Genomic DNA, 71,113 nt, shown 5'->3' with positions numbered 1-71,113 from the left:
AGCCATGAGGCTGAAGTTAAGCTGAAGCCAACATGTTTTTAACTGACTTAGAGGCCACAAGGGGACTTAGACGATTTGCAGGATCTGGATAAATATTTTGGAAGTAGGGCTGTTTCTTGATGACAGAAAATCAGCTGAAGGTGCAATCCTGAACCTCCCCGAGTGCCATGTCTCTCCATGCAGCACACAATGTCCCGGCCCCAGCTTCCTCATGGAGCCCTATATGGGCCCTAAATGGCAAGTGGAGGGGTCAGACAGTGATTTCATGACCCCTTTAAGTCCAGTGTTCATCCTGACCACTGCTGCAAGGGAGCAGCACCTCCTCTCCCTTGGTGCAGGCATTTGGGCAGCTTGCTGGTGAGTGGGGTCGGGGCTCCTCACGCCTGTGCAGCCACATTGCTACAGACATTATGGAAGATGGTCAAATCAAATCCCAGCCTGCCCTGCAGAGAGCTGCCCCAGCAGGCCAGAGGCAGAGAAAAGGAGCGCTTTTTGGGCTGTTGCCCCAGGGTTAGGGATCTCACTTGGTCCTTTCTCAGAAAATGGAGAAATAAAATAGGGGTCTGGCTGGTTTGTCCCATATCACTTCAGGGTGATGGTGCTGACCCAGAGCACAGAGAAGCATCGAGGGCCCCAAAGGCTCAGGCTTTCCTCTTACCCAGCTGCATGTCTGAGCCTCTCCCTCTCCATGCAGATTAATTGCCCCATGCAATGCAGTTTTGATGAGAAAGCCGATGCACGGTTCCACTGAGGCCAAGGAGAAGGGGCTGCCACACTGCCAGCATCGCAGGCAAGTGTTCAGTCATTCCTGTTCAGGCCTAAGATACCCCATCCTTCATCCCTGTCCTTGGGGGAGGAAGAGCTTTTACCCAAGAGTGAGAGACAGGGCTCAAACCCCTTCTTGCCAACAACATAAGTACAGCCTCCTCCTGCAGCTGTGGCTCCAGGTGCCCTTCCTAAATGGCAGCTGGAGCTTGTCAGGGTGGCCCTAGCCCCCAGCAAGGGCAGCCCTGCATGAGAAATCAAACCACAGTTGCAAAAATGGGAAGTAGAACAAAAGCGCTTGGTCTGTGGTCACTGCAGCACAGATGGGTATGAGTGTGGGGAATGAGCATCTGCATGTCTCTGCCTGGAGGTTTCTGAGCCTGGAACTGGGTTTACCCATGCTAGCAGGGGATGTTTTCATCTTGTTTATTGAGGACAGCTAGAAGAGGGGCTTTTTTTCTCTAAATCAGCATGAATTCAAGAAGGGAGTGCACATCCGGTTACAGGCACAATAAGCACATGTGCTGGGATCTCAGCTAGAAATGATGCCCCAGCTCTTCCCAAGCTCACTTTTCCATCCGTGGCAAGAAATTCCCACCTGGCCTGTGACTAATCAGTGCAGCTGGAGTTACTGCTGTTTTCAAATAGATCCTCAGATGGGAATTTAAGTGGAGTCTCTGCTGATTCCATCAACCCCATATCTGACCTGCACAGTGCAGAGGCTGAAGGTGTTGCTTAAGCTCTCCCTAGCTACTATTTACTAAATGTGAGGGGAAAAAAAAAAAAAAGAGAAAAAAATTGTGCAGGCATCCTCTCAGGCTTCCTGAGACCACATCTCATAGCTGTTTATTTCATAACTGCAAGCAACCCTTTTACATCTTCCCAGAAACAATAGTCAGTCATTTGTCCAGACAAAGTGCATCACACTCTGTGATCTTTACATCGGTGCCTGGTGCCTGGTTTGGCAGGGATCAATGCCCAGACCCCCCCAGGGCCAGTGATGGCTTGAGCGAAGTGATCACACAGTCTGTGGACATGCCCTCTTCACATTGCACAGAGAAGTTGGCAGGGATCATAACCCAGAGCTTAACAGCCCAGCAGATCTCAGAGCACTTAACACAGGCAAATAGGATGTCTCTGTTTGTTTAATAGAAGGGCATGGGGACAAAGATACACATCTCCAAAGGCTTTCAGGCACCTAATGGGCTCTGAGACCAGAGTCACACCACCATCCAGGTCCAGAAGTATGGCCAGATGTTCGTTCTTCTGGTTTTCTCCTGGTTGCCCCCATCGTTTCCCCAGTGGCTGCACCACACTAACACCTGCTACTGGAGGGAGTGTGACAGCGCTTCCTCCACACAAGGTGAAAACCTTGAAAACCTTCTTAGACCTCTCTGCTTTTGATCACTATCAGCATCTTCCTGCACCCTCTCAGAGAGCGCCACAGCTTGCTGGCAGTGCTCCAATTTCAAGAGCATCCTGTCATACCCGTATCTCCAGGTCACTGGCACATTGTGTAGCTGAGTGTTGCTTTGCATGAGTCCCCACTCCCAGAGGCTCTGCGATTCTCTGTTTTTAATCAGAACCCAAATTTCCTCCCCCCCATACTGATTCACGAGTCTAAAAGTGGCCAAGATTCACAGCTTCCTCTTTGGCTTCCTGGGGGTGTAATCTCATCTACAGCAGAGAAATCTAATAAACCTCATCAACCTCAGTGCAATGATACTGCCTTTACCCAGCTGTAACTCCAAACAGCAACTGGCCATTCATTTCATACCGTGTTTCAGACTCTTCAGCATACACCTTTGCTTCTGCTTCCTTTTTTTTTTTCATTTGACACACATAAACCTCTCTTCTATGTCCTGTTCACATTAAAATGTGGCTTTCAGCAAAAAAATTAAAAAGAAATTTTTTCTGGCCTGAAGAAGGCAAAAAGGATTGAGGTTCACAATCCCACCTCCAAGCCGAAAACTGGAGCCCTCCACAATTCCCCTGCCCCTGGCATGGCAGCGAAGCCTCCCACGCTGCCTCCCGCTCCTCCCGGGCAGTCCTGCAGGCTTTATCTGCCCCCTCCCATTCCAAGTGCCTGACTCCTCCGGCATTTCTGCTCACCTCCCACGTTACAGGCGACCCGGACCTTTCCACGCTGTCCTCATCTGCTCCTGGGGGAAAGGCGAGACTCTCCTTTCCCCTTCAGAAAGCAGAGCCTCTGCCTCCGGTCCTGGGGCTTTGCAAAGGGCCGAGCCTTGGAGCTCCAGAGCATGCATAACACTGCCTGGCCAAAAGCTCGTTGTCCCCATGCTGGGTACTCAGAGCAGCCAGAGCACACAGAGCTCTGCTGAGCTCCTCTAACTGAAAAGCATTTACCTTCTCTCCCTTCTCCTTTCTCTGACCATCAGAAGATCCCTCAAGAACCCTCCAAAAGCAGTCAAGGGTACAAATTTGGAGATCAGCCTTGTAAAACAGAGGTGAGACATCAACCCAGGGACCTGTACCAGCTTAAATCCAGCTGCCTGAGGAAGCAGCTCACCCCACAGCCAAGCCACCAGATCGCACACTTCACCTGGCTTGTGCTCTGTGGACAGTGCCCTGCTGTGTCTTCACAGCTCACTTGACCATTGCTAGATGATAAAAGCTGGCCCGTGTAGATGGGCACACTTTCACACTGCTGCATTGGCGTACGGTGGCTCTCCAAAGGCCCAAGGCAGCCTTGAGCAGGTAATCAGGCCATGCCCCCAGTGAACTGCAAACCTGCCAGCTGCAAAAGCCTTCTCTACACTTGAACACACAGAGGTTTGTGCACGGAGCATCTTCGCAAACCTTCAGGACAAAAGCGAGCGCCTCACTAATAAGCTTTGCGTGGATATCTCCAGCAGCAGCTATCTGGGAAATAGCAGCTATTTCCAGCCACGGGGTTGAAGGCAGCTATCGCTGTCCTGCTTGTTATCAAGCTCTTTCAGTGCAAAGAGACTGGAGTAGCTGCGTGTTCCTAATGGTTTTAATTTTGATGAGGTAAAAGAAAATTGATCTTTCTCTTCTTTCTCGCAGGCCCACAGGAAGCTGAGCTCAGTGCAGGAGCAGCTTTTGCTTCTTTACTTATGAGTAATGCAAGTTTGAACTCAGTTCTCAAAATACATGTCTCACCAGCTAGGAGCTGCTAGACTCTAGTTATTCTTAGCCCCCAAATCACTGTGATAAGAAGCTAAATGTAAGTGATTTCCAACAAAAAAAACATATTGAAATGAAAATATTTATCATACTGCTTTTGAAAATGAGAAAAGGCTCTTCATTTTCAGGGCAAACAACATGCTGTTTCTATAAGAAACCACTTCAAGTCTGATGTTTACTTGTCTGGACTTTCTGGAGTGAAAATGAGTGCAAGGTGTTTGTAGGGGACCTGGCCTCCATCCTCCCATCTGGGATCTCCTCTACACATTTGGTGGGGAATTCACAGACCAAGCGGAGCAGCTGCACCAGACACATGGGATCCCAACACAGAGGAGCTACCACGGTACAGTACAATACTGCCCATGAACACGCTGCATCTGCAGGGAGGGAATGGAAAGAAGTCAAATGAATAAATCCCTTGCCCAGCATGTGAGAGTGGGCAGATCTGCTGTTCTGACTTGGTAGTGTCTTACACCGGCATAACTACCTCTAGTAGGGTGAGCTCAGTGGAGAAATAGGCCCTTTTCTGGCAGAGCTGTTGATGTGGATAGGAGATGTGAGCTATCCATTCCCCATTCATTTACAGCTCCATTCATGGAGTTGGAAAATAGAGCTCTGCACCTACACACCTCCCCAGCTTTTGTCTTACAAATTTGTCAGATAATGCCATGCTGAAGCTTTTGGGCTCATCTTTTTAAAAGCTGATGACAGATGTAAAGACCAGTTTTCCTAAGCCCTGTGCAGATTTCTTAATAAATAAAACTGAAGAGAGTATAACAAAAGATCTCTCTCCCCGCATGTCTCACACTGCTTACATCCTTAGAGCATCACAGCTACAGCAATACTCGGCTCCATGAATATTCAGGGAGTTCATCGCAGCTTTCTGCAGCATCGGCAGGATCTGGTCTGACTTCCTACAGGATGGCTTTTGGGATTCAGGTCTTCCTCTGCTCTGGGGAAGAGTTATGAGTCTGCAGCCAAGAACAGACAGCACTGCTGTCGTTTGTAGGATCTGCACTGTGCAACTGGGAGCCATGACATGGACTGCTCAACCTTAAGATTTGGCAGCCTGAAATGAGTCATCTTTAGTGTTTATTCCAGCCACACCAAGAAGCCCTGTTGGGGAAATCAGGCCCTGGTGCTGCCAGCCCACCTCTGATCCTTCAGCAGGTGTGATTCCTCTGGTCCCTGTCTGCTGGACACTCAGGAGACAGGCAGCACTTAAAATTTTACCAAGAAGAGATCAGGAAGGCCAGACTCATAGATCTTCATTGCATCTGCAATGAGTTTCTCTGGGCACACAAGCACCACCACTGCTTTGGCTTTGCAGCTGCTGACAAAAGCCCCCTGCAATGACCCATCCTTCATTCGGAGCCTGGCCTTGCGAGGAGAGGACTGATTTGTCCAGCCTGAAGCAATTCACTGCACAACGCCAAGGCCACAAACATGATTTTCACTCGTTATCAAAATGGTCGGGTGAAGGGCAAGGCCATATAGTACGAATGAAACAAGCATGAGGCAGCACAGACTCCTAATAGGGAAACAAGAGCTAGACAGTGACTTGAAGGCTTGCCGTCAAGCAAGTGGTAGGGTACATCCTGCCCTACCCTAATATAATCCTTGCAAGCCTTATGACTCAGAGGTTCACTGTGAATCACCACTCCCTCTCTGGTTTCCTCATGCAACTGAAAGAAGCATTTGCTGCTGGCCCACAGCAATGTTAAATAACAGCCTTTCTCATGCTGGCTCGGCTGCCTGGTCCCATAAACATGGGATGAGACATGGCATATTCCCCACACAGCCCACCTAGCTGCAGGAGGGGGCACGTCAGCCCATATGTGGCCGAGAACACACGCAGGCAGGTCCCTCGAGCAGGTTCCAGGGCTAAATACGCTGCTTTCTGAGGTTAGCACAAACCTCTGGGGCTCAGTGCAGCTGTTGTGCGGCTGGAAGGAGGGAATGGTTTATTATGAAAGCAGAAGTCACACCAGTGAGATGTAGAAAGCTGTTGGTCCTCCTTACCCCATCCTACTGCTAAACCCAGCTCTGAGCCTCAGCCCCAGCTCCACCATTCAGATCTTAATCAAATTCAACTCAAAATTAGTCTTTTCTTCAAGCAGTTTTCTGATGCGTAACCAAGCCACATCAGTGGCTGAGTCATAAGAAGCAAACCTTTGTGCGGCGAGAGCAAGCCATGGAAACTCCCTGTCATATCAGCTTTGTGACTGCTGTCTTCAGATGTTTCAAAAAAAGCAGCTTCTCTGTACCACAATTCAGCTCAAAACCTGTCAGTGGCAGGGGATAAATGTTTTGAAAATGTTAGCAAGTGATTAAATGGTACCTTAATTGCAAAGAGCAGAAGCAGAACTGCACATGGGGAGGCGGACTGGTTTGCCTCATCCCATAGTAAGTAATCCCGTGGGGACACAGGACATCTGAGTGCTCCTGCAGACTCTGTTGTCATCTTCCTCTGTAACCTTGGAAAAGTCAGAGTTTCAAGTTTGTCCTGGTTCCAGCTGGGATAGAGTTAATTTTCCTCCTAGTAGCTGGTATAGTGCTGTGCTTTGGATTTAGAATGAGAATAATGTGATAACACGCAGATGTTTTAGTTGTTGCTAAGCAGTGCTTATACTAAGTCAAGGACTTTTCAGCTTCCCATGCTCTGCCAGCGCAGAAGTGCACAAGAAGCTGGGAGGGAGCACAGCCAGGACAGCTGACCCAGACTGGCCAAAGGGCTATGCCATACCATATGATGTCATGCTCAGCATATAAACTGGGGGGAGTTGACTGGGGGGCAGCGATTGCTGCTCAGGGACGGGCTGGGCGTCAGTCGGTGGGTGGTGAGCAGCTGCATCACTTTTTTTTCCTGGGTTTTGTTTCTCTCTCTCTTTTTCTTGTTTTCCTTTTCATTACAATTTATCATTATTATTATTGTTATTATTATTATTATTAATTTATTTCATTTCATTTTATTTTATTTCAATCATTAAACTGTTCTTATCTCAACCCATGAGTTTTCTTACTTTTACCCTTCTGATTCTCTCCCTCTTCCCACTGGGGGCGAGCGCGTGTGTGGTGCTTAGCTGCCGGCTGGGGTTAAACCACGACAAAGCACCAATTTGAAGGTCAGTTTTTAAAAGAAGCTTGGCACCCAATTTACAGCATTACAGCTCTTTACAGCTTGGAGGGGAGAAGAGCACTCACTGTGGGACCACGTATGCCCCATGTACGGTATGGCACCATATCCTGTCTGTGACAGCAGTGAACACTTATGCAATAAGGATGTGGCATGCTAATCTTAATATTTTTCTAATCCACGTACAGTTTATGGGCTTTCTGATCTACAGCTTGTATTGGATCTTTATGACTAATAGCCCCAATGGACTTTTCTCCCTTGAATTTCTCTAACCATTTTTTTAAGCCCTTTATTCTTCAGCATCTACACCAGAACAGTGAGCTCTACAGTTTAATGCCAGACTGTGTAAAGAAGTACCTGCTTTTGTTTGTTTAAAAACTGAGGTACTGAAAAAATGAGTTCATTTTATGACCCCAGGTTCTCATCTGGGGGAAAAAGTGAATAATTTCTTTCTCTATTCACCTTCTCCATTGCACTCGTGACACTGTAGCCTCAATGACAGACTCTTTAAATCATCCGTCTTCCTAGTCAGTAGAAAGTCTTCTCATGAGAAGTGGTCCTATTCCTTTTACCATTCTTGTTGCCTTTCTCCACAGCCTTTCTACTTCAGCTTAATTTTTTTTTCAGCAAGGGAGTTCAGAACTGCATGCGCTGCTCTGGGTATGCAGCATCCCAGCCGTGAGTGCAAAACATTTCTAGAGTTGCTTGTTATGTTTTCTCTTTTGTGCTCTTCTCCTGTTTGAACAATACCTAACATCTGATTTGCCATTTTCTCTCTGCTGAGCATTGAGTTGACATTTTCATAGCGTTATACATGATGAGTCTAAGCTCTTCTTTCTGAGTGGCAATAGCTAATTTTAGACCTCACGGCTGTGCATGGTTGGGATTGTTTTGTTTTCCTTAAGTACATGAATTGCATCTGCTATTCTACCATTCAGCCAATAACCATTATGAGATCCCTCTGTTAATCTTTACTGTCAGTTTTAATTTTTGTTATTCTCAGTAAACTCTGTATCACCAGGAAGTGCTGTCACTTCCTTATTCACTCCTTTTCCAGATCACTTAAGAATACAGAGAAAAGCAACCCAAGATCATAGAATCATAGAATCGTTAAGGTTGGAAAAGACCCTCAAGATCATCAAGTCCAACCATTAACCTAGCACTACCAAGTCCACCACTAAACCATGTCCTCGAGCACCACGTCCACCCATCTTTTAAATACCTCCAGGGATGGAGACTCAACCACTTCCCTGGGCAGCCTGTTCCAGGGCCTGACTACCCTTTCAGTGAAGAAGTTTTTCCTAATATCCAACCTAAACTTCCCCTGGCGCAGCTTGAGGCCATTTCCTCTCATCCTATCGCTTGTTACTTGGGAGAAGAGACCGACCCCCACCTCACTCCAGCCTCCTTTCAGGTAGGTGTAGAGAGCAATAAGGTCTCCCCTCAGCCTCCTCTTCTCCAAACTAAACAACCCCAGCTCCCTCAGCTGCTCCTCATAAGACTTGTGCTCCAGACCCTTCACCAGCTTCATTGCCCTTCTCTGGACACGCTCCAGCACCTCCATGTCCTTCCTGTAGTGAGGGGCCCAAAACTGAACACAGCACTCGAGGTGCGGCCTCACCAGTGCCAAGTACAGGGGCACTATCACCGCCCTGGTCCTGCTGGCCACACTATTCCCGATACAAGCCAGGATGCCACTGGCCTTCTTGGCCACCTGAGCACACTGCTGGCTCATGTTCAGCTGGCTGTCAACCAACACCCCCAGGTCCTTTTCTGCCAGGCAGCTCTCCAGCCACTCCTCCCCCAGCCTGTAGCGTTGCATGGGGTTGTTGTGACCCAAGTGCAGGACCCAGCACTGAGCCTTGTTGAATCTCATACAGTTGGCCCCAGCCCAACGATCCAGCCTGTCCAGGTCCCTCTGTAGGGCCTTCCTGCCCTCCAGCAGATTGACACTTCCACCCAACGTGGTGTCATCTGCAGACTTACTGAGGGTGCACTCAATCCCCTCATCCAGATCATCAATGAAGATATTGAACAGGACCGGTCCCAACACTGAGCACTGAGGAACAGATATATCACTTTAGCAGCCCGTTAGCCCATCCCTTCTTGGATGTGAAAACTTCTTGCTTCATGTGCTTTAACCAGTCATTAACCCATGGAAGTGGCTTCCTTTTGTAGGTTGATTGATTGTTCCTTTTATATTTACCCCTTTAAGTACTAATGTAATCCTCTGTTATTCTTTTCTACCAATTTTCCAAGAACAGTCTGAAGTTTCCCACATAGTTTTCCTATACTTTCCTAGACCCCCATCCTAAGGCACCTGGCTGTTGAGTTCTCCTGAAAATCTGACCCTTCATCACCATGCATCTTCACAATATTTGAGGAATGCAAATACTAAATACCAAAAAAAAAAAAAAAAGAATAAAAAGTCAATTTATAGGAATGTCACAAAGCCTCAGAGTAAATGCTGATGGTAGTCAAGTGTTTATGTATTTAGAGGCAATGCCATGTACTGAGTCATACATGTCACCAGCTCTCCTGCTGGAAAAGATCTCTGTGTTCTTGGCTTGAATACTGAAACACACACAAAGATTTTGACGTTACTAGAAAATGTTTATGTGTTGTTATGCCGTGTGATGTACATAGGAGACAAGTCATTCATGCCAAGCTCTGACAACTGCCACTGAAAAAACCTCTTGCCTAATGCTAATCAATGAAGTGAATGTGATCAAAATGTCCAAGTAAAAATTGTTTCATCCAGTAAAACAACTGATGATTTTGTAAGAGTCTCACTCTGGTTGCTTTGTGCTCCAATTATAGCCAATTATATTAACAAAGGCTCGGATGTTTACATTGCAAACACACTGTGTCTTAAGCCAGTGATCTCCTATGTTTCCAGTAAAGCAACCCAAATTTTCCATGCATTATGAGCATAACCACTAAATGATCTGAGCAAACATGTTACATCCCCACAGAACTTTGAAGACAACTTATAAAACACTGTCATTAATCTGCAGACTACCACTGCTTTACGCGCTTGAGCAAATGCCACTATTCTATTGTTGGAATGTCTCAGGCATCTAAGGATAGGCTTTAGAAGTTGTGTCTTCCTCCTTTTACACATGAGGAACAGAAGTGCAGAGAGTTACATTTACCATAGCATGGACCTCAAGTTACCGGTAAGACCCAAGTTCTTCTTGGGCTGCTTGTTTGCTGGCCAGGAATTCAGCCAAGAAAAGGTCCTTAGAAGAAATAGAAGTTACAGGGTTAGAAGAGAGAAGTGATGAACCAGTTTGGCATCAATAAAGAATTTTCCTCTAAAAGGTGGCAAAATCTTTTGTGTCTTTGTTATTGGGCTTGAAATTGAGACCCTTAGGCCTCGGTGGCAAGATGGACTTAGCTTGGCCAGAAGGAGGTAGAGACACAAAATAAGCATTTCCTTGAAACCAGAATGGTAATGGGAAACAGGCTGATTATATCCTCACAGTGGATCCAACCATGGCCCTATTTATTTACGGCCAAGCATGATGTATTCATGTACAATAGCCAAATTATCAAATATTCCAAGCTACTGTTGAGTACAGATTATGGGGTCATCCTTTGTTCTGCTGCATGCACCAGCTTTGAAAGAGAGCCTTTGTAAAGGAAAATGGCCTGCTGTTTCTATCAGTTTCCCTCCCCAAATGAATTCTGCATTTCTCCCAAAGACACACACTAGGTCTAAGTCTCACTCTCACAAAGGGGCTCTGTCTGGGTGCCTTTGCTTAGAACACAGATTTTATTTATCAAAACTGAGCATGAAATTTGTTGCCATGTTGATACTTAACATGCAGAACATGTTGCTTCTCGGCAAGTTAGGATGGTGGGAATAGTGATGATCCTAAAGGAGAAGGAACCATGCTTTGCCCTGCTGTGGTATTTCCATCCTTCCACCAGCTCAGGCAACCTGGCTAAGTCAGTGCTAGCTTAGCACCAAGCTGTCTCTGGAAACAAAAAATCCCATGTCTTGCTCAAAACCAGAACAAAGACCTTCTGGGGAAGAAGCGAGACAGCCTTTTGCAGATATCATATCTTTTTAATCCGTTTTTTGCTAAGTCACTTAGCCAAGACTTTTGCAGATGTTGTTTCAAAGAATGGATAGTGAACCAGGCTCTGCAGATAGTGGAGGGCTACCTCCACCTATGAGGAGCAGACTGGAAGAAAGCCCAAAAACATGAGACCAGCTGTACTGCACCACACCGTAGTCTCCATCCAACTAGCCCCACATTTAGTCTCTGTAAGTGGCCAAACCAGATGCCTCACAGTTGCTAGTCCTAAGTACGGCATATAATGATACCCACCCATAACACCTCAGCCTCCAGCATTTTGCAGCTTAGGGAATTCCAGAGCCTCAAGTATTATCTTAATAGCCTTCAGTCTATTTTTATTCCATGAATTGGTCTTCAATGATTTTTAACGTCCACAACATCCTGCAGAAGGGAGTTTCACAACTTAATGTCATGTTGTGTGAAGAATCATCTCTTGTTATTTGCCTTGAACCTTTCTTCTACTATTTTTTTTTCTGAGGTTCTTAATTCTTTTGCTGGAAAAGATACTAAATAACTGTATTGTGTTTTGCTGGATCCAGCCACAATGCCCAACAACTTGTAGGGCCCCAGCCTTTGCAAAAATCCTTTCCCAGAAACCTAACATTCTTTTTGCCATATCTGCACCTCCAGTATTCTAGGGAGGGCAAAAAGGTAGGAACTGTGTCACTAATGTAGTAATTTGGCTATAACTAATCCTTGTAACACACATCTTAAGCTGGTTGGTCTTTCTTCCTGTGGCTGTGGATTGGTCATCCAAAGGTTGATGGAGGGAGTTTCCATTACAAGAGACAGTCAATCCTACATAGCCCATGAACCTTCTGTCTCAAAGCGTATGAAACACACTGGGCACGCAGGATGCGAAGGGAGAAAGCAAGCCACCAGTGGTCCACAACCGAGGCATGAGATGTAGGCTGAGCCTAAAGTGAATATCTAAGGAATGAGGAGGGAACCAAAGGAGGGGTGACCTATCCAAGAGCACCCCACCCCACATTGCGAGAGCGGCTGTCCTTAATCGCTACCGAAAATGGGAGGGCAAAACTGTATATCACAGCCTTTCTTCATTCCTTCAGGCTACAGAAAGACTTTTAAGTAAAAAGAAAGGAGAATTTAGGACCAAATCCCTTTGTGGTCACTGAAACTGCCTTCTGCCATTGCAGACAAACCCCTCTTCAAGTGCTTTTCATAAAGCAATGAAGCTCCCTTTTAACTCAGACTAGGATTTTTGGCCTTTCATCTCCTGACAGAGATATCTTTTCTGACCATTAAAAAATCTGTTCACACCGCCAGTGTAAATGTGTTCATTTCTCATTAACACCCATTTGTTCTTGTGCCAGTATAGTTCACACGCTTGAATAGCTGGGGGGATTTTGCTCCTGCGTGGCACTGATGCCTTTCCTGAAATGCTCAGAGATGATCACATCCCCTCTCAACCCTCATTTTGTTACACTATATCAGCCAAAGTCTTTTAATCTCACACTGTAAACCACCACTAGCATTCCCCTTCTCAGCATCTGTTCCACTTTAAATTCACCGTTCTGGGAATTATCGAGAATTACACACAGCATTTCAAAGGATGCTCCTAGCTGAGTTAGTAGCAATGGGGACCTGAACTCAAGCAAGCTGGACATAAAAGCAGAAGGCTTTCCTGCCAGAGCTGGAAACATTTCCAAGATCTGGCAGACTGAGAAATCTTTACGCCGTCTGGATATGAGATACGGACAGGGAGCCATACATCACCTGTACCCCCAGTTTGGCTGACAGACATGTATCCTACCAGTGAATGGGATACCTGGATGAATATTCTCGCCTGAGTTTGTAACCGGTTCCCTTACCCATGGCAAGTGACAGCAAGTGTGGCTTTGCTGTGTACCTGGAAGAGTACCAGGCAGATCGAGGAGTAAGAGATGTATAGGAAAGCCAGAGCACTGAATCAGTACAAAATTATGGCCCGTTAGTCAATGCTTTGAGTGTGCCTGAATAATCAGTGCCAGAACTACAGTGCCTTAAAAATCCATTACACGGGAAACACAGCCACTAATCCTAAATTGTGATTAGGTAGACATCTGGGGGTGAGAGGAAGGAAACTCTAGCCTCTTCTTTAACTGCAGTAGATGTTTGTTCTGGAAGGTTTTAACCTCTTCGAAATCACGTTTGAGATGCAGTCGCTGTTGCTGGGGCAATAAACATGATGGCACATGAAGAAAAAACCACTCTCAAGTGGGGAGCAGGCAAGAGGAGCAGATGAGCCCTTATACAACAAAGGATTCTCTCGCCCTCCAAGTGTCATCTCTAACAAAACAAAATACAAGGCAGAGTGACTGAAAACATGTTAGAAAAATTGACTGTGCTTAGCTACATTATATAATAGGACATCAGTGAGTCTTTATCTAAATCACACAATCTAAGGCATTTCACCCATTCTGTGCCTCTAGGCTTCATAAATGATTTTTTTTTTATCTTCCTCCCATTATAACAACTGAAAATGTGTGTCTAAATCCTCATGTACGTATGCACCATTATTGACTTACAAAGACTAGATTGCTCCCCAATGTTCTTACTTAATCTCCTGTGGTTCAGGGAACACTAAAACACAAAGATTATTGTGTGCTTGATATTACAGATAATATCTTCATCTTTGAGACTCTTAACTCTCCTGGGGCCCCTCCCTCAGGAAAATTCAACCGCTGCCACCGCTTTGTGACTCAAAACCAAAAAGCACTTTTCCTCTGTGTTCTGACCTTCACTGTAAGTGTTGTAAAGGGCTGAAGCAAAGAAACAAAAGATCAGGAATCCTTTTGTGCAGTACATGCTCTTAACTTCCACCACTGCTGGAAACGAGCCCCACTTTAATCCGAGCAGGGACAAACACAAAACCAGCTCTCGTCATCAGACCTTGGGACAACAATTCCTGCAGCTGTGCAGTAATGACATTTTCAGCGTGGCAGATCTCTAAAACGCAGCTAATTGGTAGGAAGAGGAATGTCTGCACAAACATTCATGTGTCTCAGACATTCCTGAGCTCTGCTGCAGCTCTGCCTTCACATTACAAGCCCCAAATAAATGTCTCAGTCCTCCTGAGGGGCAGGGCACAACTGTAGGTGCAATATCAGGAACGTGACATGGATCCCAGGACAGTAACAAAAAAGAGTTCAGAAGAAAAAAACCTTGATCCAAATATTTGGTGTTTGGACTAAATGATCATTGTAGGTTCCTTACAACTGAAATTATTCTATTCTATTCTATTCTATTCTATTCTATTCTATTCTATTCTATTCTATTCTATTCTATTCTATCCTATCCTATCCTATCCTATCCTATCCTATCCTATCCTATATTAGTGTAGGTAGTGCAAACACAGAGCAATACAAGCTAAGGGTGATTTGGAAGTAGCTTGTTCCACTGGAAAAGTTCCTTTCTAAGAGCTCAATCCAGCCAGGGGAACAAACCCCCTGAGCTTCAAAGCCCCATCTTCCAGCTGTAGTGGTGTTTCTTTCCATCCCTTTTGCTGTGGGACCAAGGAACCGAGGACCAGCGCGAGGGTGCTGTTGAAGAACAAATAGACTTGCCATCAGCTCTTTTGCCTGAACCAAAGCAATAAAAGTGACGACCTGTGCATTAGAAAAGTGGCTCATGGTATAACCAAAGGACAATTTAGTCCATTGGGTGGACTTCTATTTACACATTTCTGATATAACTGGCAGTGATAGCACCAAACAGAAGTGGCAATTCAGACAGACAGACATTCAACAGCACCTTTGGTGATCACACCCCTTCCAGGCAGGCAGATGAAGAGCCCAGGGACAGTTCAGCCTGCTTTTCGAGGATGGGAGGTTTCAATGTGCAAAGCACACTGCAGATGCAGGTCCAGGGAAGAAAATCAGTTCCTGCATCCCCTCGGCCACATCACGTGTGCATCCAGCTCTGGACATACATGCACAATGTGGCTTTATCCCAACAAAGGAGCATTTGTGTGTTCACTGTTCACCCCCGCTCTCATATCTGCTTCGGTCAAAAGGGATTTTGGTGAAAATGAGGGGCATTTACACAGAGTTTCATTTTCTCTCCTTGCCTTGTCTTTGCTGAGCTTTGCTCCTCACTCCTACATGATGGTGAGAGCCTTTATAAAAAAAGCTCAGCAAAGACAAGGCAAGGAGAGCCCAGCAGTTACAATTTCTCTTCCCTGAGCAATTTTTAGGGCCATGTGTACTATCCTCCTCATGTCCAGCTCAGAAAGCATGACTGACAAATGTCAAGCATTAGGGTAAGGATGAGTGAAGCAGAGACACACAGAGGAAGGGAAAGAGCTCCCTTGCTGTCTTATATCTGCTCCAAGTACAAGGTCACTGTGAGCTGCAGGTCTCCTGCATGTAACACAGCCCCCCAGCCTCCCTGCTACCCCATGGTCCTATGCGATAGCCGGTAAGTGGATTAAAGGATCCACTGGCTGACGGCCTCAGCACACACAGTCACTGTGTGGGAGAGAGGCCACAAACCTGATGCTGAAAATGCCTGAAATGGGCTTATGCATGAGGCAGCATGAGGGGAAGGCCCATGGGCGCCATCACGGCCAGGAGCAAGGTGTCCTGCCTGCCTTCTGCGTGGCCAACCTTGCTCATGTGCCAGGGCCGCCCCAGGATGAAAAGGGAACAGACGAAAGCAAAGAAGAAAAATGCATTCTAGTAGGAAAGATATGGGTTCCCTGTTCCTCTTCACACACCAAAGTAGCAAAAACTTGCAGAGAAGGGAAAAAGGCTACAATAAAACCAGCAGCAGCAGCAGCAAAAGACAATTACTATTTCCTAAATAACAAATAGCTCTTTCAAAATCAGGTTTATACCCTCAGAGAAAGATTCCAGGGGACGCATCCATTTTTCCCACTGTGTAGATTTGTAAAACAAATTATGTACCCACCTGAGTATTGCATAAGATACCAATTAGAAACATTTATTTTGAGTAAAAGAAAAACTGATGAGCCACGCCAGTTAACTGCCATCCCTGAGAGATGCAGTCTTCTTTCATTTCTCTCCTCTTCTACTAAAAACAGGAGTGTTTTACGAGCAAACGGTAAAATCTCAGGTCTCATTTTCCAATTTGAAGTCTCAGAGATGCTCAGCACTGTGTTCTTACCCTGTAACTATCCACCAGTCTCCTGTAATCACACTCAGTGGTCTAAGCTCGGCTCTCACCGGCTTGCCAAAGCCATTTGCAAAACACATCATCGTGATTTTTACATCAGCTATCCCCTTCTCCCCCACCCATGATTTTCCCTGCCAGGTTTTCTCTCCGGATGGCGAAGCTGAGTGGTTCTGCCTGCAACCAGAACCGAGACTGGCCCCTAATGCCTACAGGAGACAGCGCTCCTGACCTGGTAAGGGAAACAAACTTTTCACCAAACTCTCCCCGCTTGGCTTATACTATGTAGGCTTAACTCCACCGTTTCACTGCTCATCTGTAGAGTTGATGCATTTGCTAAAGGCAAAGGCATCCCTCCCCTCTTTTCACAGGTGCATAAAGTGAAGCGCTTAAATTGCAGAGACCAGGGCGCAGGTGCCTAGAGGAGGGCGCAGGGTCCCTCGGGTCTCTGACCGCCTGAGCAGCCTCTCCCCAGCGTTCGTGGTTCCCCACCCACCTCCCAGCCCCGGGCCGCGGACGCAAGCCCCCTCCCGGGACAGAGAGGGACCCCACGCCGGGCTCGGGGTGCCCACGCCGGGCTCTGAGCAGCTCGGGCTGTAAGATGCCTCTTGCCGGGGCGGGAGGCAGCGCTTGCCTCCGGGATGCCCACGGGCGAGGGGGACAGCGAGGGGGACGCAGCACGTTGGCTCCGGGGAGGGCCCTTCCTCCGGGGAGGCTCTGCCGGGGCCTCTGCCAGGGCGAGCCCGGAGGAGGGGACCGGGGCTGCCGTCGGGGATACCCCCGGCAGGGCGCCGGGGCGGGGGCGGCGCGGCAGGACCCCTCTCCGGGCGGGGAGAAACTTCCCCGGCGGGGCCGGTCCGGACCCCCCCGTCCCCTCCCCGCCCCGCCGCACCGCCCGCGCTCCGCCCCGGAACCGGGCGCGGCTGCCGCGGGCGGGCAGAGCCCGGCGGCTGCGGGCGCCGGTGCAGGGACGGTGCCCGCCGCGCCGCGCCGCCTCCCGCCCGCAGGAGGCCGCCGGGGTAAGGCTGAGCCCCGCCGGGGGCCATCGCGGGAGAGGGGTCCGGTCGGTCGGGAGAAGTTGGGCTGATTCCCCCCCCCCCGGGGTTGCAGCCCGGCTGGGCATCCTTCCCCCGGTCCCAGCGGGGGACACGGGGCTGGTATCGAGGGAGGAAAGACCCCGCCAGCCCCGCGGGCTGCTCGGAGGTGTTGCTGGGCGCTGCAGGGAGGTGCTGGCTGAGCGGCAGGGGGGGATTGCAGGTGCGACGGTGGGGAGGCGTGGGTGGGACCTGGGCTGGGCTGCAGGTGGGACGGTCCAGGGCATCGCCGGGACCTGGTCCCGACTGCCGGTCTGACAGTCCATCCGATAGGTGGGAGTCGGTCCGGACTGCAGATGCAACAGTGCGATGTATTGGTGGGACGAGGTCCAGATCGTAAGTGCGACGATGCAACATACAGGTGGGAGCTGGTATGGATTGCAGTTGCAAAGATACCGTGTACGGGCTGGATGTGGTTTGGCTCACAGGTGTAACTACGCAATGTATAGGTGCGACGTGGTCCTGATGGCAGTTGCAACAGCATGATATGTAGGTGCAACATGGTCCAGGTTGCAGGTGTAACGGTGTGATGTGCAGGCGGGATGTGGTCCTGCTGTGCCTGACTGTGACAGTGCGTCCGCTAGCATATAGCGCACGGCTGCTGTGTCTGCTCCTGGGGCTGGGTTGGTTTTATGCTTTTATTTTGAAAGATTCTGTTATCCAGTGGTTTTCGGACAGGGTTTCCCAAGTCTTGGCCGGGCTTACTCATACTTCTCCTGTGCCTTATCCTCCCTTTTGCTCAATAGCTCTGCAATGATGAAGTGGCTTCTTGCAAAATCAGCACGCGGAGCTGAATTCCAGAGCTTGGGGGCGGGGAAGGAGTGCTCGGATACACTGTTCTTAGGAGAAATACCCCAAAACGGTGTTCATGGTCCTCCCTCCCCATACCAGATTGGCATTGTGAACTGTATGTCATTTTTCTCAAATTCCTGAGACTGGGGAATTTCTCTCATAAACCTGCTGCTGGAAAACACATCAGACTCCCTGGTAGACTGCGAGAAAACTTCTGGCCTAAGTCAATTAAAAAGAAAAGTTGGAGTCAGCAGAGTTACAGTAAGGTTGCAATCGCCCTACTGAACTTGCTCAGAATTTGGGCTGTCTGGCAACTGATCTCATTTCTCTTCCATCCCCTTAAGCTTGTTTTTCCACTACACAGAGGAGCAGTGGCTGCCAAAATTGTGGGCCGGGGCGGGGGGATTGCAGGACCCTATGAGCATATGTGATTTTTTTTTTTTTGTCCTGTTGTAAGTTAATAATCCCATTCTAGGCTGTTGTCCAAGAATTCTGCTTCAAAAATGCAAGCAGTGTATGAGACCCATTGTGTAAAAGATAGTCTAAATGTAGGACAGGAAGGGACCCGGCAGGTCAGCAAATCTAAGCACTGAATGATATTACGCCTTATTGCACACCACTTTAATTCATTTGTTCCCAGTCTCCTGGGAAGGGGAAGTTTCAGAACTTTACTGAACTGATATTATGATTTTTTTTTCCCAATATATGGCTTTCTCTTACTTTGTATTTGCACTGTGATTGCTTAGTTCTCCCAGTCTGATGCTTTTCTCTCTTATCAGTATAGAAATAGGAGTTGCGTGCTTTTCTCTTCGCTGTGCAATGCCAAACAAGCTAGAACTTGCCAGACTGACCCCTTCCGTGGGACTGGCTGTCCGGTCCTTTTAGATCTGTACCCTATTTATTACAGATTCTCATCTTTTGTGGCTTAAATCCCAGTTTCACTGTGAGCTGCGTAGCGAGTGGCTGCACTTCAGATGGGTTGGAAGCTGAACTCCAGCACTTTCTTGTGTGCCAGGTATGCCGGATAGGTTTCCCAGAGCAACTGAGTAGAAAATTGTTCTTATCAAAGCAAACTAAGTTGCATTTTGTCCCTCTTTCCCTCCCATTTACTTCCATGTCTTCAATTATTTTTTTTATGCAATGATTATTCTGTTGATGAGAGATTTTTAATTCCACCGTTGTACCGTAACCAGCCATGAGTAGAAGACGGGAGTAATTCGCCAGTGGGTAGCAACACAATGCCATAGATTAGGCAGTGAACAATATTTGTAGAGCTGAAACAGTTGGGGGACCTTCAGACAAACTCAGTGCTTCTATCTGAGCTCAGATTTAACTCCCCATTGAATATCCTTGCTCTTAATATTTGCAGTAAGGTGTATCAATAATGATTCAGAGGAAATAACAAAGTCAGCTCATAGGATCACGCAGTGGCACTGAACAAATCCAGCTCTTCTCAGTGCAGAATACTGCAGCTGGTAGGTGCAGACATAGGTATCACAAGGGGTTATCCCTGTTCCATTTGTTAACATTGTACATGGCTTTTTATCTAACTAGGTGAAAAATAGCTACATATTTTGCAGAAGCTAGGTACAGCCCTGCAGCGTTGATACCCCTGGTGTTCAGTGCAGGAGGGAGGCTCGAGAATGACTACGTGCTTCTGACCTCATATTTTATAATCCCTTTGGTATTACCCACCAAACTCAAGTTTATTCCAGTGTTTCTCAGCATTGCATGTGCAGCAGTTTATCATACAGCGCTTGTGAGCGTTGTGCTGCAGAGGCTGCCTTCATCTCCCAGTGGCCAGAAAAAGCACTGAAAGCATCAAGTGCTGCAACAGAGCGGGCAAACAATCTCTATTTTAATTACACAGAGAACTCTTGGGTCCCATGCTGTCAACCGTGATGCTAAGACCAAACTGGGAGAAGGAAAAAATTTATGTCAAATGTTGAGCCTTGGCTTTCTCCTTCTAATGGAGGGCGGCATCGTGCTGGTAGGTCTGGTGTGGGGTTGTCACGGCATTCCAGTTGTTCCAGTTCTGCAGGCATGCTGTACGAACTGGAACAAAGCGCAAGATGGGAATGCTTCAAAAACGGGTTTGCTACGTTTGTGTGACTTCTCAGTGCCGCTCAGGATCCTCGTCAAGGGCAAGTATCGTCTGGTTCCTTTTTCCTAGGAAAAAATAACTAGTGAGCAGTGGCCAAGCCTTATGATTTCTGCCAGATGTCATCAGTGGTAGAGGAGGAGCCGATTTTATGGAACTGAATGTGGAAACAAATAGGAAGAGGGTGTGTGGAGCCCATGAGCCCCTGAGTCATAGCCTGGCATCTACAAGAGCGGCTGCAGTTAGGAGTAAGTGGTTGTACAATGTGGCAAGTGAACATCTGTTGCCGTTTTGTCAACCTAGCCTTTCACATCTGCGGAAAGCATCCGGAGAGGGTCTAACAGCGTGACAGTTTTTCTATTTGATGTCATGAACAGGTATTGTTCCCAGATTCAGCTCTTTCTACTAGTTTGATACTTGAGCTGACATTTCAAAATGCTGGGAATGCTGAAGCCACAGAGCAATGAAAATCTTAAGCAAGCAATAGTGTTTGCAAAAAGCTCTATAGCATTTGATGGTGTACTTTGAGGTGCTCTGGGAAACCTGCTGAGCTGATAAAGGAGGTTGGGCAAAGGCAGAAAGAGTGAGAGCCAGTGGATGAGGTCCTCAACCCAGCATTGGATTTACTCAGCCAATTCCAAAATGTTTTAGTATCCTAAGAGTAACAGCTCACTTCAGAAGGGACATTGCTCCAGCACTATGTCCAATAAAAAAAGTAAAGGCAAATGAAGAGCTGCCAAATTTTGTAGCTGGTAGGGTACATTGTTCAACTTGGCTTGGTTATAGTAGGCGTCACCACGTGGTGTTATTTTGCATTGACTTCCCATTTATTTTTCTTACCATGACCATTATTTTGCCTCTGCTGATGTGTATATGGTATTAATTTGGAGGAGTGTTTAAGGGAGAGGAGGAATTTGCTCTTTGCATTGCTGCTTCATTAGAGTCTGTTGTGCAGGTGTCCTCGGTCAGCCCTTGATGCTAGGAGGACTTGAGGGAAACTCCAGTTGATAAGTTGCATAGCTGCTCACACAGTACCCACAGGTTCAGTAACGCTGATTTCTCCCAAATCCAGCTTGCACAGCCTTCTGTTGCCTCTGCTGCTCCCAAGCTGATGGTTAATGCCAAAGCAGGACACCACTAATGGCAGCAGGCTGCCTCGGGACTATGTTGGTCCCCATATTTCCAGCTGGGAGAGCTGAGTCATGTTTTAACGAGCAAGGACAGTGGAGGAATTTGGACATCACTCCAGGAAACTGTGGGAAAGGAGGCACCCTGCAATCATAAAACCTCTAAATTTAGTTCTAGTTTAAAATGGAAAATGTTGGTGATTTTGCCCTTGCGGAGGTCAGAAGAATTTGGAGACCCGCAGGTCTTCTCCACTCCCGTCGGCTCTGCAGCGAGCCTCTCCCCAGGGAGTCAGGGCCGCCTGCTCCCCCTCATCCCCCGGCAGGGCCGGTGCCGCGCAGGGGACGTGCCAGCCCCGTCCCCATCCCAGGGGCTGCACGGCGAGCTTGGCCCTTGCCGGCGACACGGCCCTTCTCCAACCCGCCCCAGCAGGCGGAGGGGACGAAGGGAGGGAAGCGGCGGCAGCCCCAGGCTGCAGCAGAGCCCCTTTCCTCTCTCCGAGTCAATGAATGAGGATGGCATCGTTTCTATTTATTTATTTATAACTTTGGTGAGCAGCTGTGTGTCAGTGTAGCTAAGGAATAACTTTGTTACCCTCCGCTCTGTCCATTAAATTGCATTATTTTTAATAAGGCAGCTGTCTTCTGTTGTGCTGGTTTCCCCTATCTGGAAACTGTCTACTTCTTGTCCGCCCTGCTTTTCTGTTAAGTCATTGCATGGTGTTCAGTGAAAGCGGCGAGCTAAGCAGTAGTGTTATTTTCTGACAGAGGCCCCAGGTGGAAACAGAAGTTCCCATAGTACAAGGTAGCAGCTTTTTTGTGAGCAATGGTTTTCTTCCCACAGCCCTCCAAGAAACAGAGCCATGGCAAATCAGCTCTTCCCACCGCCTGGCCCAGATCAAGGTACTTCACCCAAATAAAAGGATGGTCCCTGCTGCCAAAGAGTTAGTTTGCTCCGAGGAGCGGGTGCAACCCCTGTGTGGGTGAAGGGACTGGCTCTGGGAGCCAGGGGGCTGCGGGAGGAGAGGCACAGCCCACCCCATACCATTAGTTTTGCACTGGCCCGTCTCTTCCAGCCGTGCTGCAGCGCTGCTGCCCAGGGCCCAGCTGACCCCCTGCGGGGCAGGGGGTCCCTCAGGGGCACGGGGTGGCACCGGGGTGTTCTGGGGTCCGGCTTTGGGGTTTTGCCCCCTTTGCTGCCCGCAGCTGTGGACACTGGGCGGCTGCCTCCGCTACGTTGGTTGTGTGAGTAAGACTCCCTCCTGCCCCAGAAACAGCCACAATCTTCTCCTTTGTGTGTTTCTAGCTCAGAAAAGGCTGATTCATTCTCCGAAGCAGATTAATTACTTCTGCTATTTAAAAAAAAAAAAAAAAAAAGAAAAAAAAGAAATCCTTTGGAGTTGGTCGGCTTAACTTTCAGCTACGTGTACAATGCAGTAAAGCAAATGTGCTCTGAGCCAGAGCAAAAAAGTTTGCACGGAAAAAGAAACTGTGGGTTGCGATATTTACCGGGCACTTCAGCAGTGGGCTCTGCAATTTAGGAAGGATTCGTGAACATGACTTATATGACAAGTGGTGCAAATTTGAGCCCGCCATGAAGGTGAACTGGAAAACAAATATTTTTGTTCCCTGATACGTTTTATGACTTGTTTCCCTTCTGGTTTACATCATGCTGATGTGGCACCCAGCTCCCCCAGTAGCTTGCATCCGAAGCCTGGCTGAGCGGCTCCATTTCTTCCTCTGAAGGCTGCTTTCCAGCCTGCTTGGCTCTGCTAGCTTGTTTATGCACTGATGGACTGTAGTTCCACATTTCAGAACAAGCTGTCCAATATTCATGAGTTATTTTGTCTTTACCCAGTCCTGAGGCTTCTTTTATAAGCCTAAGGATAAATTCTGCATTTTGTTATTTGCATTACTGGAAATGCACTGAACCTACACAACCATTACCAAGCCCTAAATATGGCCTCTATTTCTCTAGAAGAAAGGTAAGGGAAAGGACTATCACAAAGCTAAATTGATTTACAAGCCTGCAATTCCCAAACCCCTGTTCTAATAACACTTGTAAGCAAGTGTTGGAGGAAGCCATATGTGTAGCGATGAATCACTTATAAAATTATATCCTAATATTAGTCGTATATTTATTTATCAGATAAATATAGTGATTTTTCTCTTGAAGATCAATGACAGCCACATGCTCGGCTGGCGTAAAGCACTGCAGCTCTTTGGACTATGCAAACCTGAGGATATGACTGAACAACTGATTTCTTTGCAAAGAAAAAAACCAGCATCAACTGCTTGTTTCTAAAGCAATTTAAAATATTACATAGGAAAAACTAAAAGAGATCAAAGTGTTGGTATAAGATACCCTGCATGTAAGTGAGACCTATATATAGTAAGGTCATTTTGCCCCAGCATGAGAATATCTCATCATAAACCTCCAGCTGGTTGGGCCATATTAAAATCCTTTCACATTAATTCCAAGACTGTGGGTTAGAACTGGAAAGAGATTTTTAGGACTCACAGCTTTAGGTCCTCTCGAAACAGCTGGACCAAGTAGCAAAGTGAAGGGTTAAGCCAGCCAATGTTCTGGGATTACTGTGTTATAAAATAGGGGCTTCAAACTTTTTCACCCAGCAGTAGAGAAAATAGTCTGAAGGCATCTTTGGAGTGGATTAGTTTTGAAATCATGCTAAGCCACTTTTCTCCTCTGTGCAAGAATTTGTTTTAAACGGCTCAAATGCTTAACTTTTTGAGTTAGCAGCTGAGCATGTTCTCTGGTTACTCTTAATAATGTTCACATTCAGACAAGCTCGCAGGAAAATACCTGGCAATATCTGGGTCTGTTCTCCTCAACGTGTGCAATGTGCACTTTGCCTGTGCCATTAGGAATCCTGGCTATGCTCAGCCTTATCTGAACAAAAATGTTCAGGATGTTTGCTCTTGGGCTGTTTACCAGGTGAGATACCAGCCACCATGATTCATCAGCGGCTGAATAGAAAAGCTGATCTCGATAGGAGGGCGTAGCATCTGCAGCCTGGTCGGAGAACAGGTGGAAAAAGCTGCTTCCTTGTGCACCATTCTGGTGTCTCCATAGGTTTTTTCAGCAGGGATGTCTGTAAACATATGGATCCGAGCAGCTCTTTGGTTTAGTGGTGCCTATAGCCCTCTCCCCTGTGTCACACCGGTTTTCAGGGAAGATCCTCATCCTTGTGCGGGTGAGGAGGGTTTGTGCCTGTGCAGGAGGAGTATGGCTAAAAGCAGCACAGGACGTGCCTGCCTCTCTCCTTCTGGGGCAGAGTTCAAAAGGGCTTTTTGCTGTAATTACATCTTCTCACTACTGCAGCACCAGCGTGTGTGCAAGGGAGCAGAGTTCAGCCACCGGGGCAGCCTTCATCCTGGCAATTCCTAAGCGGTTCCCCTGCAACCTTAGCATGGGTGTAATATATGTATGCAGGATAAATAAACTGAATAAATATCAGGCTCTTTACTCGGCCTGTGCTTGGGAGCACATACATCCTTTGGAAACCCATGCATGGGTCTGTGCCCTTTGCTCTGGGTAGAACTGCTGGCGCAGTTTGGGTTTTTGACAGAAAATTTTGTCATCACCTGTCCAAAGAAAGCACCAAGTTCCCCACAGTTCATGGAGTAGTGTCCCTGGCTGGAAGCACCCTCCCCAAAACAGGATGTTTTTTGTTGCATAAACTTCCTAGCAGAAGAGCTGCAAAGCAAATGTTCTGGATCTTTAAAGCAGGTTGACCCCATTAAATACAAAGTTCCAGGAAATACGTGTGTGCTGGCAGTAGCAGAGTCCTTTATTTTCATTATCTGAAGTATCCATCAGGTAAAGACTACTTCAGAAGGCTTTTTCTTTTTCCTCCTTATAGCATCATCTAAAGTGAATGTATCCAGCAGAAAAGCAGTCAGAGAGCTGGTCTCTGACAAGAGGGCTGGAGGGATGTCAGTCTCCAAGGAAAACAGAGAAATTCAGTAAGCAGGAGAGCAAGCAGTCAGCTTTGCAGCTCCCACCTTGCTCCCATGACTTCCTTGGGATGCTTAGATGTCTCTGCTCCCGAAGGAGGGAGCAAACCAGCTGCTGTCACTGTGTTCTCCCAGTGCCTGGCAAGGTCATCACTGGCCACCCCATCTGCTCCCCAGCAGCTTCTCCGGTGTTTCTTGCTGTTCCCGCGGCACAGGGTCGTGCTGCAAAGGCCAGACACCTTCCCTTCCTTGTGGGCAGGGGGAGGATTGGGCTGTCCCCCTAGATTTGTATGTCTTCATCTGGCCAAACCCCCTTTCAGTGCCCTTTCAGCACTTTCTTTGACACTGGTCCTCCTGGTTGCTTGACACAGAGTTCAGTTCTCAGATGAATGAAGGAGTGTTGTTGAATTATCCAGATTTCTTCCCGGTACCTTAATTTTTCCACTATAAAGACATGGTTGTCTTCACTGGCTCCATAGGAGCCACAGCACCCAGCAAGCCAGTCACAGAGAGGCGGAGGTGAATATTATACCTGTAGTTCTTGAATGCTGGCTGTGCTGATGTTTAGTAATTTAGTAGCAGATGATACTAGGCATTTTAGGCAGGATCACCTAAAAAGAGCCATCGCAGCCCTGCCAGCCAGAAATGAGCTGGGTGTCTCCTTTCCAAAATCCTTGACACAATTTACAAGACAAGCCACTGGCACGGGAGCTGATTCGTCACGTAAACGTAGAGCAGCAAGATGACACTGATTGATGTAATTAATAATAATCTAATTCCTAAGGGCAAATGGGGTGTATTTATTTCTATTTAATTAGATTCCTGCATTTTGTGGGCCCGCCGTGTGGGCAGGGGAGCCACTGCGTTGCGATCCAGAGGCAGCAGAGTGATGCTGGAGCTGTAGAGCATCTCGGCTCTTCTTTACCTAACATGGGACTAAACTTTCAGTTCTTGATTTAATCTGTCTGATTTTGATGTAATTACTGTTCAGAGGACAACCAAATCATCTGCTAGAAAATCAGGGTAAAATTGGGCTGATTTGCTGGGGGAAAACCGTTAGCCCTCTCTGAGCAACCTGAAAGCAAAGTTGCTGGGACAGAATCTCAGATGTGAAGGGATGGATCCATAAAAGGATTTACGCCTTTAACATCCTACATCCTTGTGGTTTTGGGGGCAAATCTTTGCTCCCCAGGACAGCACTCAGCTCTCCTGGGAGATAAGCCTTCGGACTCCCCACCGGCACCCCTCTCCAAGCACAACAGCATGGGGCTGCCGCTGCTTCCTCCAGAGGAAGAGGAGGCCAGGGGTGCTGAGGAAACCCTCACTCCCCGGGCAGTGCCCAAAGCATTCAGTCAGAGACACAGCCCCATGGGCGGACTCTTTCTGGTCGTGCCATGAAAACCAAACACCTTTGCTGGGGCTGGGTTACGGACAGCTGGGCCGATGGACCGGGGCTGGGGGCTGAGCTCGGCAGGGTGCAGAAGCATCGCTCTGGCCAGGAGCTGCTCCGACACAGGCTGGCGTTAGAGACTGGCAAGGGCGCGGGCAGCTGCCTGCAGCAGCCAGGCAGGGCTGCAAACACCTGGAAGCAGTGCAAGTGATGCATAAGCTGGGAGCAGGAGTTGGGATCCAAATCCCCTCATTTTTCTCAGCTGCTGCCCATCACTGCTCCTGTTCATGTGCCATGGGGCCCACAGAGGGACACTGCAGCCCTAGAACTTCTTTTTCTGCTTTTTAGCCAGATTTCTTTGCTTCTGCTTATTTTTTTACATGGGAGACAATGCAGCCTTTCTAAGAACACAAACATTTCTGGCATATCTCACAGGTCCAGGCTTCAGCTGAAACCTGATGAGAGCTGATAGCCCTTTAAATTTCTTCCATTGCTGTGAGGACAGGAATTTGCAACATCAACAATCCTTTCTTTACAGGAATTTTTTTCTCTTAACTTTTTTTTTTTCCCCAAAACCTGTTGTGAGTCCCATCCTGCTCCTAAGAACCAGATTAGCAATTGATCTTTTGAGGACTTGAGGATTACACATTAGGAGTGCACGTAACATAAAGTGAAATTCATTCGCTGATGTAAAACCCATCGTGCATTAATGTTTGTCTTGGATTGTATAAACACGCCCTCAGAGTGCTTCCTACAGCAGGATGGGGAGCTGTGCAGAGTCATTTCCCTGGACGTTGAATTGTTATGGTGAAAATGCCTTAATTAGAAAGCGCGAGGGCAAGCTTATCTCTTAAAGGCTAGCTGCATTTGGACCGAAAGGCAGAGAGATCAGTGTATTTTTAATATTGGTGGAGCTGTGCTTGTGTACACGAGGGTTGAGTTTCCCCACTAAGGCAGGAAAACTCTTGCTGTGGGCTCCAACTTTTGATCTAGGGGGTTCAATTCAGGGTAGAGGCCTCATGGAGTAAGAAAAAAATGGTATTTGGAGTCTAACTTCTACCCTGAGCTAGGCAGGAGGTCTCTGCTAAAATGTTGAAATATTCACAATTTAATAATAACTGGCTTTTAGTTAACACCTCCCAAGAGGCTGAATGGATGCGTTTTACAGCTGTGGCTTACAAATTATTTTCCACATGAAATCTTGACCAGAAAGGCTTGGAGATGTTTTCTGTTAAAAAGAGCTTTTAAAGTCTTCAGAGCCTGCTCAGCCCATAAAAGCCAGGCTGGACCGAAGCCCAGCGGGACCTTAGGGGTGCCTTGGTGAGAGCAGGATTCCCGTCATCAAGCCCCTGCCCAGGGGGTCGCTGCCTCAGCCTCCCACCTTTGCTGTGCCGCCCCTCTCCTAGCTCTCAGTCCCAGGGTGAGCAGGGTGGGTCAGACATCCTCCTTATTTTAAGCTGTCCTGGCCCTCCCAGCACTGCAAAGACCTCTGAGATTCTTGCAGTGTTTAAAGCCCCGGTGCCACAAAGCCAGAAAACCCCGCGTGGCTGATGCAAGATGCAAGGGGCTGTCCCCACCGCCTGCCACCCCCACACTCTCCATCCCACCCGCCCCAGCCATCCTTCTTCCTCCTTTTTTTTCTTTTTTTTTTTTTTCCCTTTCCTTTCCTTTGCCAAATCATTTCCCTGCTTTGATCATTTCCCTGCTCTGAGTCACCCTGTGCCAGGATTGCTTTCTACTGCTGGCAGACAGATGTGCGGTACAGCGTGGTGCAAGCGTCCCTCCTTCCCAGCCCATGGGGAAGTGTCACCCTCCCAGCGGCCAGCACCGAGTGAATGAGTGGGGTGACAAATGACATGCAAATGCTTTTCCTGGAGGCTACAGAAAAGTTACTTGCTTGCACCTTTCTGAAGACTGGTATTTACATACTATTAGACGCAGACATCCTGTTGAACTTTCTTAGAGCGTGCGATTTGCAGACACGCTCGTTCAGGGATTTAGACTTTATTGACTGAAGGTTACTTGGCAGAGGAGGAGAAAATGAGCTGGCTGGGGAGCCGGTCGAGAAGGATCCTTCGTGCAAGAGAGACAAGAGAATAATTTGGCTTCAGCTCCGAGGTAGGAATTCTTTCCTCTGTCCGTTTTCTCTGTCCTCGTGGCATCCTGTGGAGGTGTTTAAAAACAAACAAAAAGCAATAAAAGGTTTTTGGCTCTCATAATATCTGTTTGTGTGACAGCTTCCCATTGAGTGGGAACCAGGGGAGCCTTAGAAAGTTACCACCGCACTGTCCATGTTGCTGGGTAACAGTTTCTGCTTCTCACGTGACCCCCAAATCATAATAATAAATTGCATCCCAAAATGCCAAATGATGCTGGAATTGCTGCGGCGGGGTGGATGCCGGACCATGCGGGCGCTGGAGCAGGGAGCAGGGGGGGCCCTAGATCTGCCTTAGGCTCCATCAGGATTTTCATGGGATCCGGACCAGAGTCCCATTCCTTTCCAGCTGGGATCAGGATGCCTTGCTGGCTCCCCTGGGTCTGCTACCGACAGCGAGGAGGAAGCCCTGGTGAGACCGGGGTGAAGCTTTTGCAGCCCCATTTGCTGCAGCGCAGCTGGGAGCCAGCACCCTCTGCGTGGGGCAAGTGCTGGCTACCACCTGGTATCCTTCCAACCCAAAATCTGCCGTGCCTCCGAAGGCCTGTGGTAGCATGCGAGGATGCCGCAGGGCTCATATCCACCCTGGAAAGCTTTTTAAATTGGTTCGGCTGACTTGGCACTCAAACAGATAGGGACGGCTGGCGCCTTGCTTCTGGCCAGGTCTCCCCGGTGGCATTGGCCATTTCTGAAGTGAAGGTCCGACAGCTGCACCAGCCTGATTTAAACCCAGCTTACTGGGTTAAGGTAAATTGGTTATTGAGCGTCTCGGACAGTGTTACTGTTGTAATGGAGAGTGTTTTTAAACCCATTTAAAGCTAAACTAGTGCAACCTTTAAATATAAATAAGGCTTTAGGTGCTGCTGAAGATCCTAACATAAACATCCTTGAGCATCTCACTTGAGCTTGATTTGTATGTGGTACCTGTAGCAGCCCGATGATTTATTTACTTGTTTATTTACTGGCAAGGAAGAAGGCAACGGTGATTATTTTTACCGGTTTAGTTAATCCTGGTGTAACCCTCCCACTGCCAATATGTAGTGAATGGACACGTTTACCACTTGTGCAAGGCATCATATGATAATCATAGCTTATATTTGCCCAGGAGAGAGAAGCTGTGCTGGCACAACATCCTAGTAGCGGTGGATGGGACTGAATGTGTTTTTCCTTTCTTTGTAAAAGAATAAGCTATACTGGTAAAATACATACACATTTATACCAGTATGGCCATGGTCTTTTTTATCTGTGCACTCAAGTCCTTTTCCGGGAGTTCACTGCCAGAAGAAGCCATTGCCAGCCCCGTGCTGCCACCAGCCAGTGCGTGGATGGCACAGCTCCTGCCCGCCGGCCGCAGCGGGCTGCGTGTCCGTGCTCCCTCGTTTGCTAAGGACGAAACGGTCCCTGTAACGATACGACGCCTCTGAGGACACAGCCGACCTGGGCTGCTTTGTGAGAGCTCCTATTTGCCTCACATACGGGCTGTGCCAAAGCAAAGCGTAGTGTGCTGGAGACTTCAGGAACTTCTTCAGTAATGCAGAGCAAAATCGGGCACTCATTCCAAGACCTTTTAATTTTTTAAGCATAAATCACTGGTGATTTATGTAGCCGGTATTTTATCAGTAGCCTTTGATACAGCTGAGGATCAAGAAGACTTAGATCTGAAGATGACTGAGGCTACTGGCTATGGCAGAAAAAGGATGGAGCAGTGGCTGGTTTGCGTGCTGAGGCAGGGTCTGTTGGGCAAACCGTGCCTTTTGTTTGCACGTCTCAATTTCCCCCCATACCCTTACTGTCAGCTCCCCTGGGAGACTACGAACGCTACTGGTTCCTACCAATGCTTATGGGCCCACACCAAGGGGTCTAGGTGTCTAAAACAGAGATTTGTGGGCCCCCCCACTTCTTTCGGTGCATGGGAGGATGATTTCATTAGCCTGTATGTACACGAGCTGCTCAGACGCTGCACGGGAAAACACAATAGTACAAACGAAAGCAAGAGGAGAGGAGGAACAAACCCATCAGGCTTCTTGAAGTGGTTTTGAAAAGCACAAAGCCAGGATGTTGTTTCTTTTTAGTGACTGAGTAGTCTGACATGTTGCAAAATACAAAGGCTCGGCATATTCCCAGCAGCAGAGTGAAAACTGGAACTACCCAGAAGCAAAGCCTATCATTAGCAGCCAGCCAGGCAGAACGGGCTCCGGAGTGCCAGGCACAGGCATGGAAGGGAGGAGGGGCTGAGCAGTAAAAAAAGAGCTTTTCTTAGGCGCCAACGGTGTGCCCCAGCAGCCTTGCAGAGGGAAGCGGAGGACTGCGAGGGCAGCACGTGGGATCAGACTTCTTCAAAGAGCAGCAAGGAGCTACTGTTCCCCCTCATGTCCCCCTGTCCTGCAGCATGGGCAGCAGGTCTGCTTCCAAAAAATCAGAACGGTTTTGGCCTGTAATTTTTCTCCGTTTTGTTTTCACTCAATTATACTTAGCTGCCCTGAGAAATCTCTTTTTACATGTCCTCCCAAGTCCTTGCTGTGATCCATGTCATCCTGGAGGCGTGTAATAATTAAGACTGAAAGCTGTGCTGTGCAGCCCTGTTCTCCACAGCTTCACAGGATGGAGAAAGTATTGACATGCCCTGATTTAGCTCCCACAGATGTCATCTCCCTAGGAGCTGACTTGAAGGACAGAGGGGCACAGAAAACTGAATCTGGGAAGCATGTGCTTCAAAAACAAAGGAGGAGGAAATTTTATGAACTGGGTTGGATGGATGCAGGGAACATCACAGCTTTGCAAACCCAATGATCCAAAAAGTTAGCACTAGGAACCGCAATGTTGCTGTGGCCACGTGCAAGAGGACAAACCTTGATGATGCCTTTATGTTTCCCAAGGGAATCTCTTCAAATGAAGGGTATTTTTACATTGATGCTTCTTTAGTTGTCATTTCCCCATCAGGCCTAACCAACCTCTGAGGGTGAGAAGCAAGATGAGGAGAGGGTTGCATTTGTCATAGTGAACATTAGGGGCTGCGGGTATCCCCGCAGCAGCAAGCACAGATGCACCATATGGATGTGCCCTCGGGAGAAGCACCCAGCACCGGTGCTGAGTGCATACCCGGGGAGGACAGACCATGGGTGCTGCAAGCACAGCCGGACACAGAGGCTGGGGACATTGCTTCCACCATCCCATCCTCCTCTATGGCCTAGGCAGAAAAAAGCAAAGCTCCCCATGCCCTTTGGCTGGCAGGAGGCAAGATGTATTCAGCCTTTTAAGTCTAGTTCCTTGTCTCTTTTTGTCAGGGGACTTTCCTTTCCTCAGCCAGCATGGTCTAAATGGCCTCTGTGAGACAGCCAGATAGATGCGTTGCATTTTAATCTCTTATCTGTCTCACTCTGCCGAGATCATTTACCTGCTAATAAGCTCCTGTGGTCAGAGATAAAAGGCGAAATTACCAGCCCTTTAAGGATGTATCTGAGTGGCTTTGCAACACTGTGCTTCATGGAAAATATGGAAAGATATTGCATTCATAATATATCACTCATATCTGTGTTTGTAAACAGATTTATCACACCATCTGCAGAATCATACTGCGGTCTCCTCCATATTTATTTCCTTTCCATTTATGTAGTAGAGCTCCTATTTACTTTACTCTCTTTTTACTATTAGATACATTAGCCATCTTTTTTTCTTCCCCACAAAAAGAGTGCACTCTCTGTGGAAGAGAATCCTTAATCAATCCAGTTTGTTCAGCTTAGTGCATTAAAACACAAGCCGCTACTGTTTGGGGAGGTACCTGCCTGGGTTTGTTTCTCATCTCTTCACATCTGTGTGGAGCAGGTGGGGAGGAAAGGATAATTCAGCACAAATCCGCTGGTAAACAGGATGCTCTGTCGGTATTGCCTGTCTCCTGTTGCACTGGTTGAGCTTAATTTTCAGAAATCAGCTAAGCCTGAGGTCAATAATGCTATTGTAATCTCTCTGACTTTCTGTAGCTGATATGATACATAATGAAGCATTTGTACAACTGGGAGCAAAAAGCCAGCCCACTTTGTTATCTGATTCGATAAGAAACGTGTAGTCATATGCAAATAAAAAAAGTGACTTGCTGAGTTTAAAAAGAAGTCACACTGAGGGAGAGGGAGCTTGCGGTCAGCGGCCACTTCTGCAGCCCCTTGGCTGAGCGGCGCGATTCCCAGCACAGCTCCGGGCAGGGCAGAGCCCAGGCGTGAGCCGGGAGGCCGTCCTCCTCCCATGGCCGCTCCTGCAGGCTTTCTTACCCGGCAGGACCACAAGCATCTTCTGTGCACACACAGGGCTCAAAACCAGATTCTCTGCTTAGTGCACACTTTCACTTTGGGGCGGGGAAAGAGCCTGGGTTACAGCAGAGCCAAGAGGAGAGTTGAGTCCCACCCGGCGAGCCAAGGCTTGGCGCCTGCTACCAGCCCTTGGGTTTGTGTCCATCTCCTGCGCAGAAGTAAAACATCCAGGACAGTGGATTCCCAGTTACCTGGGTCAGCAGGAGGCTGAGGGATCTTGGGTCTTTAGGGAAGCCACCAAAGAACGGAGCTGGGCAGGATGAGCTGTGCTCCGCCCCACGTGGATGGTCCTCAGCACTGCCCCGCACTGCAGGTCTTCACCCACAGGCACTGGAAGAGGACTGCTGGGCTCGATGCACAGCATGGGGCAGGATTTGACCACAGCTCCTTGGGAGCACCTCTCCAGCCCCATGACTGTAAATTCACTGTGGTGAGAGGTGTAGGACGCTGCCCCATCGCCAGGGCTGTGACCTTGGGACAGGACGCTTTCGCTTCTCTCCCTCCGGGGAGGGAGGATTTCTCTTCTCCTTTGCATTGAGCCTAACCCAAATTCCTGGGCTTGGGTGCAGAGGAGTGACTAGGGGTGACTAACTCCAACAAGAATTTTACCAGGAGTGATTAAGGGCTCTGGGCTGCCGGCAGTGATGACAAATCTTAGAAACTCAAGCCTGTACTTTGGCAGGAGCCTTTGTTGTTTGAGATTTTTTTTTTTTTAATATGGTCCTTTTTATTACTTTTCAACTGTACAGTGTGTTCTCAGATGGTATATTCGCAACTTCATGTTTTTTGATCGTGACCATCATTTTTTTTAGATAACAGAACAGTGAACAACTGGGCGCTTGGCCAGTTCTTTAGCCTTTGAAGCAAAGGGAAACTCTGCAAGAGGGTTTCTCCAGAGCTCTCTAAAAGGATTTTCTGTGACCATATCCCCCTAACTCCACCACCCCTCTGACCCTTACTCAGCACAGCCTTTGATGCTGTGAGTTGTGAGCTGAGTGCCCCAGCCAGAGAGTCCCACCATCACCTTGCCCCAGGGAAATTGTTCAAGCTCTCTCAAATATCCCATCCCACCGCACTTTCCATCTTTCCAAGAGGCATGTTTAGGCCCATAATAACATGCCTTAAATGCCTACTGCAAATTGGCAAGCAAACTTTTGGGCTGTATATTTCTAAAGGGGTGACTGCCAAAATGAGACTTTGGGGTAAACCAGAAGCCATGCAGCTCTGCTGCAGCAAAGCAGCCAGGACCTTTGTCAGCAGTGCAGTCCTCAGGAAAAATCACAAGGCAAGCTTTAAAATAATGAGATTATTTCCAACCATTATTTTATCCTTTATCTTTGCTTTCTGGCAAATAAAACCTCTCAGAGGTTTTTCAGTTTATATTTTCAAGCCTTTTCCCTACATGCTGCAGGGCTAGAAACTCTTGTGCTGGAGGTGGTAAGGAGAAGCAAGACTCTCCTATAATCCCTTCAATCCCCCGCATGCTGGGTTTTGGGGGCCAGCTGGCCCCCAGGTTATTTTGAGCCCCATGCGGGCTCACCAGCCGAGGAAAGCAGAGGTCCCGGTGGTGTCCAGGTCCAGGGAGGGGAGGTAACATTAGTGGCTGGCTTTGGGTCCAGCAGGTTTATCCCCATTTTGTGGGACAAACTGTCCTTTCTGGGAGCAATTCAGCTTTAAAACTATTGCATTCAGCTTTGAAAAGGACTTGCATTGTGTAACTTAATCGCTGCGGATCTGAAAAATAAGGATCCTGCCTAAAACATAAGATTTGGCACCAAGGGTTAATTAGACTTGGCTTTGCTATTTCTCTGTGCTGAATCAGCTCCTCACCCTCCTTGCTGCTAACAGCATGGCTGAGACAGGCCATGTCCTCCAGGGAGACGGGCCTTGAAGAGATGCTCTCCAGCTCCAAAAAGACGCACTGCTGTTTTCATAGCCTCCCACTGCTGTCCCTCCGCTTGCAACCTGTCAGACTCTCACATTATCACGCACAAGCACCGCATTTTGCAAGCATATTTGCTATTACAGCAGACAGGAAGAGATTAAGTGAGTGCTATAAAACTAACCTCCGCATCAGTCAAAAGAAACAAAAGCAAAAAATAACAGGGTAATCAGATGCTCTTATGAGGAGGACATGCTCAAAATTACTTCTCCATCCCATTACAAATGCTTAGAAACTACACAGCCTCTCCAGCACAGTGAGATTTTAAAGTGGCTTAATGGGCGTACGGAGTTCAGAGCTGATAATGCTACTTCCAACCTTTTCCTTTCACTGCATGAAAATAGGTAGTGGCTATTGACTGGTGTAAATTGGCTACTTTTAAAGCTGTATTTGCTGGCTTAGATGTGCTAAGAGTCTCTCTACAGGGTTTTCAAGGCCTGAATGTCATGTGTGTGGTTAAGGAGGGGATATATTGAGTTTCTTCAACAGAGGACTGGTTCCAGTGTGTGCCCTGCATGCTGGAGAGCTGGCCTAGGAGCAGGGACCTGCTGCAGTAGAGCTTTATATCCCAATTGCTGGGAGGAAAACCAGGGCTGCCGGAGGGTTGTTGGCCAGTCCAGACAAACTTCTCACTTTGTCTTTTCTTTTTCTTTCAGGACAAACTGTTCATGATGTCAATCAAAAAGGAAGGTGCCCACAAGAAGTGGGCTGCCCTGAAGGAGAAACTTGGGCCCCAGGAGTCCGACCAGTCGGAGGCCAACCTGGAAAATGCAGAGCCGGAGCTGTGCATCCGTCTCCTGCAAATGCCGTCGGTGGTGAACTACTCTGGGCTGAAGAAGCGGCTGGAAAACAGCGATGATGCCTGGATGGTCCAGTTCCTGGAGCTGTGCGGGCTGGACCTCCTCCTGGAGGCCCTGGACAGGCTGTCCGGGCGAGGAGTGGCCAGGATTTCTGATGCCTTGCTTCAGCTCACCTGCATTAACTGTGTGCGAGCGGTCATGAACTCCCACAAAGGCATCGAATACATTGTGAGCAACGAGGGCTACGTCAGAAAACTCTTCCAAGGTGAGAAGACATCTTCCTGCTTCATCCATCACATGTGGCATGGGGGGGACTTTCCTGTTGCTTATCCTCCTGCCCTGCACCAGGCTTCTTGCGAATTGTTGGTTGCAACTGATTAATGAGATATTGTTTTCTTCTTTAAAATAACAGTGCTTTGAAATCACATTGCCCTTGCCACCCAATGCTATTTCCACACAAATATCTTTATAGTTTACTGAGAAGCCAGGGATAAACCCAGCCTTAGCTGTATGCAGGCATGAAAAGTCCTCGACCCTTCAGTTGTCAGCAGACATGTGCTATTTAGTCTTTGTGAGCCCCAAGGGCAGAGGGAGAGGAATTGAAAGGGCTTGGAGACTTGTAGCCTGTAAAGAGGAGGGAAGGTGGCATAGTTTAGACTCAAGAGAGCCCATTCTCTGCGCTGCTCCCTCTGTTCCTTCTACAATATGGTAGATAATGCCACTCACTCCCTCCTGCCTTTCACCTGGCTTGTCATTAGGTATGAAACTCGTCAGGGCATCTCCTAAGACTTATTGTACAGCACTTAATGATGGTGGTGCTGGGAGGATGACTTCTGTGCTGCTTCACAGAGCTGAGATCACAGCTGTGCCTGGAAACCCTTATTAATAGCTCTTTAAAATGCATTTAGTTTGAAAGCTACTTTGCCCCCCTCTTCAGTTTTGAAGTCCTCTTCCTTCCTCTCCACCCTGTATTTTCTTAACCAGTGTGAAATATAGAGCTGGCATTTTTGTGCTGTGAAAAACAGGGCAGGTACCCTGGGCTTTTCAGTGGTCAAGCTTCTCTGTGGACTAGTAAAGGAAAAATAAGATGGTCTAATCCACTCCTCCCAACTCCTAGGGATCACAGAGAAAGAATAGTGGAAAAAAGGGAATATATGGGGACTGGTTAGAACAATTGGCCTACTTGATATGCATAACGGGTGCTTCTGCACTAAAAATAAGACTCATTAATTGAGGAAAATGGTTCATCTGCTGTTCTGGAAAATACCCATATGTGAAAATGGGAAATAAAATGTGTGATTGTGAGTGCTGAGATCTTGGCTGCTGTTGCAGTGCGCCACTGGTACGTGGAAGAAATGAACACCTACAAGCAGCACCAATATGCCAGTAGGGTACCTGAACCAGCATTTACTGTTCCCACTAGAAGTTACTACCAGATATTGCTGTTGGGATGGAATATCTATAAATTGAGATATTTTTCTTTCCATCTTCCACGTACTGGCTCCACTCCTTCCATCTTTTTTCTGCCACTGGTCATAAGCCATGTAGCAGAAGACACTGAGATTCAGAACATGAATGTTATTATAAATTCTTTTTTGTTTTGGTTTGGTTTTCCTCCAGCACTTGACACAACTAATGTCATGGTCAAAAAGCAAGTATTTGAGCTCCTGGCTGCACTGTGCATTTACTCGTCAGATGGCCACGCTTTGGCTTTGGATGCCCTGGACCATTACAAGGCAAGTGTTGGGCTGAAGCAGGAGGTGCAGCTCTGCTCTGATCCATGCAGGCAGATCCATGTACCACAGAAAAGGGCTGGGAATGAAGGTCATTTTGAATCATTTAGGTAAGAGAAGCAGGCATTTATAAGGTGAAAACTGTAGGAAATTTGGCCTGGTCAGCAGAAGTCCATGGTGCTGCTCTGTGACTTGTCTGGACAGATGACTGCCAACCACAAGGTCCTTTTCGGCAGGAAAAGCACTACCAGATTAACAAAATGGATAGTGCCACATCCATGGGTTTCACTGGCCACAAGCCCAGGTAGGTGCATCAGTTATCAGAAAGCGTAAAGGGATCCAAGAGGAGTTTCACTGACTTTCTCTGTCAACCAGACCCTGCTCTGTGATGGAGAAGTGCTGCTTTTACCTGTATCTTCACGTCTTGTGCAGAGTGGGATAAACTGAGAGGTTTTAAGTTGCTAATTCCATCTGAGAGCCTGCACCAGTGGTAGACGTTCCTAAACTGTCTGAACAGAAATATTACTTGTGTTATTAACAGAGCGTGAAGAACCAGCAGTATCGGTTCAGTGTCATAATGAACGAGCTCTCCAACACAGATAACGTGCCATACATGGTGACACTGCTGAGTGCTATCAATGCCATCATACTGGGGAAAGAAGACCTAAGAACAAGGACACAAATCAGAAATGAGTTCATAGGTAAGGATGTTTGTTGCACCTGACTTTCTCTGGAGAAAATCAGTTGCGAAGCAGTTTTATTTTCAGGTGTATCCACAAGGTGACTAAAGAGGGCTGCGGAACAAAACTGCAAATATTAAACCCAGACTCTTTTTTTTTCTTTCGGTCTCTATTCTCTTCAACAACCTTTCTGTAACCAGATTTTTTTAACTTTGCTGCTTTCCCATAGCTTTGATCTTTTCTGGAATCCCAGCAGCACTGTATCACTTGAGCTTCTTCAATACTTTTCTATAACCAACTATCTTACATAGCCACATTTCCATACTTTGCAACTTCTCATAAGAGTAGATAAGGTTTCTTTGCCTTGTGTCTACTCAGTTGAGCCACAGAAGCTGCCCTGTGATTCAGAAATACTTTCCAATGGCTTGAATACCAGGATCCTAGGTACCATTGTTAGGATTCACCTCACATAATGCACATATCCGAGCTGGTGAGCCTGGGCTCCGTTTCTCTCTCTGGAGAGCAAGGGAGATTTGACCGCACCGTTCATCTGACTGATTTTAGATGTCTAATTCAGAATGAGGTGACTCGTGCCCCAGAAGTGCCTGTGTCCCTCAGTAACTCCAGGGGGATGCTGCAGTGCTTCACACAGCTGCAGACATGTATACCATGGGTATCTTCATTTACCGGATGACCCTACTCACTTTGACACATCCATCTGAAGATATTTTCACTTATTCTCTCTGCAAAAAGTGTTTATGAGCATAACATTATATAAAGATCATAATAGATCCGTGCCAAGTAGCTCATAATGCCAATATATCTCTTTTTTTGTTCTTCCAGGACTTCATCTGTTGGATATTTTAGACAAGCTAAGGTAAGGATCACTGTTTACATTTTCTTTTATAAATGAGATTCACAGTAACATAGCTGTGGAAACTTAATACTTATCAGCCTTCAGTTGTGTGAAGTGTACCTGGGTGGAGTGGACCACACCAGTGTGCACCCGTTATAGGGGAACTGGAGGCATTAGGCCAGCGTTAAGATGCTCTTGCCAGCCCCCGTGTCACGGGGACAGCTGTTGGCACAGATGGCATTGACAGAGGCTCTGGGCACAGATGGAGCAAGGCTCAGCGACATCCTCATTGAGGCTGCATTCTGGACTGAACCTGAAGTGATGCTGTGGGCTCACTGAGCAGCTTGCTGTACCCAAACCCCTTCACCGCTGGTGTTGGTCTCAGAAGTATCCAGCTAAGACACTTTACTAATGCATATCCAGATGGGCATACCTGTCTTCACAGTTTCTTAATTTAAAAATTATGCTCTGTCAGAAACACCCATGATAAATTCTAGAATGAATTATATGTGACTTGCAGTTACCCATGTAACTGGAATTGCTCCATTCAACCCCATAAAAATTAGGGAAGAGACCATCTTTCAATACTGACACCTAGCAAGGGTAGAGTTCCTGCACTGAGTGGTCTTGAGAGTGCTGAAAAAGTTGGCTTTAGAGTGTTTGGGGGTTTTTAATCCAATTTTGAGTAACAGAGAAGGAAGTTTTTCAAACAGAAACATCATTGGAATATTTTCAATTTGTCTTGACTTAAAAAAAAAAAAAAGGTGGTGGTCCAGTTTCAAAAAGGTAGAAATGCCACTCTGTTGTTACACCTCCAAGGAGAAGTCCATACAAAGCACACACTGGGCCAGGTTATGCCATGAAAAGTCCCATTCATGTGTATGTGTCAACTGTAGAAAGAGGTACATTTAGTTCAAGAAAGGATGCACTGATGGCATTTGATCCTTCATAAATAAGGTGGAATTGGGTACTTTCACCACCGACTGGCTGAGTCTGAGAGGCAAAGAGATAAAAGCCATTTAAACAAAAACAGTCATCTGAAAATCAGTGAAGGGCTCTCCAGTGAAAATGAATGCTGTAATATTGCAGAGACATAGAGGAAGAGGATCTGCTTATCCAGTGTGATACATTTGAGGAGTTCAAGATAGAAGATGATGAGGAATTATTAAAGATATGTGATGGGATAAACATGAATGATCATCATGAGGTCTTTTCATCTCTCTTCAATAAAGTAAGTAGGCCCTCACGTGGGGCGCAAAGTCATGCAATGGCAAGGTTAACACACTTTGCTTGGAACCAGCCTTGCTGTGACAGGAAGCTGCCCTGTATTCCAGGTGAGCCGCTCTCCGGTCTCCATCCAGCTGCTGTCCATCCTCCAGAGCCTGCTGCACTTGGAACCATCTCATCACTCCAGCCTCCTTCTGTGGGAGTCCTTGGACGCGGTAGTGAACAGAGCCCTTTTGCTCGCAAATGACAGTAAGAATGATGTATCCATCCAGCCTTGCACTCTCCTCTTGTTTTCCCCGTCCCATTCAGTGCCCACAACAGTCCTTCCCAAATGCATAAGAAATAATCTATGGGACTTGCTAAGAGCTGAACAGAAGCTGGGACAAAGCTACACCTGCTGCACAGGATCAAGTCTTGATGCAAAGCCCCAGCTATGTGGATGCCAGTGAGAGCTGGCCACATTTATCAGTGGGCTTGGGATTCATGGTCTCGCTCTGATGCTTAAGCCCTGAGCTTTGAGTCATGGGAACGAGGGGGAATCTGTCCTCATTGGCATCTTGCTGCTGGTGCTCGCTAGTCTTGCTTGCAGGCATGTTCAAAACAGTGTTTATGGGCCAGGACCATGGGAAGGAAATTGCCTGGAAGATAAAAGTGCAGTTGTCTAAAGTGACTCCAGGGAGTGGGCTCTGTGGCTCCAAATCTGCTGCTTGGCGAGGGTTGAATAGCGTGAACCAACCTTTGGGCCCCATCCCCTTCTCTGACCCTGACCCATTTCTCTAGTCCAAGGTAACACTGTTGAAGAAGTCATCGAGAGGCTGTTATCTATCAAGAAACTTCCAAACAAGCAAAAGCGAGCTGAAAACCGGCTGTCCGGGAGTGCAACTGGAGGCGTCCAGGCTGAGCTAGAGCCATGTGCATGTGCAGCGGGATCATCAAACCCCTCCAAGGCACCAGCACCTCCTTCAGGGCCACCTGCCAATGAAAAGATCTCGTCCTCCCAGCTCACAGCCTGCTCTGCTTTGCCGCAGACATCTAACCCTCCACCCAACACTGCTCCTGCCCCAGCACCTCCACCCCCATCACCTCCACCCCTGCCCTCCGGCACAGCAGCAGTGACCCCCACGTCCCCCATGATGAATGCACCTCCAGCCCCTCCGCTCCCTGGCACCCCTCCACCTCCACCCCCATTACCTGGCATGGGGGGCATCCCTCCCCCCCCACCTCCATTGCCCGGCATGGGGGGCATCCCTCCCCCCCCACCTCCATTGCCCGGCATGGTGGGCATCCCTCCCCCTCCACCCCCATTGCCCGGCGTGGGGGGCATCCCTCCCCCTCCACCTCCATTGCCTGGCATGGGGGGCATTCCCCCCCCTCCACCTCCATTGCCCGGCATGGGGGGCATTCCCCCCCCTCCACCTCCATTGCCCGGCATGGGGGGCATCCCTCCCCCTCCACCTCCATTGCCTGGCATGGGGGGCATCCCTCCCCCTCCACCTCCATTGCCTGGCATGGGGGGCATTCCCCCCCCTCCACCCCTCCTGCCTGGCATGGGAGGAGATCATATAGAAGCCGTGGTGGCCTCCCAATTCAGCTGCCCTCTTGGCTCAGGCAGGCTTCCCCGCAAGACAGTGAAGACACCAACGTTGAGAATGAAGAAGCTGAACTGGCAGAAGCTGCCCTCAAACGTGGTGAGAGGTGGGTGCTTCTGCCATAAAGTCACTGCAGCTTTAGGGGTGACCCAGGGGAGAAAACACTATCTTTGAGTTTGTCAAACTTGGTTGATTCCATTTGGATACTTCAGAACTTCCCCTTCTGACCTGCAGAGCTTAAGTAAATAAAAGTGGCATGAAACTACTAATGTAATATAATAACCATTCCAACTAAATCAGTCATTTGGAATAGATTGTTTATAACTAAAATACTTTGAAATTAAAAGAAAGGGGAGGGATGGGAATATTTCCCTAATCCACCATGGCATGCCTTAGGCTTGAGTTCTCAAAGGCTCTGATCTGGGTTCCCCAGACTTTCATTCTCCAGTTCATCTATACTTGCATCTGGGTATATTAAAGTCATGAGTAAGAGTGCAGGTAAGGATCACATCACAGTTCAAGAAGGACACTGAAAGAATTGGAGAGCCATGAGAATCATTGACTTGTCTCTTGATTTTTGGGTTATGTTTCCCTGTCGTAGTGGATCCAAAGAGAAGCGTGAAATGTGAGGAGAAGCCAGGACAGGCAACGTCAGCTTTGTCCTAGACAAGCAAGGCATTCACTGCATGGAAGTTGGAATAGGTGAAGTCTAAATAAGGCATGTTTTCAATCACAGGAGCAGTTAATTGTTGGGATTATTTCAGTAGAGACTTCTACAGGCACATCTGGGTGATGTTTTTTTTAAAAAGAAGATGTTTAAGAAAGTGCAGTGGGAATTAATTCAAGCAGTCCCATAGCCAGCATTATATAAGGAGGCTTGATTATAAAATGAAAAATGGAGGAAGGTCACAGTCAGAAAATGGCCAGGTTGTGGCCAATCCCTCAGCTAGTATGCAAGGAAGCAAAAATAACACCAGCCATGGGACTAGGAAAGAAATGGACAAAGTCCCTCTCATGGTGATCCGGTTTGCCTGCTGTGGAGGAGAATGCAGTTGTATAGGGAGGGATGGGGCTGTACGGCCTCTGTGTGCCCAGTGCTGCATCCCCTTCCCCCTGCATCTTGGGGTAAAGCACCAGGTTTAATTACCCTTCAGGGCCTTTGGAGCCTTCTTGTGGGACTTGTCCCTCCTCAATAATTAGCATTTGTTCAGGACTAATATGTCTCTTCTTATTTCATTCATCTTCTGAGAAATGTCCCTTCTGGGAACTCACATTGCCCCAAAAGCCAGAAGCTTTCGGTTTTCCCTGTAGCCAGTCTGAACACCTTGTCTTTTTTCAGAAAGTCACTCAATGTGGGCTTCAGTGAGCAGCAGCAGCGAGGAAACTATAGAGCCCAATTACACAAGCATAGAGCAGCTGTTTTGCTTTCCACAACCAACCCCCAAGGAGAAAACGGCCGCACCAGTGAAGGCAGAACCGAAGGAGGTGAGGAGGTCCCTCTCGTTCTTACGAATAAAGATCACTGCAGACAGCTCATCTAATACGAGATATCTTCTTTTTCTTTAATGAAGATCACATTTTTGGACTCCAAGAAAAGTCTCAATTTGAACATATTTTTGAAGCAATTTAAATGGTAAGATATGGCCAATTTTCATGACAGTTGACAAGACTTTGAGCAGGTTTTGCATAGTATCTGGAAGGTCTTCATGAAATCTATTCTAGCCAATGCACATTGGTGGTCTGTGTTACTGAAACATCTGAACATTTCCCAGTTTCTCCTACGCTGTCTTTAAAATACTGAGTTTAGGGGTTTAATTATGTTTTTACATACAACATCCCCATATGTTGGCAAAGGTGTTACATCTCCATGTTACAGATAAAGTTGTGGCACAAACTCTTAGGGTGACCTAGGCTGTGAGACACCTCTGGAGGTCAAATCCCTTCTCAAAATAGGGCCAGTGGAGAAGTTAAGAAATAAATTTTCTTTTAAGGTAATCAAATGCCCAGAGACAGAGATCTGAGTTGCAGGATTGATCTCTGGCCTTGAGTCATTTGACCAGGGCCAGAAACAAAATTTGGGACACTGCAGGAATCCAGGTCCTGATTCTAAGTTAATCATGGGGACATATCTTTCCTTTTGGATTATTGTGGCTCTCACCAGGGAAAGCACAGAGCACTTGCACAGATACATGTCTCAGTAGCCTGTGACTGTGGAAGAGTGGTCTTTGGGTGATGGCTGACTCTGCTCCTCCTCCCTGCAGCTCCAACGAAGAGGTGGCTGCCATGGTCCAGAATGGGGACCGGACCAAGTTCGACGTTGAGGTTCTAAAGCAGTTGCTGAAGCTGCTGCCTGAAAAGCATGAGGTCAGGAGGAAAAATGGGACCCTTAGATCACAGGGCTGAACATGCAGTGCAGTCCTGCAGTCTTGATTCTTTGTTTCTCATTAGATGGAAAACCTGAAGGCCTTCAAAGAAGAGAAATCAAAGCTAGCAAACGCAGATCAGTTTTATCTTCTCCTCCTTCAGATTCCCAGGTAAGGGTGTTGGTCATGAACTTCAGCCCAATCTTTTTCTTGGTTTACCTCTAGGAAGTTTCTTTATCGGAGCCTCACAGACAGACACTGATGGATATAGCTTGTGGATTCCCCCTTCCACCTTACAGCATCCTTACATCCCTTTCCCTGTTACCCTTAGATGAAGGGCTGTTGGTGCTCCAGCACCACCTGGAGGCAGCTCTGAAGTAGCAGAAGCTGGCCCAGACCCAGTGTCAGACCTGCCCACAGAGGCCCCATAACTTACTGGAAGGCAGTGCCAAATGCAATGCCAAGAAGGGGGAACCCATCTCTCACATGGTGGCCAGTCTTGTCTTTGCTGATCACAGTGTGTCAGCAGAAACTACACCCCCACTGATCAGCAGTGGCCCCTTGCCTCCCTCCACAAGCCACAGACACTGGCTTGATGTAGATGTGATTGACAGCAATGTTGTGGAGTTGTCAGACTTACCGGTGATGTGGGAAGAGGGCCACTGCGCAGTCCAAGATCACAGTGCCTTTAAGCTTTGATTCAATCTCCGTCCTTAGCTACCAGCTGCGCATTGAATGTATGCTGATCTGCGAAGAGACCACTGTTGTGCTGGACATGATTCAGCCAAAAGCTGAAGCAATCCGGAGAGCCTGCGAAGGTAGATGACCTGACCTTACTTCTGGATCTTATTTATGACAGGAAGCTTTAAACCCGCCAAAACTCCCCTAGAGCTCTGCAACGATGCTACCCAGCCCCCAAAAAACTCCTCTGTGGTCCATTCACTGGTTTGCTGCAGAATACGGGATGCAGCTTTAGGTATTTCCACTGAGGGTCAAAGCCCTTAATAGGACCAGAGATCATTTTCCCTCACCCTCAGCCCTCTTTTTGTGCAGCAGATGTATTCTTCTGAGACACTTTGAATGGTGAAGTGTTGAAAGCTCATCAGCCCTTTCAAAGGAGCTGAGTTTAAACAGCAGAGCTGCCCCAATCAGCTAATTCATCCAGCATTATTTGCCATGTTAAGACCTTCACACAGCAATTTTCTCTGCTGCCAGAAGAGCACACCCCAAACTTCCCCCAGAAAATAGTGATGCTTTAGTTTTTCCCTGCTTACAAATGGAACCAGGAGAAAAAAATTGTTATTTTGGCTATAAATTGCTGATGGTCCAGTTTTGTGAGTACATGGAGAGATTATGCAATAGGTTTTGGCTTCCTGTGGCAGAAACCTCAGGTCCCACTCTGCTGAGAGCAGGATGCTCTTCTTGGCACTGTCAAGTGCTGCCTGTCCTACAGAGCCGGTTCCCCCAACTCCTACCAGGGGTTTCTCCAGCTGGCATTACAGCAAAAATGAAAAATAATAAATTGAAGCTTCCCTCCAAAAGTGTCTTCCCAGCAGCCCAGTTGTCCTTTTGGAGCTGTTCCTGCCTCAAAGCTGAGTGCTTCAGAAAGCACACCACTGCAGCACCTTGTCGTAAGAGCAAGGACAGGGACTGTACCCTTCATGCCCTGATAACCACGTCTACCATGCGAGACCAAGAACAGGGCGAGGGTGTCTGGTTTTAGCAGCTGGCAGGTAATCACAGGGCTGTCAGAACTGGCTTCACTGCACAGCTGAACAGAGTCTGCAAGATTAAAATTGCAGCCCAGTTACCCTCACCCACACCAGGGTAAATCAGGGTACTTCCAAGGAAGGCAGCGAGTTGATGGCTGTTAGTGATGGAGGGTCCAACTCCAGGTTATTTTCCATTAGGAATGAGAGACCAGATGTGAAGAAAGAAAGAAAAGTAAGTTAACAAAAACTTTTACAACTTGTGGAATTGAATTTATGTAGAATCAGTCTCTCTGCAGGTTGGGCCATTGGGCTGCAAAGCTGAAATATCAGATTTGGTTTGGTGGAATTCAGAATCCTAATTTCGATGCAGCTTAGGAAATGTTCTGGTGTAACAGAGGCTTTTGTATAAGTCCTTTATGTTTTTCAGATCTTCTGAGTAGTCATCGCCTGCCACTCTTTTGTCAACTGATTCTCAAAGTTGGAAACTTTCTGAACTACGTAAGGACTTCTTTTGTCTTGTCCTCCCCCGATTACAGTATGTGGATGATCTTGTTTAGGGTTGTAATTTGAGTGGGCATAGGAATTACATCTGCTTTCTTCCTATCTTGTAGGGAAGTCACACGGGCGATGCCGATGGGTTTAAAATCAGCACTTTACTCAAACTAACAGAAACCAAAGCAAACCAAACCCGCATTACGCTGCTCCACCATATTCTGGAGGTACCACTGCCAAGTCCTGGGCAATAGGGAAGGGGGAGGATTTTGTCACGGATGAACCATTTCTCCTACTCTACTTTCAGTTAATGCCACGTGCTCGTATTTGTATCCTCCCTGGCTAGCCACAGAGTGTCACAACTTGGGAGTGTTCAGTTCACTTAGTCTGGCAGAGGCTACTTGTGGGCACTTCTCAGAGTTCTTTATTTTAAGACTTGTTCTGCTTTCCTCCAACATCTTTCCCTCCAATGGCTGGAACTTCCTTTTTCATATTTATGCAATCTGCTCATCATCAGCTGCAAACCACAGAGCACATGGCTACCAAAGCTATCCTGGCTGGTCTGTACCCATTCAGCCCTTCTGCCTTTCCGTGGACTCTCCCTTTTCCACTAGACTATGCTCGAGCTTTTCACACTCCTCTCCAAGCTTCCGTGGCTTTCTTATTCCCTGCAGTGCTGTATTTCCTTTTATCTCCATGCTCTGCTCTGCCACCTTCATTCACCAAGGTCTCTCCATTCCAGTTATGCATGTTCAAGCCCTGCTTTAGCTGGCAGTAGCTTCAGCAAGCACAGCCATAAAAGTAAATTACACAAATAAGATTCAAGCCCTTTTGATATCCTCCTGGGACCGTAGGAAGTGTCGGACTGCATCAAACCACAGTCCTGCCTCCTCCTATGGTCAAGAGTAGGTGTCTCAGAAGAGAGTAGAAGAAGAGCTCAGCAGCAGGTCAGCTTTGCTTTGCACTATGAGTATTTCTCAACATTCAGCCCTCTTGTGGGTTTTTATAGCCTGGGAGCAATGCCTTTCCTCTCTGAACGTACCATCCTGTTTTGAATGCAGCTGGGCTCTGCGAGGCAAAGCAAATTGCCGGGGGGGTGGGGTGGGGGGGGCAGCAGCAGGACGCGGTGCAGTCGTCCTTCCCAGGCACTTCTGCCCATGTCTCTTCCCCCCAGCTTCCTCTCTCAGCTCCTGCCACACAGCAAATAACACTTCTTTCTCTCTTCCACTTCAGGAAGTAGAAAACAGCCACACGGACCTATTGGAACTGCCAAAGGATCTTGAATATGTTTCAAAAGCAGCAGGGTAAAATTGTGTGTCACTTCCTTCAAATTAAAAGCAAAAATAAATCCCATACACATCAACAATGTACCAGAAATTAGGACACACACAGCTGGTATAGCACATTAACAAGATGGCATCTTATTTAGTTTTAACCAAAAGATTTGGTTGATGAATGTTGAAATCCCTTTAATATATAATAGTTCTACTACAGCTGGCAACACTTAGGGCTGAAATTTGCAGAGCATTCAATTAATGCTGCCTCCCAGGCCCTTCCAAAATCTGCACTGCCTTTCTGGTAGCAGGAGCTTGTGAAGGCCAGCTACTCAGAAGCATTTCTGAGGTGCCTTCAGCCAGGGAAAGTGAGCTAATGCTGAGCTCTGAGGGTGGAGAACAGCCCTTTGAATGGGTGGACTTTTTTTGGCATTCACCTACTCAATACACAAAGTTGTAGGTAGACCTGGCAGCCTTTTCGTAAGTGCTGTGGAGGGAGGCTGTTTTCCATGAGCTTGGACTGTATAGAGAGTTCAGAGGCCAGGTTTCAGTTCAGTGGCGTGGTGGGAAGCAGAGGGACAACCAAACCGCCAGCTCAGACTTGTCCACTCTTTGGCCAGCACAAGATGCTGGAGTGTCAACTAATGGGGGGTTCTGTGTGATTTCAGAATTAATCTTGATATTATACGCACGGAGTCCAGTACCAATTTAAAGAAGTTGCTGGAGCTTCAGCGAAAAGTCTTATCATCAAACGACGATGTGAAACAACAGTATGAGAAACCTATCCAGGTCAGTAATGGAGCTCCCTTGTATCTCCCCCATTACACACACAGAGGCAGTGCGCAGTACATATGCAGCTGAGGAGGCTCATGAGAGGGTGGAAAATATCACCACAAGACATGCTCTCAGATTTGGAAATAGGCTTCGATGCCATACAACCCATCGGTGTTTATTTGCCAGCTCCACCCCAAACCTAGATACCTTTGGTGGTGAGGCCATTTCTTCAGGCCCCTGCCCCAACTGCTCTCTCCACTCTGTTGTGTGACTCCTCACTTCGAGTGAAGGTGTTCAACTTCTGTGTGGATCACCAGAGTAAACCCCTTCTCTTGGGATTAAGCTTTGCAATGGGCTTTCCATGTCTTGCTCAAGCCACGCCTGTAAACTGTCACAGCACAGTCATGAGGAGCAAAGATCATCTGCAAATCATAGTTTCTTCCAACCTTATAAGCTCTGCTGCCATTAAAAGCCAGGGCCCAGAGTCCAGCTCCAAGCTCTTACCTTGACATCCTTTTCTATGTAAGTGCACTTCCCTCATTGTCCTCTGGATGGTGTTTTACTGTGTATATTAAACGTGTTTCAGGATAGCATTGATGCCTCCAGAAAGCTGGAAGAAGAATTTGAAACCATTGAAAGGAAGAGAGAAGAACTTGCAAATTATCTCTGTGAAGATCCAAGCAAGTTGTCCTTAGAGGACATATTTAGCACCATGAAGACCTTCAGAGATCTCTTCATCCGAGCCCTGAAGGTTGGTATCTGTGCACATGATGCTGAGCAGCCCTAGTACCGGTGCATGCCTCTGCTCCAACAGCCAGGGGTGGGATGGGCACCCGAATCCAGTGGGGGGAAGATGCTGGTTATGGCCTCCTCCTTTCTGCGCTTGGCATGAGGTCACCTGGGGAAGGGGTGTCTGATCCCTGCTCCACTGCATCCTCATGGAGTGCTGGTGCTCCTGGCCTGGCCCAGACCCTGGTGGTTTGTGATTATGGTGCAGCTTTCGCTGCAGAATCACAAAGATGCTTTGGCGTCAAGTGTGTAAGTTTTAGAGGAAGGTGCTTATAAAACTTAACCCTTTGCTCCAACCTGAGCAAACAGCCTCGGAAAGGGGATGTGTAGTAAAAAAGACACCAGTTTGGAGGAAATTGTGGCTTCAGCACCTTCCACTTCTGCCTCAGCTAAAGGTCAGGCAGATCAGCGCACTGGTAGGTAGCTATGTTAGGCAGATCACCGCTGCCACCTCCTACTAGGATGTGGCAGAGTCCTGGCCAAGCCAGCAGTCTCCCTCTCACCCTCTTGGCAAGACAGCCCTTATTCCCCATGCCCATTTTATTTATTGCACAGGATAAGGCCAAAATTTCTCTTCCTCTGTTGCAACCATCTGCAGATCATCTTTCTCTTCATCTGCTTTTCTAGCAGACATTTAGCCAACCTTCTCATGTCCCTGTTACCTCACTGCAGGAAAACAAGGACAGAAAGGAGCAAGCTGCCAAAGCAGAGAAAAGGAAGAAACAGCTGGAAGAGGAAGAGGGGAAGAGACAGAAGGGAGAAAATGGAAAAGTCAGTGAGTAGCTGAAGGGCTTCAAAAAAGAGAGATGGAGCTGACAGGAGCTCTTTGCTGGTCCTGCTTTAATGGACCAGTAGTGGTAATTTATTTTGTGGGTTTCCAGGCGCCGGCTGACTAAAGGCTTTTAGGTGTCTTACAGCCATAGCTAAGAATTGACTTTTCACAGTTGCAGCTGGGCAGAGAAGTTAATTTTAGGTTTGCTGACTGAACAGCAGAGGGGAAAAAAAAAATCAAACTGAAACATTTCAGTTAATTTTTTCAGTTTCTAAACATAAATTTTGAATCCCAAATCTAAAAAGAAATATTTGACTTCTCCCCCCTGCAAAATCCCCATATACACTTGAATAGTTTCTCTTTACCACAGACTACTGACGTCCCAAAAATCTTGCAGATAACTTAAATCTGCCTTTCTCTGGATGAAAACGAAAGGCACAACAACTGAAAAGTACAATTGGAAGAAGCTGAGAGGAAAGAAAAATCGATTATTTTCCCTCCATCCCCACCCACCCACCCCTAAAAAAAAGGCCCCCACTGACACGGATAGCAAACAGGAGGCGTTTCAAGGTCATGGTAAACCAGGCACAAGTCTGGGCGGAGCTGGTGCACAGCCTATAGCACCCAGAATTTGGGGTAAACCCTTTGATTTCAGCCAGGACACACTGCTGCGGGGGCACAGAGCACGGGCTGCTCCCAGGCCTGGCGCTGGTGCCTTGCTTTTGCCCAGTGGTTGCTTGTACCGGGACAGCAGTACCCGTCCCAAGCAATAGCATCGCTGCAAAGTCTGCTTCTGCCCCATCTCATGGGCAGATTTAACATCCGTCTCTCTCTATCCCAGTTAAGAAGGGGGTGGTGAAGCAGGAGGAGGTGTGTGTCATCGATGCGCTGCTGGCCGACATAAGGAAAGGGTTCACGCTGAGAAAGACAAAGAACAGACACGAGTCAGATGCAATTCCTAAAACCTCGCCTGTGGAGAATCCAGAGGAGAGGCAGCCTGGTAAGGACACAGACCCGACTGTACCTGCAGCTATTCATTCCCATCTGCCTCTGAGCCTGAGCCAAGCACACAAGCAAGAAGCCTTCACGTTTGCATTTGGGGCATTTTATTTAAGGACGTTCTGCAGCCAGTGCTGTGGAGAAAAGGAGCAGAGAGCCCTGAGCTGTTGCCAGCCAGGTCTGCCCCGGAATTAGCAGCAATTTGGAACAGCCTGGCCTTGTACCCATGCTGATAAACCCTCCGAGAGGCACAGCCCATGGGTCAGCCACAGTACCGTGCTGATGGGGCACTGGTGTCATCCCTGCATGAGTCCCCTCTGTGCTATCGAGTCTCAGTAGCACAGCTTGTCACTGCCTTGGAGACTGCTGCACTCTCAGTCTACATTTGAGAGTCTAAAGCAGCCTTTAAAAAAGACCAGCAACCCCTATTTGCAGAAGTACCCAAGTCCTTTAGGTGCTTGTTAGGAGATGCCCGTGGGTTTAGCTTTTTTTTTTGTCTTATGACCTCAGTGTCAGTGCACGTTAGGTAAGTCGAAGGATGTTGGCCTACCATAGAGACTGACTTGTGCACTGTAGCTCTCCTAAACCTGCTTTGCAAGGGCAGAATTAGGCTGGCCGATGGGCAGCTTTGAAGTCCTCCTGCAGCCAAGCCAGCAGACTTGGCTGGTTCAGGACCTCGCAAGCGGGTTCCCTCTTCCTGCCGCAGGCTTTCAGACACCCCTGCGAGTCTGGGGGCTTCTGTGGAAATCAGCCGGTTGGCAGCAAGAACACATAAACACCTGGTGAAAACAGAGCAGGGGCTTTGCTGAGCTGGAGCCTTGGAGTCCAACTGGGGTGACCACATGGGGTATAAGGAGGGGAGGTATAGGGAGGGTAAAACGGTACTGGCTCTGCATAGCTGCTTTAAGGTCAGTGCACCCTCTGCAGGCAACTGCTCTCCCTGTGGCAGAAACACATTGGCTGATTCCAGGTGCAACTCTGCAGCTTTGGCTGATTGCATGTTTTTTCTTTAAAGGAAAGAGCCTTAAGGATCCACAAGCAGCGGGAAAGCAGATTGATGATAAGACCAAGCAAAGCAATGATGGTCATCCCTCAGAAAGCACTCCCCCCTCAACCACTGCCCTGATGGAGATGGGTGGAGATGTTACAAATGCCTTGGATTTAAACCAGGCATTATCTAAAAACAATGCTGGAGGAAATTTGCCACCAGAGTCCTGGACAGAAAGCCCCTCAGTAAGCCTGGTGGAAGCTGATGGGGCCAGTCAGCCCATGCCGGGCACCAGGATGGAGCAGGCAGACAGCTGGGCAAGCCTCCAGCCGAGCACAAAGAGCGGCTCCGTTGCCTTCTCTGCTGTTAACATAGGCACGGGGATCAGGTTTGTGAGCAGCAGCTCAGGCACTGCTCTGAGAGACCAACTCAACAGGTCCATCTCAGAAGGCCAGGACAAGGAATGCCCAGCTGATGGCTCAGAGAGCTACAGGCTGGCACAGGAGCCAGAAACCCAGCTGAGCGAGACTGGAGTCGACCCTGGCAGCGCTCAGTCTGCTCCCTGTGATGAGGCTCATCAGGCAGAGTTGAAAGAGATGGCGAAGGAAAATGAAGACCCTGGTACAGACTCACTGTTGGACACCTCTCAAGAGAAGTCCTTCTCAGAGGAGCCAGCCACCGACTCTTCTTGTTCAGCAACGCTCCCCCCAGGGCAAACTCACAACGACAGGGAAAAGCAGAGGCCATCTGGGAAACGGAGGAAGAAGAAGAGGCACAGCAAAAGTTACTCAGGTAGCTTATTTCATAAATAGCCCTCAGGGACTGAGTTAAATTGGGGATGCTTCATCATATATTTATATATATCTGTTCCTCCCCACTTCAAGGTCCAATGCCCCCTGCCCCTAGAGCCACTCTGTTTCATAGAGCTGTTATTTTTTTAAACCTGAAAGATGTAAAAAGAAAAACACCAGCATTGTTCATTCTCTTGACATTTATAAGTAGTTTATAAAGGGGTGATGATGAATCAATAATTAAAAAGCCCATTACGCATACGCAGTAAAGATGGCAATAAGCACATCTGTCAAGTGTGCTAAAGACAGCTACGAGGCATGGTTATGTGCAAACAAGAGCTCCGTTAGACTCCAGAGCAGTGATTAAGAGCCGTTAATACTGGGTACTTAATCAGTGATCACCCCCTCTCAACTACTTATAAACACATAAACCCAGCAACATCAGCACTGCTGTGGGGTTGTTTGGTTTTTCCTCTCCTAAGCCTCATTGCAAGAGCACTTTGCCTGCAGTAACTTGAAAACCTGCCCCAGGGGTACTTCGGATGGCTCCTGAACATCAGGCCCTTGAGCCATCTCTGCAGGGTGAGGGGAGAAAGCCAACAAGTAAAAAATAGCATCTTGCTGATGCTTGTACGAAGGATTGTATTTGGCCGGCCGAATCGGTCCCTCGCACTGGGCTGCCCCGCTGGTGCCAGGAGAGAGCTCGGCTGCCAGAGGTGTGGAGCCACCCCACTCTCTGCCTGATGGCAAGCATCCACAGCCAGTCCCAAACCTGAGAAGTGCATCCAAGTCCCTCAGACTCTACCAAGCTGAAGCCACCCTTGGCTGGGTACTTTAATCCCAAATTAGAGGTGCCTCATAGGGAAGACACATGGGTCTGTCAGCCTTTGGAAAGGTGCAATGTACTGTCCAAAGCATGTTTTCTGCAAGATCCTGGGGTCAAACAAATGGGCAGGAATGTGGTGGAAGTCTCTTTTTATTAATGTTTAATGTTTTTCTTTCCAAGGAAGGTGGAGGAGAAATGAGAGGAGGGTTTGAATACCCACTGCTGAGAAAGACAGCATGGGTTGAGCATCTACCACAGAGGGACTTCCCCTTATAGTGCCAGCTTGCCCTGGGGCTGTAGTTATTTATGTTTCTAAACATGCCACCTTCCCCTAGTTAAAAAACAAGCCACAGACCAGCAGTGGTTTCCCAGAGCAGTGGTTCCCAAACTTGCTTCCCGGGAGGCAGCAGGAGGAGCTGCAGCAACGGGAGCACCCCACACTCCCTGCCGTGGCAACGCTTTCCTGACAGCTGAAATTAGTATTTCGGGCTGAAGGAACTGACACCCCCCCACCCCCAAAAAGCCGTGGGGCTCCCTGGGCATCCAGGGATGGCATCTTAGGAACCTCTCTGCTACTAGACAATGTTTTCATCGTAAAAAGTTCCCTGTTGTTACATTTGCCTTGCCATGATCAGCTATATTTAGTGTCTCTCTTTTGTTTAAAAGCAGAGGTTGAGACTGATACTGGAGATAATAAAACAAAAAAAGGTTGTGTGGTACAATGAGGTATGTAAACTTGCAAAGGTGTTTCTACGTGAACTAACCACAGCATTGGGACTTCACAGACCTAATCAGTACTCAGCATATCAGCTACGCTTTTTGTCTTTGTGTCTAATCACAAATACATGTAAAATAAATTTGTTACTCTGATTTTTACTCTCCAGGGTGTTGATCTTGCGTTGAGTGGAGTCAGTGCTGATCTCCCTTCGACACAGGGTCGCAGCCCACATGTCTGTCCTCTGTGTCAGCAGCAGCCAAACCTCCTTTCCCTGAAGATAATTAAAAGTCACTAATCTAACCAACTGAATCCATCTTCCTGTGATAAACAAAGTCCTTGCTTTAATCCCCTTATTTTCTTAAAAACTGTAAAAATGCAATTTCAGTACCTCCGTCCTGCAAAGAACAATGTTTGCTTTGCTTGCGGGTAGTCACTTCCTACAGCACCGTTTAAATATAGGTGTCTGGAAAAAGGAATAAAACACTGGACCCGGGGCGAAGTACTAGTTGGGGCAAGATACCAGCTTCAGCTCAAAGCCAAATTCCGTTCCGGAGTTGCACACAAAGTAGTCTGTTGGAGCAAACAGACCGTGCATACTTCTCATGTGCACTCATGCAGCTTTCTGGGATGGGGGCGGGAGGGTGTAATTTGGCTCTTGTCCCCTCAAAAATAATACAGATAAACCCAATTTCTAGTGAAACTGTGTACCAAGTTCCCTGCATCCTTCATTGATGCTGGCAACATACAGTTGCCCCTCAAAAGAAAACTTCAGGAGTTTCAGGATGAGACTTTCATTTGCAAAACTTCGCCTGTTTTTACAGCAAGTGAAAAGAAAAGCAAGAAAAAGAAACAATCGAAACTCCCACTGTACTGAAATTGCATAGTTACGCGTTCTTTCCATGCTGATGAGTATCTTATGAACTGAATCAATAATGTCAAATCTCTCACTGTCTCATTTCCTGAAAGGAATGTATTTATGCTCCAGCAGCCCCAGTGCCCGGGGCTGGGAGCCTGGCTGGGAGCCCTGCTCCCGTGCAGCCCAGCAGCCCTGGCCCCTTCCCGGCCCCTGCGGGGGTAGAACAGAGAAATCTCTGCAGGATTTCCACACAGGGTTGCTTTTGTTCCTGCACCTGAGCATCATTGCTAGCAACAGAAAAGGAGATATAAATTGGGTAGTTACAGTCCTGACTACTCCTGCCCTCCTCTTGGCCCTTTCTGTGGCGTACCACAGGATTGCATCAAGTGAAAAAGGGAAGTAGCTCTGTTGGTTTAAAAATCCTAAGATTTGCAGCAAGAGCAAAAAATAGTAGCAGCGAGGCACAGGAAAGAAATATGTCAGGACCAGTGGTCGTGCTGCACAGGGAGGGCAGCTAAAATCATGAGTTAAGTGTAACTTGGATTATGTATGATTTAAGCACAGGGATTCCAGCGTGCAGGCTTAAAAAAAGTCATATTTGGAAAAAAATAGAGAGACAGACAGCTTTGAATTCCCCTTAGAAGGCATAGGAAAGCAATACAGAGGAATGCATGGACAAACAGTACCTTTATGAAGTGACCGAGTCAGGCAGGAGTTTCAGCACACCCTTGAAACGCAGCGCCTGGCACAGCCGCATCGCGCCAGCAGTGCCTGGCTGCGCTTCGGTGCCGGGAGCGCAGAGATGAGCTGCACCTCGAAACCTGCGATTCCCTTTTTCCTCTTCTCCCATCTTTATGTCACTTGGAAAGCTTAGAGGAAACAAAAATCCATTTGCTTCTCATACTGTCCAGCCACAGTGCTTCCTCACCCAAATGCAGCTCAGGGCCGTCCCTCTTGATATGACAGACTCAGCAAGCCGAGAGTGCTCCCCATCAACATTTTTTCCTAGGATGTTCCACCTCATTTTTTTTTTCTTTTATTTATTGTCCCAAGTGCACATGGTCTGTTCAGGTCACAGCACCAGTTCTCTTTTGGTTCAGGATATTTCTCTCTCTGGTGGATTTGCTGGGTGTGGAAGTTGCAGTGAAGCCGCGGGAATCTTCCTCCTCCTTGTGCAGATCCAGCTGCAGGAATCAAGATTCAATCCCCTTATAAGTTTTTAGAGCTTCTGTAACAGCAGCAGAGTGAGGGCAGGAACAGCCTGTGACTCTATGAAATAATATTTCAGAGCAGTAAGACAGTTGTAATCTAATCAGCTACTGAGCTCTTGCCTCACCTTAACTATATCTTGTTATGCAGCAATTTCTGTATTAATTTTAAGGTTCTTTAAATGTCAGCTTTTACACCCAAAGAGTGGTATCCCACATTATCTCCATGTTCCTGAAAGAAATGGTTAAGCCTGTTTTCCCATGGAATCAAGGCACTGGTGATCACACTGTGTTCATATGTGTGCTGGTAACATCTGAACTCATTTCCAACCAAATCTGAAAAGAGCTTGAAGAAGAACCATTTAACAAAGGCTGACAGTCAAACAGAGGAGGGACGGTATAAATGCCTGGACTCAGGGGAGATGCTGCTTGAGTTTCCTTGTCTTAGACCCTAGGGAATCACTACAGACAAATGTTCATGTCTGTTTGTGCAACTCCCTTTTTCCTCCCCTGCCATCTGTCATTTAGAAAGGTTAGGGGAAACAAAAGTCTTGAAAGCACAAGTCCATAAGCAACCTGGCTTTGGCAATTTCTCTGCTCACAAATCTACTTGATTTATTCCCTAGAAAATAAAAGAACAAACCAAACACGGAGCATAGGCCAGTGCTCCAAGGCTGCATCCCGGCAAGGAGGGAGGGAAGGGGCAGGGGGGACACAGCGCTGCCTGCCAGCAGCTCTGACACGCACCTGGCACAGTGGGACATCAGCCTCCCCCTGCAAAGAGACAGCAGGGTTTGAGAGTCAACGTTGTCCTTCTTTCTTTTTTTTTTTTTTTATTTTTTTTTCCTTAATTCTAGAGAACCAGATGCTTCACCTCCCCTTTTGCAGACTCAGTACTGTCTGTGGGCAGTTTTCTAATGGACCACGAGAATGTGATCAAGCTAATGCTCCTCTTCCTACACGGCCTTTGCCCTCATGTCTGTCATTAAAAATGGTGTTTGCTTTGATTATGAAGTGAGACAAGCTCTTAAAAATGACAGCGTGCCACCCCATCCTTCTGACGGTCCTGCTAAATCCTCTAGGTTTGGGAAGTTCAGCAATTTAATATCTAGAAGCATATTCCAATATTCTGCTTGGAAAACACAAGACTCACGTTGTTGGACTGAACTAGTGCCCAGCTCAAAAGCAAAGTTGCCCAAACTCTTGGACATCAGGATCAGTTCTGGAAACATGAGGTTTTTAAGTAGATAAAGATTTAGCTCCACCTGGTTTTAGGTTATCTGGAACTGGTTTCCCTAGTAGCACCCCAACCATTAGATACACACACCAATTTCATTTTATAGCTGCAAATAATTTGTGTTTCCCTCTCCTCCTGCAGGCGTCACGGCAAGGCAGAAGAAATAACACGTCCCCGGAGTGCTGCCAGCTTCTCAGAAGCCGGGTTCTCCATCGCCGAAACGCCCCACCAGGACACACCGCTTCTCGCGCAGCCTTTCGCTCCCCTCCCCAAGACCCAAAGAGCCTCCCCAGAGACTTCGGCCCCCTCGGCCCGTGCCTTACGCCGGGGGCCCACGGGGACAGGGGCCGGTTCTGCGCCTGGCGGCGTGAAGGGGTCAGACCTCTCGCCCGCTGTCCTTAAAGCCAAGTCTTTCAACCTGCTCTTAGGCCAAACTCCTCTTGAAATGACAGCTGAGTGTGGCCCAAAAAAGGACCACAGCATTTAGCCCTCAGAGAAATTTTAAAAATAGCAGTGCCTCAACTAAATTAAGGGTATAAAATTAAGCAGTGGCTGTACCATCACAGGTGGAAGTGTGTTACTGTCTTCTCATTGCCCACTGGCGATTTAAATTGGACCAGGTCCAAGACCCAGATCAGACAAATGTATTTTTACTCTGTAATTTAAGGCAAGGGAAATCAGTTACAGGGGGAAAAAAGTAAAAAAAAAAAAAAAAAAGAAAAGTATGTATTTTAGCAAGCATATGGCCATATAAACAGTGTCTGGTTCCTACATGACGCTTATGTAGCAATGAGCATGAGCAATTAAGTTGAAGCTCATCAGTAGTCTTGCAGTAGTCTTCTCACATGCACAGACGCATCCATCAACTTGTGGAGAACCAAGGCCCCAGTTCTTGTTATTAAAGCACCAGAAAGAGGTTTTTCCAGAGTGCTCTATTGGACACATTTTCAGCTCATCCTTTAGTAAATCTCTGGGTTTGAATGCCATTGTCAGCTGCTTGCACTCAAAACTTTGTGTTCAAGCTGCAGAATGTGTAGATTCATGTTACTTTTGCTTTAAAATTGGGAATGTGCAGTATTGTGTTTTCAAAATTCAGAGCTTTATTTCTGAAGTTTTGTAATAACATTGTATCATATTTTTATACAAGGTTGTCCATTTAAAATGATCTATGTTTGTTGAATCTATGGTGTGATACTGTGCTGAAACATGAATCAAGTGGAAGAGCTGGGTACTGCCTTTATATGGTAACTCACTGTGGCTAGACTAACGTTCAGGCTAAAGCTTCTTTTGCTCTGCTTAATGGGACTTGAAATGTCCTTGTAATACTGAAAACTTTGCTGGACTAAGTTAGAAGTTAAAGCAAGAATTAAATCACTGGTTTATTTTAACCAAAGCGTTGCTATGAGCATATTGAGAATTGGTTAACAAGAGCAAAGGTCAGCTGAGAGCAGACGCATGGGCAGCTTCAGTTCAGGAGACCCCGGAGGGCAGCACAGCCCCGTTGCAGCTGAAATCCCGTTCCCGGCTGGCAGAAGCAGGCAGAGCTCCACCGTTCCCTCCAGAGCCACCTAACCCACCCCAGGTTTGACTTGCAGGACTGTCTCTATCACATTTACAGGTTTCTCCTTTTTCTGCCTCTTTTCCAGTCTCAGAGCACATCACCCAAAGCATCAGTCCTTTTGCTCCCATTAATCCAGCTTCTCTGCTCTCAGATTAGACCCCAGGCTACAAAACTCTGAATATCAAACGTTTTCCCAGCAGCTTTGCAACCTCCGCGTTTCCAGCAAGAGCCTTCCAGCAGCCAGCCTCCTCCTCCCCACCCCGCTGTGTTATCAATAGGAACCACATCGTTTTGAGATTCAGGACCCGGGAACAAACCGGCTTTCTGGGTGTTACCTAGGGAGCCTTACCTGCTGCTGCCCCACAGGCTGCTCTCTTCAGATGCCGCAGCAGGTGTCCACCTCTCCGTCTGGGTCTTTCAGCTCCCCCCATTTCCACCTAGAGAGAGCAGCTCTTTTCACACAGCCAGAGGTTTTATTGTTCTGTGTTCTTACCTTGGCCTTCAAAGAGAGGGTTTTGGCATTATCCTTCCACTGCCCTCAAGAGTTTATGGAGAAATGGGTTATTTTGAGCCACTGCCTGTTCTTTGTTCCATAGTCATCTGTGAAAACTACATTAAATTATCTATACAATCACATCCCAATAAGCAGGCTGAAGCACAGCATTCATAATTTATTACTCCAGAGCAGCTCTGCTTCCATTACAATGCTTATTTAAGAAGAACAGGGGGACAGAATCAGAGCAGCTCAAAGAAAGATGTTCAACTGGGATGTGCAGTTTTGCTCCATTTGTGACCCTGAAATAAAGCTCATGATCCTTAAGATTTTTCAGTGGTTGCAAGGCCAATTTAATTGCTGGTAAAAACAACATCACTTGCAGCTGCTTCAACAGGTCTGTGGTCATTTAAGCCAACAGTGAGTTTGGACCTCAAAAAAGAATTCTTGTCGTATATAACAGCGATGGCACATGGAGTCCAATATGTAAACCAGCCTCTGAACACCACAAGTTTCTCGCTGCCAAATAACTGCATATTCCTCAATTAAGCATTGGCTATATGATAAAATGAAGCTATGGAAGAAATCAGCAGAAGTTTTTTCCAAGTATTTCACTTAAGAATTCAGATGTGTTTAATGGGATGGATTTTCAGAGTTTGTTTTTTGTTTGTTTTTTTATTTTAATTTCATTACTGAAAATAGTTCAACATTTAGAATAAAATAAGTACTTGACAAGTTTCCTTTCTCTTGTGGGGACGGGGAAGGCCTATGATTCAGCAGAACATGGCCACCAAAGTCCTATATTTTCCACATAGTTTATAAAGCACCTAAGCATATCATTGTATATGTTTAGTAATAATTTTCCAATGTTTTCTCTCAAAGAAACAGAGATGGATAAATGGAGCTGTATCTAGTACATGAGCACCACCGCAGCGTTGCACTGTACTTAGAGCATGGCTGAAAACTCTGCATCCAAAGTTACGCCAGTACCTTTCAGTTGGAGTACATTCAGAAGAGCGGAGGGGGCTGAGAAATACCTTCTGTTCTGGTTAGAATGAGAGTGGATAAACTGAAATAAAAAAAAAACCGCACGAGCCTGTTTTGGCAAAATTAAGCAGTTTTCATTCTGTCTAAACATAAAGCCTGGATCTACAGCTTCATATTTCTGGTTCTCTGTATACAGTGGCCAACTGAGTACAACATACAAGCTTACCAATACTAAAAGTCAGCACTGTACCAATCCTAGCTCACTCTATCTATGTGGTAATAGTCACAGCCATGAAATATGGGTGAACATATTAGTCATGGGGTTATGTTCACCTAATGTATCTGAAAGCAAATACAGTCATGAACCAACTCCATCACGAACAACATTTTGTTTGGTCACCTCACAATCAAGCTGTGGGCAGGATATGAAAAACAGCTTTGCCATGTCAAGAAGCGTGACTACAGAGGATTAAAAATGGGGCAGTCATAGTGAAGGGACCTCGCTAGGTGTTTGCAATTACTACACAGTGACAATCTCACACAATAACCGCATTGTTTGCAGGATTTGCAATGGCAATGCAGGTCCATAGCGCAGAAAAAGGTTTCCAACTCCTTAGTATAAAGCAGGTACCAGACCTTACATACCAGTGGAGAATTTGATCACTGCAAATTCATCAGCATATTCAGCACTGTAAGTGTAACTCAGTCCTTCATCCATGCTGTGCTAGCACTTAATTCTCATTAGGGACTCTCTAACTCTCTCTTTGCTGCAGCATGAACAACTCTTGCAAGAACTGTGTGTGACAATTCATACAGAGCCAGGTGTAGGTAGGAATTAGCAGGAGCTCTGCTCTTCCCTAATGGCCACCTTAAGCAGACTCAGCTTACATTGCTCGAAGTCAGAAGACAAGAATCATTCTGTGACAGTCAGCTCCTATCAAGTTAGTTTAGATATACTCCCAGCCTGTCAAAGTAGTTTTTTTCTAGGATTAGCAGTCTTTGCTGATGACACTGACATTATAGTTACGGTTGGTTTGCCCTGCTCTGGGCATGCAGAACCTGATGTGTTTGTTTAGTACTTAAGCAGCTTCACACAACATAATCTGCAGTGAGTTCAGTCATGAATTGGTGACAAGTAATTACCAAATCCATCAGTCAGAATAGATGGAGAAAGTCAGAGCTACCACAGAGAGAGAGGGTTTGCTGAAAGAAGAAGAGGCAGCACAGGCAAAAAGTGTAACAGATCTACCATGTCTGCTGCTGTGATCCTCTGAAACCCACAACTGGATTTTGTAATCTAAATGAAACTCCCAATAGCACACAATTTCCAGGAGTGACCCTTTGAGGCCAACAGACTTTTTCTATACACTTTGCCATGTTTTGTAGTCTCCATTCTTCAAGGTTTTTGCAGCTCAATTAGACAAAACCATAGCTGATCTGATCTGTAGTGGTGGTGATAGTCCTCTGAAGGGAAGCTTGGACAAGACCATTTCCAGGGCCCCCCCCAACCAACATTTCTATGATTCTCTGTTCAGCAAGAACCAGATATAAGAGAAGCAGAGTAGTTCAGAAAAGACAGGAGTAGTAGGAGTTCAGAAACCCTTTCAGGTCTATACATTAATCCTCTTTGGTGAACCGGTATCATGCACTCAGAAGAATATGCCGCAGGAGTAGTGACCGCATTCACCATAGTAGCAGTCTACAAACCCATCCTGAATCACAGACAAATGCTTCTCTAAAATACCTCCTTAACTGGAGAGATCCCAGGAAGAACAGGAGGACAGAAGGTTTTTTCTCCCTCCAGGTACTTTCAACTGCTCTACTTCACATGCAGAGGTCTAGAGGACAGAGGAGAGACCCTGACCTCCACAAGGCAAGTTCTGTGACACATACAGCTGCCTGCAGAGGTCTGGGTGCAGACCACAGCATAACTGCATGTAGATCAAATGACAGCCAACATGGTAATCTCTTCCAAACCATGACCTATCTCAAACCTAGGAAACATCCAAAGATTAAAGCTACGATATCCTGCACTAATCCCTCCAGCTATACAAGCCCAAATTAAAGTAACCGCTGAAATTTCTTTCCATTTTGAAAAGTTCATACCTACTCTCTACAAAGCCCTCAGTTAGTCCTACAACTCACCCTCTCCCAGCCTCCTACCTTCCACATCGCATCCCCGTACTCTACATACACCTCCGCATGGTTCCTTGGTTGAACTGCCTCACCGCTCTGCCGCAGGGCACAAAGACCAGTGAAGGGGCCTTAGCAGCAGTCTCCCCCAATGTCTGCCACCCACAGCTGCTGCTGCTGCTGCTGCTGCTGCTGGTCAAGGCTCCATCTGCAGCAGGTCCCAAGGCTCCTGTCTTCCCACCAGCTGTCAAAAAGTGCAACCAGTTCCTTTAGAGGCTTTTTCATTTCAACTCCATCACTAGGATCGAGCCCACAGGCTTTAAGCACATAGACTTCACAGTCACGCTCCAGCCAGCAGCAGAGGTAGTAACAGAGTGAAAAGTGAGCACTTTTGCTTTGTTTCCAACTGCTTCCAGCTTTTTGGTATGAGAAAATGGAGGCACAGCAGTAACGGGATCTTAATAAGGGAGAGGTGGATAACTTGCTATAAAGTTTTCCCTTGGAAACCCCTAGGAATGTATCTGAAAAGAAGAGGGTGACCCTTATAGAATATAGGTGCAAGAAAGGATTAAGATCTCTAATTTCTTCTACTTCTTATTTCTATCCTCATAACCAAGCAACTAACCCTCTCCCTGGTTGGATTATACATCCTGTAGCTCACTTCCAGCCATTTGGTAAGCAGCACATCTTACCCTCAAAGATGTCTTGCATTGGAGGTGTTGACTCTTCTGCTTGCGCTTTTGATGGTTACCTTGAAAGTGTCTGGGGGCACAGTTTTGAACCAGCTTCAACCCTCCTCCCTCTCCCCCCAGAAAACCCCAGTCTTTGGGAATAGCAGACAAGGGAAAATACCAGGTTTTCTGAAGCATTCATTAAAATCCTTGTTTCTATAATAATGACCAATAAATGAACTTCCAGCTACAAAGAAAATCAAGTTTTACAAAATAACATAGCCCCCTATCAGCCCATCAGCAACACTAGAAATGAAAAAATGAGAGCGCTTACACAGCCCAAGACACAGAGGTAAGATGTTTTTTGGATCTAACTTAAAAATCTAATCCCTATGCCATCAAAATACAACTTATCTTTCTAGACTAATGAGAAATGTGCCTATTTTTAGCATGTCAGTAAGCAAATGAAAATGAAAGCCTGTATTGTGGCAGTCCTCAAACCAGCAGCTTTTCCAATAAAATAGAAGTAGAGTAGCAAAGCACTGAAAACAGCTTCACGGTTAATTACAAGTTAATTGATTTCAACTGGATCATCAGAGTTGGGCTGGTGTACTGAGTCAATCTCTGTTCCCTGCCCTGCCTAAATGGTGCCAGCCAGTTACCGAGCTTTTGCAGCTTTCTGCAGTGTGCTAGTCCTCGTCTGGTTGCATTGGGATGTGTGTGTATATATATATGTATATATTCAGCAGAGATGGATTTTTGTACTTTCTAAGGAGAAATTTCATGCAGAGATTTTTTTTAAATACATCCACAAGCTCATTTGAACAGTATCAGCAATGTAAGTTACAGCTGCCCTGAAGTTATACCAAAGCTTTAATCTTCCTAAGAGCATGGATTTCTCTACACAGTCTCAAAAGTATAATCTTTGGAGGTACATTATTATAAGCCTATTTATCATTCAAAGCATATTAGCTGTTTCTTGTGCAGTATTCCTTGTTTATTAGGATTTTTAAGAACAAGACTTTCCTTTACACAAACCCTGTAGCAAGTTAGATGAGCACTCTAAAAAAGAGCTTCCTAATTAATACTCTTTTACTGATTCCTCCAATAGCTTAATTAAAATAAACAAGCAGCAGAATTTTAACATGATTATTTCTAATAAGATTTTTTTTTTAATCGGCTCATTTTACTCCTAATATTTCTAGCAGAAAGTGGCTTATTTTTCATTAGGCTCTTTCATAGTGCTGAATGCCTCACTTGTCCTGCTAGGGTAATTACAGACATCTGTACAAGTTTAGCACAAAGATTGTGAAGTCCTAAAGGGGATACATTAAGTTGTTTACATAAATTAAATGTAAGCCTGCTTTACCTTTGGGATAGTGTTAGTGCTTATTTGTGAAAAAGAAAATATTTATGGAAACCAACAGCAAATTAATTCAAGTAAACAGCAAATACAGTTAATACTCATTTTCTATTATAGGCCTTTGGCTTAGCTATTTTAACTGTTTCCCTTTTGTATGTAAATGAAGTGTTATTTTCTGGTCGATTTAACATTTAATGTTTTTAATGTAAATCATTTCTTACTAAATTAAGATTAAAAACACAAATCAAAAGTTTTATTGCTTTCTTTTGCCTTGGATCCACTGTTTCACAGTTACTGAGGCTGTTGTAACAGCTGGACACTATAGAATTATAGAATCTTTAGGTTGGAAAAGACCTTTAAAATCATTCCAAGTCCAACTGTTAACCCAGCACTGCCAAGTCCACCACTAAACCATGTCCCTAAGCACCACATCTACCCGTCTTTTACATATCTCCAGGGATGGGGACTCAACCACTGCCCTGGGCAGCCTGTTCCAATGCTTGACAACTCTTTTGGTGAAGGAATTTTTCCTAATATCCAATCTAAACCTGCCCCCGCGCAACTGGAGGCCGTTTCCTCTTGTCCTATTGCTTGTAACTTGGGAGACAGACCCCCACCTCACTACAACCTCCTTTCAGGAGATGTATCAATTGTAGGTTTTAATGCAGCTGCCTTAAAGAGTCTTGTCTGTGTAAGTCATTACTTAAAATTGCTGCATCAGGAGGAAAATGGTCATTCATAAGTATTAATCTAGTCCTTTGGGAACATAAACATGGTGTATACACCAAACAAACCTGATCCTGCACTAATCATAAAAATGAAAGTACCCATCCAGTTAACTCCATTAAAGCTGCTGGTGCTACTAATGTATGTTTTGCTAAAGACTTGTGTAAGGGCTGGGATGATGGGGGTCTTTCTTTCTGTTTACACGCAGTCTCTAAAGAGGCTGCATCTACTGTGTCATTTCTGGAGCGTTGATAGTTTGTTCATTGCTCCTCATTTAACATATGGTGTTTCTACTACTGCCAATAGACTTTGCTATGGAAGTTAGCTAAAGAGAGAAATCACAAAGCAACTACAGCTACTGAGATTAAGCATCCCAGGACACTGTTCAACCACAAGAGATGCAAGTGTTTGCAAAAGAAAGGTTTGCTCAGTCAAGCAAACAAAACCAAGTCCTGGGCCAGCAAGTACCTCTGCTGACTTTGGCAGGTCCACTTCCATGTTTAAAATTGGGCATATGTACAAGATGGGGACTTCTGCATAGTCTTTTGCAAGAGGCTCTGAGAGAAACTGTGTAGTTTCAGAGCAAATGTAAACATTTGTTGTACAGCCTCAGGGCAAATGTAAAGATTTGTCCTAGATGAAAATTTGGTTAAAGGCCAAAGTAAGACTATCTTATTCATTTTAATGCCTTCCAGTCGTTTCCCTGTGTGGTCACAGGTCCCTAAGCAGCTCAGCCTGAGTCCTCCTCAGCTGTAGCTTGTTTAATTGATTAGGCTATTTGAGAGTTTCTCTTAAAAATCCCCACCCTTTTGCACTCAAGGTAAGTTGTGGTAACATGGTTTCTCAGGAACAAGTGCCTGTGTCCCTGCTGTCTGAGAAGTCCCCTGCACAGAGCACCTGTAGCAACTTCCATAGGAGGCATCCATTTACGCCTTCAAAAGAAAAATCCCACAGAATGGCTGAGCAACAAGGGGAAAGGAGCAACCAGGTAGAGATTTACAATGCTGATGGCGTTTGCTCTTCCTTTCCTTATATGTCACAACAAGAAGGTAGAAGGATCAAGAGAAGTCAAAAAGGAGCTTTATGGCCAGTAGCACCGCTTTGCTCCTGACTCACACAGCTGAAACCACCATGAAATGTCACTTGTAAAGCAGACAGAAATATTTCTGCCGTTTGCCTTAATGGGAAGGTCACTGTTATTTCTGTTTCTCTGTGGGAGTTAGCAGGAGCCAGCAGTTGTGGGGAACTTTGCTAACCCATGCACCTCCTCGTTGTCTTGTAGAGCAGGAAAATGGTACCAGGGCAAGCCACGGAGAACCTGCCATCAAGCATGCAGTGCCCAAATCACCACAAAACAGTGTCTAGAAGATCTGTTCAAAAGGTGAACAAATGCATTCAAGTTGATATGGACTTGGAAGAGGAGAACCCCAATGCAGACCTGAGCTTTTTTCCAACAACTGGCCTTTCTGGAAAGCTGCGGCAATCTCCAGGGAACGTGTCACCTTCCCAGCAAGGTGTTTCCTTATCTGCCCAAGGACAGTCTGCCATGCCAGCTCTGCTACCACTACTGACAGCCCCTCCACCTCTACCCCCGGGGTGTAAGGTGCTTCCTCCACCCCTTCCCATGCCTGGCATAAATGGCCCATCACTCCCACCTCCTCAGCTATGTGGTAACCCTGAGTGCAGTCATCTTACTTGTGGATATGGGGGGCAGCCCCACCCTAAGAAGACGCCAACGTTGAGGATGAAGCTGTTTCACTGGCAGAAGCTCCCCTCTGACGTGGTGAGACGTACGTGCTTGTTTGTAATACTGGGTTGATTGGTTCATTTACGTTGCATCCAAACAAAAATGCTCATGTTGGGGAGCTAGGCCTTGATGCAGTAAGTCAGGTCACATAGGTGGTCCCATTGCTCACTCTCAGTCCTACAAAAAATTAGTAATCACAAATAAATATGGAAAGCTAGGCCTTCACCAATAAATGGAGGAAATAGTAGTTTGGGAAAAGCACTGAACTGAGGCTCTGTGGCTGCTAAAATTATCTTAACCTCTCAGCCTCTATTTGTTACTTGTTAAAGTGATGTTGTGAGTCTGCACTAATTAAGGTTTGCAAAACTCTCTGAGTGTGCTGAGTGGAAAGATCTGTTGAACAGTCATGCTCTGCGGTTCTTCCTAAGGAGCTCCTGGCACATCACCAGTGGGTATCTTTTCAGCTGAAGCTTTTACTTTTTTTTTTTTCCCTTGCACAGCCAGAAGATATATCAGCCAAGATCCAAGGCTGAAAACTTGTCAATAGGGCTGGGGAACATGTATCCTCAGGGCAGGATGTAGCCTCCAACTTCCTTTCATACTGACCACAGCCGTGTAATTTGCGTGGGTTTTTTCCCCCACACAAAATAACGCTAAGGTCTGTGGTTAACATGTGGTCTGCCAAAGGGGTTTGCAAGTCCTGCTCAACATTCAGCAAGGAGACTGTGAACACATTTCCATTTATGTTGCAGCTTTTAATACTCAGTTCACACAACACAGATCTTGTAGTTGTTCTCCATTATGCTTATCACCAAGAAAGGGGGACATCAGAGGTTAAGAACTCGCTGCTATGATAAAATACATAAACACGCATGTAAAAAAACAGTTTGAGCCACAGTCTGCTTTCTTGGGCAGAGATACAAATTCAGGTTCAGCCCCAATATCTTCAGTGCCACTGTTGCAATCTCTCCTAAAGAAAAAGGAGGTGAGATCCTTTGTTAAAAATTCCAGCGTTGTAGACAAGTTCATGTTTCGAAGTGCCATGTGTTATTCAGATGGCTCCTGATGATTCTGGTAACAATGCTGGGCTTGGGAGTCCTTATCCCTTGCAAAGACAGACGTCTACCTAATTGGATGCAACATCCCCTGTTTGGGTACCACAATTCTACGATGTGTAGCTGGTCAGCAATAGCAAAAAGAATTTGGAGCAGCCCACTAAGTTCATCTGCTGCCTTCAGTGAATCGAATGTGGCAGTAGTTTTCCAGGTTTAATTAGCCTTCAAACCTTTGGGATGCTGTCTGTGGGAGCTGTCGCTCTTAAATAATTAACAGTTGTCCAGGACTAATGAGCGTCGTATTTCATTCATCCTCTAAAGTGTTTTCCCTTCCACAAATCACACTTTCTTGAAAGTGCTCCTCTACCTCCATGGTCCATCTTGAAGTGTTATTCTCTTCCAGAAAGCCGTTCCATGTGGGCTGTGATGCCAAGCAGCAGCAAGGAGCTCGTAGAGCCTGACTACGCGAGCTTGGAGCTACTTTTCTCTGTCCCACCAACAGCACCTAAGGAGAAAACGAGGCCAAAAATAAAGAAAACAAAAGAGGTACTTGGACTGCTCACTTTTTGCAGAGGCTGGCAAAATTCTCGGAAGTGAAAAGCTTATTCACTCTTTATTGCTGTCAATCATTTATAATAAGAAAGTTTGAAATATTTTGATATCCATCGCCTAAGATTACCTAAAAAAAAAAAAGCACAGGAGAGGTTTAGAATTAAACATGTTGAAGTAACTCTGCTGAGGGACAGGTCTTCATCTGAGAGAAGGAGGACATGGGAATTTCAGTATTAATTCTTATAAACTGGAATATTCTACACAAATCAATTCCCTTCTCCTTGCCTTTGCCTCTTTCTCTTTCTAAAATAGATCTAATGACCTGTACTGTTGTAAATTGCTCTTTGTTTGATCAATGAAGATCGTTGATAATGTTATTACCAGAGAAGAATGATCCTCGCCCAACAAACAAATAAAAGCTTTAAAAGTTGTGTTAAAATCAAGGTGAATGTACTCCTAGCTGACCGCTTTTCTTCTTTTCACAGATCACATTCATAGGTCCAAAGAAAAGTCTCCTTCTGAGTATATTTCTGAAGCAATTTAAGTGGTAAGATTTGGAGAGTACCATCTGAATTACTTATTTGATATGTCTATGTGTTTATTCAGACATTAAATGAAATAAATTTAGTAGAAATACTTTACGACGACTATCTTTCTTTAGCAAGGAGTCAACTTTTTTTCCTTTTTTTTTTTTTTTTTTTTTTTAAACTAGTGAGATGTGGTAGTCTCTTTGCAGACAATTAATATCATGTTTCAAACTGGTATTAAACCTAAAATGGATCACTAATTCCTGAAGAGACAATATTCATAAATAACAGCAAAATCATGTGGAAACATGTTTTTCTTTGCTATTATTGACATAAATATCAACTGCTGGCAGCAACTGTTAGTGAAGATTCCTGATTGGATGTTTCAAGTTACTTAATTGATTTTAAAGAGACATCTCCAGGGGTTCAGATCCAAAATCGTATATAGTTCTTATTTGCAGTTTTTCTATAAATAGGAAACAGTTTCTATAATTAAAGAAATGGGAATTTACCAAGTCACAGTCCTCACGGGGGGGGGCGCCAAAGAAAGGAATTTGTACTAGTTTTTGGCAAAATATCTTTACTTTTAGATTCCCTGAAACTACTGCAGGATAAAGATGGACTTTCTGCTCTCTCCCTGCCCATTGTACAATGGCCCATGTTACAAGGGCTTCAAAAAGAAACTCAGCCTAGAAGTTCCTTTGGGTTAAGAATAAATCAGAATAAGTCCGACGGCCTTTTTTTTATTTTATTTTGTTCTTTTTTCCATTGCAAACTACTTCTCAGTGGGGAAGAGCTGTGCATAGCCTAATCCAGTTGCTATTTCCTCTCTCTGCATGATTCCCTGGGCAGCGGTTAGGCTCTCCCGAGAGCAGTGGGATCACTGAGTGACCGTGGGATCAAAGAGTTGAGCCTCGCTTGCACTCGTGAGAGATGAGGCTGCTCTGCAGCCGGGCCCTGCCTCTATTAGTGCTGCTGGCTGCAGGGAGCCGAGCTCTCCAGAGCCCAAACCAGAGCAGTCTGGACTCATTTCAAAGACATCTTGTCTGCCAAAGTTTCAGGCAAGGATTTTGGGTAAAACCTTCTGGGGTCTTTATAAATACTTCTCATCAGGAGGAGAGCCATTCATTTTGGCCTTGGCTTTGCTGCAAGCAGTGGAGAAATTCAAAAGTAAATCTCTTCTCAGTGACACTGGACAACCACAGTAAAAGCGGAGCCTTCAGGGTTTGTTGTGTAAAGATGAACAAAGCCTAGAAAGCACATCTAAACTATGAGGAATATTGCTTTAGGCTTAAAAAAATCCTTTGCTTTTTCATATCTCCACTGTGCTTCTGAGGACTAAGATCCAAAATGTAATGGGAGGCAAGTATAGTAGGAATTACTTCATTTACTCCTACAGTGCAGGCTGAGAGATTGGGGTCTCTTCTGTTTGTCATGTTACTCCTCC

The 71,113-nt window shown here is 46.6% G+C and overlaps 1 protein-coding gene across 1 annotated transcript; it reads left to right on the top strand.

Moving 5' to 3' along the window:
* The first annotated feature begins 17,243 nt into the window (after positions 1 to 17,243).
* Positions 17,244 to 64,359, top strand: INF2 (inverted formin 2). Its single transcript, XM_082318242.1, has 23 exons — positions 17,244 to 17,309; positions 35,824 to 36,232; positions 37,588 to 37,703; positions 38,242 to 38,401; positions 39,224 to 39,257; positions 40,326 to 40,467; positions 40,571 to 40,712; positions 41,244 to 42,158; positions 43,392 to 43,537; positions 43,624 to 43,685; positions 44,314 to 44,416; positions 44,501 to 44,586; positions 45,133 to 45,233; positions 46,555 to 46,625; positions 46,739 to 46,846; positions 47,853 to 47,923; positions 48,562 to 48,682; positions 49,254 to 49,418; positions 50,129 to 50,231; positions 51,070 to 51,228; positions 52,243 to 53,007; positions 54,499 to 54,558; positions 57,993 to 64,359. The coding sequence occupies exons 2-22, from the start codon at positions 35,836 to 35,838 to the stop codon at positions 54,555 to 54,557; spliced, it is 4,026 nt and encodes a 1,341-aa protein (XP_082174368.1). The 5' UTR covers positions 17,244 to 17,309; positions 35,824 to 35,835; the 3' UTR covers position 54,558; positions 57,993 to 64,359.
* Positions 64,360 to 71,113: the final 6,754 nt, after the last annotated feature.

The sequence above is a fragment of the Platalea leucorodia genome (assembly GCF_965183815.1).
Source record: "Platalea leucorodia genome assembly, chromosome: 7".
Taxonomy (NCBI): domain Eukaryota; kingdom Metazoa; phylum Chordata; class Aves; order Pelecaniformes; family Threskiornithidae; genus Platalea; species Platalea leucorodia.
Note: the sequence above shows the minus strand (reverse complement) of the source record. Positions and strands in the feature narration are given on the sequence as shown.

What these genes read in the sequence shown, in the direction of transcription:
- INF2 (XM_082318242.1), top strand. Translation starts at nt 35,836, where the DNA reads ATGATGTCAATCAAAAAGGAAGGTGCCCACAAGAAGTGGGCTGCCCTG. An exon ending in CGTCAGAAAACTCTTCCAAG is followed by an intron (nt 36,233 to 37,587) that starts GTGAGAAGACAT and finishes GTTTTCCTCCAG; the next exon opens with CACTTGACACAACTAATGTC. An exon ending in CCTTTTGCTCGCAAATGACA is followed by an intron (nt 40,713 to 41,243) that starts GTAAGAATGATG and finishes CCATTTCTCTAG; the next exon opens with TCCAAGGTAACACTGTTGAA.